Source organism: Vulpes lagopus, chromosome 19, assembly GCF_018345385.1.
Source record: "Vulpes lagopus strain Blue_001 chromosome 19, ASM1834538v1, whole genome shotgun sequence".
In the NCBI taxonomy this organism is placed as follows: domain Eukaryota; kingdom Metazoa; phylum Chordata; class Mammalia; order Carnivora; family Canidae; genus Vulpes; species Vulpes lagopus.
The window spans coordinates 42,355,963-42,428,051 of NC_054842.1; the positions used below are offsets into that span (position 1 = coordinate 42,355,963).

General features: G+C 36.7%; 1 protein-coding gene and 1 non-coding gene across 5 annotated transcripts; both read right to left on the reverse strand.

Annotated features, from left to right (window-relative positions):
* Positions 1-23,035: 23,035 nt before the first annotated feature.
* On the reverse strand, positions 23,036-52,511 carry LOC121479120 (phospholipid scramblase 1-like). 4 transcript variants are annotated; one of them, XM_041734638.1, is made up of 9 exons: positions 52,263-52,511; positions 47,628-47,653; positions 44,477-44,557; positions 39,806-40,134; positions 37,902-37,944; positions 34,845-35,065; positions 33,225-33,386; positions 27,166-27,327; positions 23,036-23,466 (listed from the first exon to the last, which is right to left on the reverse strand). In XM_041734638.1, the coding sequence occupies exons 2-9, from the start codon at positions 47,638-47,640 to the stop codon at positions 23,428-23,430; spliced, it is 1,050 nt and encodes a 349-aa protein (XP_041590572.1). In that variant the 5' UTR covers positions 47,641-47,653; positions 52,263-52,511; the 3' UTR covers positions 23,036-23,427. The 4 variants fall into 4 exon arrangements, with proteins under 4 accessions (XP_041590572.1, XP_041590573.1, XP_041590574.1 ...); XM_041734639.1 differs by lacking the exon at positions 39,806-40,134; XM_041734640.1 differs by lacking the exons at positions 39,806-40,134; positions 52,263-52,511 and adding an exon at positions 51,227-51,557.
* A 1,839-nt stretch (positions 52,512-54,350) lies between these two features.
* Positions 54,351-54,454, reverse strand: LOC121479187. The gene has a single exon (XR_005984689.1). It is a non-coding gene; the product is annotated as a U6 spliceosomal RNA (small nuclear RNA).
* Between the last annotated feature and the right edge of the window lie 17,635 nt (positions 54,455-72,089).

Here is a 72,089-nt window from a genome sequence, read left to right on the forward strand (position 1 = left end):
AAAGGATGGTAGCAGAAGAGAGAAAAACGCAAACTGAAGAGATTTTTTTCTTTTTAGTTTAGCTGTTTATTTGAATTTTTATGATTAAATTTTAAAGGAATTGAAAAATATTTTCCAAACTGGCTAATGCATTTTACATTACCTCTGGCAATGTATGAGAGTTCTAATTTCTCAACATTCTTGTCAACACTTTTTATTGTCAGTCTTTTTAATTATGGATACCCTAATGGGTGTGAAGACATATCTTATAGTAGTTTTGATTTACATTTCCCTAATGGCTAGTTTTAATGAATAGCTTTTTTATGTGTTATTGACCATATATATATATATATATATATATATATAGATATTTTGGAGAACACTGTCTTTAAATCCTTTGCCCATTTTGATCTATTATTCGTCTTTTTTTACTGATGAATTATGAGAGATTTTATACGTTTTGGATTAAGCCCCATTATAAGATGTGTAAATATTTTTCTTCCATTATGGGGATTGTCTTTCTACTTTCTTGATGATGGCCATGGAAACACAAAAGTTTAAATTTTTGATGTAGTCCAATTTATCTATTTTTGTTACCTTTGTGCTGTGTTACATCTAAGAAACCATTCCTTCATCCAAGGTCACAATGACTTATTCTTCTGATTTCCCTAATAGTGTTAATGTCCTGGTATTATATTCAGGCCTTTGATCCCTTTTAATTTTTGTATATACTGTGAGGTAGGGCCCAACTTTACTCTTTGGCATGTGGATATACAGTGGATATTCCAGTACCATTTGTTGAAGAGATTGTGTGTTCTTTTTTTTTTTTTCATTGAGTTATTTTGGCACCCTTGTTGAAAATCAATTGGCTTTAAATATAAAGGTGTATTTCTGGACTCATTCTATTTCATCGTTGTATAGGTCTATCTTTCCTAAGCCCACAGCATCTTTAGTTTGTAGAAGTTTAGAAATGAGGGGATCCCTGGTGGCTCAGTGGTTTGGCGCCTGCCTTTGGCCCAGAGCGCGATCCTGGAGTCTGGGGATCGAGTACCACGTCGGGGTCCCGGCATGGGGCCTGCTTCTCCCTCTGTCTGTGTCTCTGCCTCTCTCTCTCTCTCTCTTTCTCTATGTCTATCATAAATAAATAAATAAATCTTTAAAAAAAAAAGTTTAGAAAGAGAGAAGAGTGAGTCCTCCAACGTTATTTTTTTTCGAGATTGTTTTGAATATTTTGGTTTTCACGTTATGTTTCCAAATAAATTTTAGGGTCACTTAAGTTTCTACAAAAATACTACCTGTAATTCTGATAGATATTAATTGAATCTGTAGATCACATTAGGTAGTATTGCCATCTTAACAAATATCAAGACTTCAAATTCACAAGGATCTACAAAATTTATTTAGATTTTCTTTAATGTCTTTCAACAATATTTTCTGATTTTCAGAATTTCGTGCATCTTGTAAAATTATTATATTTTATTCTTTTTGATGGTATCATAATTATTTTCTTATTCTGCCTTCATGAATGGAAGAGTTGGTTGTTACAGCAACCTAATGTCTCATTTTAAGAAATTGCCACATCCAGCCATCCCAAACTTCAGCAAGTACCACCCTGATTAGTTAGCACTTGTCAGCATTGAGGCAAGACCATACATGAGCAAAAAGATCATGATTCACTAGAAAGGTCAGAAAATTGGCATTTTTTAGCAATAAAGTATTTTTTTTTAATTTTTATTTATTTATGATAGTCACAGAGAGAGAGAGAGAGAGAGAGAGAGGCAGAGACATTGGCAGAGGGAGAAGCAGGCTCCATGCACCGGGAGCCCGACGTGGGATTCGATCCAGGGTCTCCAGGATCGCGCCCTGGGCCAAAGGCAGGTGCTAAACCGCTGCGCCACCCAGGGATCCCCAATAAAGTATTTTTAAATTAATATAGGTACATTGTTTTTTAGACATAATGCTATTACACACCTAACAGAGTATAGTGTAAAGAAAGCTTTTATATGCACTGGGAAATCAAAACCTTATTTGCCTTACTTTATTGTGATATTAGTTTTATTGTAGTGTTCTAGAGTGGAACCTGTAATATCTCCAAGATATGCCTATACAGATTATCCTTTCACCACTGAGTATTAATGGCTCCCTTATCAAAAATTAGTTCATCTTATCTGGATTTACTTCTGGGCTCTCAATTATGTTCCATTTGCCTATGTGTCTGTTTTTATGCCATCACCATACTGTTTTTTTGAGGTACAGTTGACAAAAATGTAAGATATTTAAGGTATACAATGTGAGGATTTGATATATGTATACATTGTGAAAAGATTCCTTCCTTTCAATTAGTTAATACACTTGTCACCTGTATATTTACTTGCTTTTTCAATGAGAACATTTAAGTTCTATTCTCTAATCAAATTTAAATTATACAATACAATGTTATCAACTATAGTTACACATTATACATTAGAGTCTCAGAAATTGTTAGTCTTATAACAGGAAGTTGATACCCTTTTACCAAACTATCTTTATTTTCCCTACTCTCCAGGCCCTGGCAACCACTATTTTGTTACCCTATGTCTTATGAATGTAACTTTTTTTTTTAAGATCCTGCACACAGGTATACCATGCAATATTTGCCTGTCTATGTTTGGCTTATTTCACTTAGTATAACTACCCTCTAGGTTTATGCATGTTGTTAAAAATGGCAGGATTTTCTTCATTTTTAAGACTGAATAGAATTCTTTTGTGTATACCATATTTTCTTGACCCAATCATTCATTGACAGAGAGGTTGCTTCTATACCTTGGCTGCTGTGAATAATGCTGGAATTAATGTGGGAGTCTTCAACGTCATGGTTTCATTTCCTTTGGATACATACCGAAACGGAAGATTGCTGGACCATATGGTAGTCCTATTTTTAATTTCTTGAGAAACTACTATCCTGTTTTTCATACTATTTGCATACATTTACCTTCCCACAAAGAGTACATAAATGTTCTCTCCTCCACATCCTCTCCAGCACTTGTTATCTTTTATTTCAGAATAGCTGTTCTAACAGATGTGAGATGGTATCTCATTTTGGTTTTGATTTGCATTTCCCTGATGATTAGTCATGTTGAGCACCTTTTCATGTACTTGTTGGCCATTTGTATTTCTTCTTTGGAAAAAAAATATCTATTCAATTCCTCTGTTCTTTTTTAAAATGGGATTTTCTTTCCTGTTATAGAGTTGTATGAGTTTGTTATATATTTTGGTTGTTAACTTTTATCAGATGTGTGGTTTCCAAATATTTTCTATTTTCTACCATTCAGTAGGTTGCCTTTTCATTTTACTGATGGTTTCCTATGCCGGGCAGAAGCTTTTTAGTTCCATGTAATCCCACTTGTTGATTATTCCTTTGATTGCCTTTGCTTTTGGTGTCAAATCAAAAAAATCATTTCCAAGACCAATGCTAAGAAGCTTAACCCTTTGTTTTCTTTTAGGATTTTTAAGGTTTTACATTCAAGTCTTTCATTGATTTTGAGTTGATTTTATGTATGACGTTAGATAATGGTCCAGTTTCATTCCTTTGCATGTGACCACCAGTTTTTCCTGGCACCATTTATTGAAAAGACTATCATGTACCATTATACATTCTTCTTTCTTGAAAATTAATTGACCAAATATGCATATATGGGTTTATTTCTGGGCTCTTTATACTTTTCCATCTATGTGTCTGCCTTTATTCCAATATCATATTGTTTTGATTAGTGTGGTTTTGTGTATAGTTTAAAACCAGTATGCCTCTCTTTTTTGTTTTTCTCTCTTAGGATTGCTTTGGCTATCAGGGGTCTTTTTGTGGTTCAGTTTGAATTTTAGGATTTTGAAAACTTTGTGGAAAGTTGTTTTTGATGTTTTATAGGCGTTGCATTGCATCTATAGATGGCCTTTGGTATTCTGGACATTTAACAGTATTAATTCATCTGACCCAAGAATATGGGATATATTTCCATTTATTTTGTCTTCAATCTCTTTCATCAGTCTCTTATAGTGTTCAGTGTAAAGGTTTTTCACCTCCTCAGTTAAATTTATTCTTGAGTATTTTATTTTTCTTGATGCCATTGTAAATGAAATTGCACTCTTAATTTCTCTTTCAGATAGTTCCTTGTTAGTGTATAGAAACAGAACTAATTTTATTTATTTATGTATAAAGATTTTATTTATTTATTCATGAGAGACATAGAGAGAGGGAGACATAGGTAGAGGGAGAAGCAGGCTCCCATGGGAAGCCTGATGCGGAACTTGATCCCAGGACCCTGGGATCGTGATCTGAGTGAAAGCCAGAGCTCAACCGCTGAGCCACCCAGGTGCCCCCAGAACTAGTTTTTATATGTTGATTTTATATTCTGCAGCTTTACTGAATTTGTTGACTAGTTCTAACAGTTTTTTATAGGAGTCTTTAAAATCTTTTATATATAAGATTATGTCATTTACAGAGACAATTTTACTTGTTGTTGCTGTTTCCAGTATGAATGCCTTTTACCTATTTTTCCTGCCTAACTACTATAGTTACTAGTTCAAATACTATGTTGAATAGGACTGGTGAAACTGGGCTCTCTTGTCTTATTCCTGATGTTAGAGGAAAAGCTTTCAACTGTTCATTGTTGAGTATGATGTCTTAGCTGTGGTCTCGTCATAAATGGCTTTTAAAACATCCAGATACATTCCTTCTATACCCAATTACTTGAGAGTTTTTATCATGAAAGTATATCAGATTTTGTCAAATACTTTTTCTACATCTATTGACATGATCATATGATTTTTCATTTTTATTTTACTAAAGGGTCATATCACATTTATTGATTTGCTCATGTTGAAACACCCTTGCATCTCTGGGATGAATTTCATTTGATCGTGGTGTATGATTATTTCAATATGTTGTTTAATTTGGTTTGCTAATATCTTGTTAAGGATTTTTGCATCTGTATTCATCTCGGATATTGACCTATAATTTTCTTTGTAGTGTCCTTGGCCTGGTTTTGGTATCAAGATAATGCTTATCTTACAAAATGAGTTTGGGAGTGTTCCCTGCTCTTCAAATTTTTGGAAGTTTGAGAAGGATTTTCATTAAGTTTTTAAACGTTTGGCAGAATTTACCAGTGAAACCATCTGATTCTGAGCTTTTCTTTTTTGAAATTTGTTTGATTACTGACTCAATCTCCTTACAAGGAATTGGCTAATTCAAATTTTCTATTTCATCATGATTCAGTCTTGGTAGGTTGCATGTTTCTAGGAATTTATCCATTTTAGGTTATCTAACTGATGGCATATCATCATTCATGGTAGTCTCATAATTCTCTGGTGTCAATTATAATGTCTCCTTCATTTCTAATTTGATGTATTTATCTTCACTTTTTTTCTTAGTTTAGCTAAAAGTTTGTTGATTTTGTTTATCCTTTCAAAATATCAGCCCAGTTTTGTTGATATTTCTTTTTTCTGCTCTCTATTTTACTTATTTCTTATTGATCTTTTTTTTTCTCATTGATCTTTGTTATTTATTTCCTTCTTCTAACTTTGGGCTTAGTTTCTTTTTTATTAATTTATGTGTATGGTGAGGATGTTTGAGATTTTCCTTCTTTTTAATGTAGCTACTTATTGCTATAACCTCCCTCTTAGAACTGCTTTGCTGCATCTCATAAATTTTAGTATTGTTGTATTTACAATTTCACTTCATTTATTTTTTATCTTTAAAAAAAGATTTTATTTATTTATTCATGAGAGACACAGAGAGGCAGAGACACAGGCAGGGCGGGGGGGGGCAGCCTCCATGCAGGGAGCCCGATGTGGGACTAGATCTGGGACTCCAGGATCACGCCCTGGGCTGAAGGCAGGTGTTAAACGGCTGAGCCACCCAGGCATCCCCAATTTCATTTATTTTAAAATATTATTGAACTCTCTTAGTTTTTTGACCCTTTGATTATAATGGAATGTTTTGCTTAATTTTGATATATTTGTAAAATTTCTAGTTTTCCTCCTGTTATTGATTTCTATTTTCATACTATTGTCATCAGAAGAGATATTTGGTATAGGTTCAGTCTTCCTAAATTTGCTAAGAATTTGATCCATCTTGGAGAATGTTCCATATGTACTTGCAAAGAATGTGTATTCTGCTGCTGTTAGATAGAATGTTTTCTATATGTTCGTTAGAGTCGTTTGATTATAGTTCAAGTTCAGTGTTTCCTTTTTGATTTTATATCTGGATGACCTATTCAATGGTAAAAATGGAGTATTGATGTCTCCTGTTAGTATTGTATTTCTCCCCTCAGAGTTGTTTGTACTTGTTTGATGTATATATAGCTGCTCTGATGTTGGGTTCATATATATATATGATTGTTTTTACCTTCTTCATTAATAGAACCTTTTGTCATATAATTACTGTCTCTTGTTTATCATTTTTGACTTAAAATCTATTTTGTTAATATGAGTAATTGCTATCTCTGCTTTCCATTTTCATGGAATATCTTTTTCTAGTCCTTCACTGAGTCCTGGCTTGTCCTTAAAGTTGAAGTGAATTATTTTTAGGCAGCATATAGTTGAGTTTTATTTTTGTCCATTTAGCCACTGGATGCTTTTTGATTGGACACCTTAATCATTTACATTTATACTGATTATTGACGGGCAAGGAATTTCTAATGCCATCTTATTGTTTTCTGGCTATTTTAGATTTCTCTTGCTATCTTCCTTTGTAATTGATGATTTTCCATAGTGCTATGCTTTTATTCCCTTTTCTTTATCTTTTCTCTATCTACTATAGGTTTTTGCTTTGTTGTTACCAGGAGGCTTACATAAAACATCTTATAGCTACACCAGTCCATTTAGAACTGATAACCACTTAAATTGCATACAAAAACTCCAAACTTTTCTCTCCCTCACATTTTATGTTTTTGAAATCACAATTTACCTCTGTTTATATTGTGTATTCATTAGCAAATTATAGTAATTTTTAATCTTTTTGTCTTTATTTTTATACTAAAGTGATTAGCATACTATCATATTACAGTATGAGAATATTGTGAATTTTATTATATACTTACTTTTACCAATGTGTTTTATATTTTCATAAGTTTTCATGTTACTAATTAGTGTTCTTTCATTTCAGTTTGAAGAACTCCTTTCAGCATTTCTTGAAAGACAGGCCTACTGGTGATGAACTCCCTTAGCTTTTATTTATTTGAGAAGGTCTTTATTTCTCCTTCATTTTTGAAGGACAACTTTTCCAGGTAAAGTATTTTAGGTTAGCAGTTTTTTCTTTCTGCATTTTGAATATATCATCCACTCTCTCCTGGCTTGCAAAGTTTCTTCAGAAAAAGCTGCTGATAGCTTTATATGGGGGTTCCCGTGTATATGAAGGATTTTTTTGTGTGTGATTTTTATTATTATCTTAATTTTTTTTGACAGTTTTATTGTAATGTGTCTTGCAGAAAATATTTGGAATTAAAATTTTAGGGAAACCGATGAGCTTTATGAACCTGATGTCCAAATCTATCCTCGGATTTGGGAAGTTCTTGGCCATTATTACTTTAAATAAGTATTATGCCCTCTTCTTCCTTTCTTATACTTCTGTCAGCACTGTTGGAGATTCTGAGGTTTTCTCAGACCTTTTCTATGGTTGTACCCACTCCACATTTCTTTTTCCTTCTTGGTAGTAATCCTTAAGGTTGTATGCCTTCTCTTGGTGCTGCAAAGCTAGGCCACATGCTGATAGTCTCTTGTTTGCTTTCCCTCGGTCAGTGCTGATTGCACAAGTTTGCTTGATTTTTTTCAAGTTCCACATAGTTGGGCCTGCTTTCTTCGTGCTCACTAGCTATCTGAAAAAGCTTTTGCCACTTTGGGGAGTGTGAACAGGGAGATGGTGATGAGGAAGGAATGTGTGTTGTGTGAGGCACACGGAGTGTTGTGGGTGCCTGTGGGCCGGTTGGGAGGATCTGCAGGAGAGATAGGCTGGGCTATAGATGGAGTTTGTGACGGAGCTGGTGGGATCCACGTCCTTTGATGCCCTCCCAGAGCCCTTCATCCATTCTCCAAGCTACTCCTTGTTCTACTCAGTATTCAGGATAGAGTGAGAAAAAAGTGGGTCTCTTTTGCATATCTGGGGAAGCTGGCCTCTCACCTACATGCTCAACATTCTCCTGTGCAGAAATCATGAACCAAAAAAGGTGTCTCTTGGCAATGAGCTCTGCGGCCCTGGGGGAGGGTGATGCGGGTAAAGTGAAGCTGTTTCTCTTACCCTCTTCAATGTGTACACTCTCTGATAATGTTTTGCTCCAGAGGTGTGCTAGACTATCTCTGCTGCACTGCTGAACTTCACAAAGGCACTCTCATGTAGAGATGACTGTCAAAATCAGTCTTCTTTGGGGAAGAATTTAGTAGAATACTCCAGTTTTGTCACTTAACGGTGTTACTCTGCAGTTTTACAGAAAAAAAAAAAAAAGAGCCTCGAAGTGTTTTGTTGTCATTTAGATTTATAAATAGAGGAGCTAGAAAGAGAAACCAGGTTTGCTGAAAAGAGGGATTGGATCAAGGCATGGAATAGGTAGTCTCCAGCTGGAGACAATGACTGCTTCCTCCTTTGGCTACTGAAAGCTCAGTGCGATCCCAGAGATTTGTCCTAAATCCAGGAACCCAGGCATCCTCTCCAAAAAGGCAGCCAGCTTATCACTTATATCAGAATAGAAGTAATAAAGCCTCTGCAAATTTATAGATCTTTTTGCCTAAACACTATAGTTTCCTAATAAAAGTTATAAAATCTCCATCAGAAAGGCCACAAAGAGGACCATAGACATAAAAAAGGGCAGAAGTCATTTATGGTGACTCAGAGTTGGAACACATCAGTCTCTGGAAGCTCCATGTGAAATGGTTACCTGGAAGGTGAATTAGGAGAGGCTTGATCCTCTATCTGGCCCACATCCACAGCCTCTCAAAGTTGTTATGACGAAGAGTTAGGATACCCAAGCAGCCATGACAAAGAAACATTCCATTCAGAACTTTGAAGCTAAATTAGTTCTATGAATACTTCCATGTATACTAGGATATAAAACTATGATTCTCTTGCAATATGGCTCCTACACTCCCAATATTAGTTTACTTTTTTGCACCTTGTGCAAAGGTGTGTTCTTGAGAAGCCCCCCTTCATAAGCCTTCATCCAGATTAGCACATTGAAAACCTCCTCATTTTCTGGATCAGGAAGGTTCAAATGAGTCATCCCAGAACTCTACCCTGTTGGCTCTAGTAACCTTGTGTCATTAGTTGCAAAAAATAGAAATGAATAAACTATTAAAATAAATATAGAGACAGCATGTCTCACTTAAATTCTAGTATTTCCAGAGTTTCGAAAGAGACATGTTAAGCTTTACAAACCTCTTTATCCAAAGTTGCCCTCTTAATTTTTCTTTCAGTCATTGAAAACAAGTTATGTTTCCTACTCATGCAAAATTAAAAGGTATATAGAAACCTCAAAAACCAGAATTGTTAAAGGGTTATATTCATACCATGAGCTGTATCTTAAACATCTTAAAAACAGAGTCTCAATTTCCTTACCTATAAAATATATTTTCAGGTTTCATCTAGTTATACAGTTTTCCAGTTCCTACATATATTCTCAAATACTTCTTTTTTTTTTTTCAAATACTTCTTTTTGAACACTAAAGGAAATTCAAGTATGTTTGATATGTAGAAATCAAGCTGAATTAAAATTGAGTTCACAATTTAAGATAAAACTGTAAGAAAACTAAAATTTGGAAAACAAAAATCGGAAAACAAAACTATGGAGTGTGTAAGCTATTTAGTAAATATACACACACATATAATTATTATTGTTTGAATCATATATCAAAACCTACACTTTGTCACAAATATTCAGTGTAGTTTAGGAGAGCACTTATTTCCTCAGTGTGGAAAACACTAGCTATACCCAATGCTGGGATGAATAACATTACTCTTAAAAAAAAAAGGTCTCTCAGATAATCTTCTGCAATATCTGAAAGTCATAAAAAATGCTTATGGTGTAACATCATCTGAGTTGCAAATCAATGATGCATTAACAATAAACATAATAGCAATGATTGTAAACGATGTTTAATCCTAACAAAAACCTTAAAAAGAAGGAATTTTAACTTAATTATAGAAATAAAGAAGTCAAAGTTTAGAGAAGTCTCATTAAGATTTTTATCCAAAATCACACAGCTAGAAAATTCAGGAGCTGAAATCAAATCCTGATCATATTTTGATTTGATAAGCAAATTGCTATAGTTTTTACCTATTTCTTACCTGCTCATATGATTGAATTTAATTATCTATCAATTACTCTTAATTCCTTAAGGCTACATGAAGTCAATTATTTAAGAAACTTCTACTGATTAAGTAGTTCGACTAATTCTCTAAATATCAACTGTCATAAAACCGAAGAGGCATGGAGGTGAACCTAGCAAATTTCTTCGGTTAAAAATTACATCAGTTCCACGATCACAGATAGAGATTTGTAAACTAGCCAATAAAACAGAAGAATGCCAAAACCAAGCATGAAAAAAAAAAAGAGAGAAATAGACTACTCACTAAATTGGGTTTACAGAGCTTTGTTACTTTAAGACTGAGACTTGAGTCTTGAGTCTGTCACCTGAGCTGGGAGCATTGTCTGATCTTTTGGCAAAATTCCAAAAGGCTATGTTCCATAATTTGACCATGAGAGAAGACCTAAGTCATTTTATGTCTTAGACACTATATACATTAACAAAGAGTGATAAGAATAAAGTCTTTCTCTTAAGGATGTGATAACATATATTAACCTTTCAGCAAGATAAGAAAATGTAATAAAATCAGTTATCAGTTTAAATCTGTTTCTTTTTGCTGGAAACATCCAGTTTTGCTTACTTCAAATCTTATTTCCCTCCTACATTCATAAAAAGCATCATAAACACTGGTTACTAATATGTCAGGTATGGTAAAATTAGAGTCAGTATCCTGCATATGAGTACCTACAGCCACTTTTATAACAGCTGGCTGAGCAATTTTTTTCAGTGTTATCCTGTTAACATAGACACAAATTTAAATAGGCAAAATTCATTTATAAAATACAAGCCCACTATTGTTTCAATTGGCCTTGTTCTTCCTTAAATTATTTATTACTATTATGCAACCAATATTTATTGAGAATTCAACATCACATAGCTTAACACACTTCATAATTACACTTTTTCAAAAGGAATACCACTTTTTGAAGGAAAATCTCGGAGAATCTCATACGTACAAATACAAATCATATTTGGAGGCAAGAAAAAGTATTTTTAATTTTTATTTATTTTAATTGGAGATGTACTGAGAAAAGGGAAAATGGGCAAAAAGGACATTTAGGATACTTTCTTGCCCTGAATGAGCAGTGAAGATTTATCCGATAAGGACAAGTTGATTGGTTAGTCATTTTGAGAAAATAAAAACTCCATGTTTATGAAATAATATATTTAAAACACATTCTAATAATGTCAACTAAACAATGGTAGAAATGTTAAATAAATGTTGAACATCTTATAATCCTATATAAGTCTTATATATCTGTTAATTATATGTGTGTAGTTTTCTATATACACAGAGAGAAGTAAATTTACTATTTACATTTTCAAATTTCTTTCCCCATGAAATATTACATTTCATTTGCTAAGGCTATGGTTCTCAAGTCTGGTTCCCAGATGAAGACCATCAATATCACATTAGAAAGTGTTAGAATGCAAATCTCAGGTAGTGCCTGAGCTCCACCAGTCAGAAATTCTGAGAATGGGCCCAGCAATTTGTATTTCATCAAACTTTCTAGGTAATTTTTATGCATGCTAATGTTTGACAATCACTGTGTTACAAGATCCTTAGCTGATACGTTAGGCAGAATGGGTATGCTTGTTCCAACGTGAACTAGAAATTATATTTTTAAGTATTTTTTTAAAAGCAAAGCAATTGAATCAGAAAAACTGAACTATGTAAGTATGATAAACAGTCTCAGATATCAAACCAAAAATAGTATCTCACTTTAAAAGGTAACATAATAATAGGTAACACCATTGTGATTCTTCTCTCAATGTGCCAGGCATGGTTCTAGGAACTTTCCATATAATAACCTATTGAATCATCATAACAATCCACTGGTGTGTACTGAGAGTATTTTGAGGTGTAGTCACAAGTGAATGAACTGATTCCCCCTATTAATATGCTCACTGGGACATAGGAGACACTGAGACATGGAAAGGTTATATGATTTGTCCAAAATACAGAAGTGATAGAAGAAAACAAGTCACAGAGTAAACAAGCATCAGACATGGGATACTACCTCTAATTGCATATTGCCATATTCTCACTTTTTTTTTTTAAGTAGGCTCCATGCATAGCATGGAGCCCAATGTGGGGCTTGAACTCATGACCCTGAGATCAAGACCTGAGCTGAGATGAAGAGTCAGGTGCTTAGCCAACTGAGCCACTTGGGTGCCCCATTTCTCACCTTTAATCATGAGAAAATGCTGATGTTTGTAATAAGTTGTGTTAGGTACCTAAATTTTATTTATAGACTATTTGCTTCTGAAAAGCAGTGCATAGGTGAGACAACCCTATTTGTAGGTCAGTACAAATGGGGGCATTTGGAACTAATCAGTTCAGCTTGCAGGTGAGGATTTGACCAGAAAGTAGTTTAATTTGAGAAATTTTTGGCTGGACTGTATTGCCAATTCCCCCATTCCCCTGCATTACATTACTCCTTGATGCCTTATATCTGTAGCCCCTTGAATTTATCTTACTTGCTTGGAACTAGCAGGCATTTGAATAATGAGAGGTTCGGTTGATTGATTAGTCAATTGAATCCTAAAACAAAGCTCCTCTCAAAGTCACAAGCTCAAATGATGGAATGTTTGCTCTTTATTCATCATCTGGGATGAAGGCTACTTTGTTTGGGTGTAACTCTGTCCACATGAGGAGTTTCTCTGTGGAAATTTCATTCTCTTCACCCTGGATGCCTAAGTGGGGTCTGGTATGAGTAATAATGAGCAAGAAAACAAATGGGAATCAGCAGAAGCTGCTTGAACATTCAAGTCTCCAGGGTATGTATTTTCTATTTTGAGTCACAGGTTGAAGAATGAGTCAGTGAACATGGCTGATGCAAATCACAAGCATTTTTGTTCGTTTGTTTTTGGTGATGGATAAGTGAGTATTTATTAATTAATATTTGTTTTCTTCTTTAGTTTCTTTATTCTGCAGCTTTATTGAGATACAATTGACAAATAACATTGTGTAAGTTAATGATGTGCAATGTGATCTATATCTATCTAAGTGATTACAATAATATGGCTACTTAAACATCCATCACCTCACAGTTACCATTTAGTGTGTGTGTGTGTGTGTGTGTGTCTGTGTGTGATAACATTTAAGATCTACTCTCAACAATTTTCAAGTATACAGGACAGAATTGTTAACTAGAGTTACCATGATGTCCGTTGGATCTTCCTCCCACCCCCTATTCTTTTTTAAGTATTTACACTGAGACTTCCTCTTCTCCACCCACCAAACCCAGAAGCGGCTGAAACTCCTGGTAATTACAGAAGGACAAGGGCAGCAATTTAATTAAAGCTTGCTGTGACTGCTCTTATCACAGCCATCAGGAAATATACACCCAGGCCTGGGTTTTTCCCTTTGGTAGAACAAACTAGATAACATGTCCCTGTTTATTGGAACAGTCCCAAACAGTCATGTGGTACATGATTTGTTAACTACACTGATTCTGACCTGAGTCAGCAGGGGAAACAAGAGGCTTGAGATGCTTAGAAACTTGTGGGCCTGCAAGTCAAGGCACTTTGCATACTTCAGATACTTTCTTTATTTCTCCTTTAATTTCTGAAACAATTTTCTCCCAAGACTCCTCTAGGAGGATACCAATAAGTCCACAGGTGACTATACCTCTAAATACTCGGGTTTCCTTGACCATAATGCCACTGTTACATAATGTGGTGAGTGCCCCACTGCCAGGGTCGGCGGGGGGGGGGGGGGGGGGGGGGGGCAGGGGGAGTGAAGCTTATATAGATTCAGTGTGAATGAGACCTGACCCCAATATGGCTAGATTCTTACTACATTCTAACACCCCTGCTGCAAACATTCTTGGGCTATGCCTCCTTTCTCTCCTTGTTCTGCTTCACTCTCTGGCTAATGATTATCCATTTTCATGCATAATGAACTTAATATTAACTTAGGTTAATTAGTTTAATAATTTACTGGTAAGTAAAATAGCTATCCCTAGTTCTATACAATGTCATATTTTATAATCCACATAGTACCACTTGCATTAATACTATCTCTAAAACATTACTAATTTAAAAAAGAACAAAACATTACTTAATTAGGTTCCTCTTACATGAGGTGTGAGTATTAAATAAAACTATTCTACAAATCATATAAAGCCATCATTGATCAGGTCCACACAACAAATACTTCAGCCTCAAAACTTCTACTTTCCATCATTTTTTTCTAATAAAAAGATGTAATATTCAATAATTTAAAAATATACATTGTGTATCCTAAAATATTTTATATAAAATAAATAATGTTGAAGCAACCTATTTAAATGACAAAATTTGACGAACTTCTAGAGCTTTATTTTTACTACAATGTATCTTTCTTACTATGATTTAGCTTACTTCCAAAATAAAACCAAGAAAAAAACCTAAGATAAATAATTGATAACTGGTAAACTACTAAAGACTAATTCATTTTAATAAGCCATTAAATGTCCTGCTGTGGCATGCCCTTCTCCATTGCCTGCTCTATGGTCCATGGTTCAAAGGCAGATATTTAAAGGGACCAAAACAAAATAACATTTAAGAGAAAATACACTGTCAAGGAAATTTGAAGGGAATTACTAATATAAAAATATTGAGCATTTGTTTTTTCACATATATATGGATCAGGAGAGAAGGCCAAGAAACAGATAAAAAAAATCTGTGAAAGTTGATTCTGGTATAGGTAAGTATTGCACACCTAGGAAAAGATAAGAATTTATTGATATTGGAGTGCTTATTTATGTAAAATAAAATTAGGTGTCTCTCACACTATACCAAAAAAAAAAAAAAATCAATTCCAAGTGGATTAATGACCTATGAAACACAAACCTGCAAAACAAAAACAAACACCTCAAAAATTCAGATCCTGAAAAAGAATAGATAAATATGGGTATTTAAGTTTCTGCACATGGGCACCTGGGTGCTCAGTCTGTTAAGCCTCTGCCTTCAGCTCAGGTCATGATCTCAGGGTCCTGGGGTCCAGCCCTGCTGGCTCCCTGCTCAACAGGGAGTCTGCTTCTCCCTCTCCGACTGCCCCTCCCCCTTGCTCTTTCTCTCTCTCTTTCTCTCTTTCTCTCTTTCTCTCTCTCAAATAAATAAATAAATAAATAAAATTTTTAACAAAAAAATAAATACTGCACAAAAAAAGACATCACAAACAATATGAAAGAAAAGCCACAATCTGGGAGAAAATATTTGCAATGCATATAATTTATAAAAGATTGGTATCCTGAAAAAGAACTGCAAATGAATGGGTAAAGAGATAAGCAAACCAAAAGAAAAAGAAAGATTCAAGTTTGTAAAAAGGTAATTCGTATTAGAGGAAATAGGAACAACCAACAAAGAAATCAAAATATGTTCAACCTCACTAGAAATTTCAGAAATGCAAATTAGAACAATGAGATTCCTTTAAAAATATCAGTTGACCAAAACTGACCATATCAAGATGTGGTGCAATAGCAATGCTCATATGCTACTGTTGAAACTATAAATTAGTATAACTGATTTGGAAAGCAATGTTACAATATCTCATGATATTGAAAATGCTCATACTTTTAGAACTACCAATTCCAATTATAGAAATAGCTTCAGAGAACCTCTTCTATATGCATACAAGGTATCATGCACAGAAGTATCTAGAATATTCTATAGAGAAAGATTAGTGTATTAGGATTATCCAGACAAATAGAATGAGGGAGGGGAAGGCAAAAGGGAGGGTCAGAGTGGAGAAAAAGGAGAGATTTTAAGGGTATTGGCTCACATGATTGTAGAGGCTGGCAAGTCCAAAATCTGTAGGGTAGGCCAACAGATTGGAGACGAGGGAAGAGAGGATGCTGCAGTCTGAGTGTAAAAGCACTATTTAGCAGGCTTCTCTTTTCTTTGAGGGAGGTCAATCATTTTTAATTAAGGTTTTCAACTGGTTGGATGTGGCCCACCAATATTATGGAGGGTCACTGGCTTTAGTAAGTCTACTTTAAATGTTAATCTTGTCTATTTTTTAGACAAGAATCATGTAGGATGATATGTGACCAAATATCTGGGCACCTAGGCCTACCCACATTAACATATTAACTAGCATAGTTAGCAACAACGAAAATGTCCATCCAGAACAGAATAGGCAAATACATGGTACTATGGTCATAAAGAAAGGGTACTATATATAACCATAAAAATGTGCAAACTAGAGATACAAATATCAACATAGACAGGTACAAAATAATAAATAGTAAATGAAACATTTACAGAAGCTATATATAGTATGATGCTATTGATATCCTATTAAAGCAAATGAAACGTAATACTATATATTATTTATGGATATTCATATGGAAAAATATATATGTATGTACTATACACACACACACACGTATATATAGATAGCCACACATACAATGGGAAGAATAATGGCCTCACAAAAATATCCATATTCTTTTTTTTATAATAAATTTATTTTTTTATTGGTGTTCAATTTGCCACATACAGAACAACACCCAGTGCTCATCCCGTCAAGTGCCCCCCTCAGTGCCTGTCACCCATTCACCCCCACCCTGCCCTCCTCCCCTTCCACCACCCCTAGTTCGTTTCCCACAGTTAGGAGTCTTCATGTTCTGTCTCCCTTTCTGATCTTTCCCACACATTTCTTCTCCCTTCCCTTATACTCCCTTTCACTATTATTTATATTCCCCAAATGAATGAGAACATATAATGTTTGTCCTTCTCTGATTGACTTATTTCACTCAGCATAATACCCTCCAGTTCCATCCACATCGAAGCAAATGGTGGGTATTTGTCATTTCTAATGGCTGAATAATATTCCATTGTATACATAAACCACATCTTCTTTATCCATTCATCTTTCGATGGACACCGAGGCTCCTTCCACAGTTTGGCTGTTGTGGACATTGCTGCTAGAAACATCGGGGTGCAGGTGTCCCGGTGTTTCACTGCATCTGTATCTTTGGGGTAAATCCCCAATAGTGCAATTGCTGGGTCGTAGGGCAGGTCTATTTTTAACTCTTTGAGGAACCTCCACCCAGTTTTCCAGAGTGGCTGCAAAATATCCATATTCTAAACCCTGTGTTATGTTACATAGCAAAGGTGAATTAAGTGGCAGATAGAATTAAAGTTGCTAATCAGGTAAACTTAAAATAGAGACATTATCCCTGATTATCCAGGATGGCTCAATATAAATCCCCAGGGTCCTCTGAATGTGGGAGAGAAAGCAGAATTGGAGTCAGAGATAGAAATGTTACAGTGGAAGCATTTGCTGGCTTTAGCGATGAAAAGAAGCTGTAAGTCAAGGAACATAGGTGGCCTGTGAAGATGGAAAAGTCAGGGGAAAGGATTGTACTCTAGTGCCTCCAAGGAAGAATGAGACTCTTTCAATATTTTTATTTTAATCTGGTATATTAGTCTGCTTAGAGTACCATAACAAAATATCACAGACTAGAAGGCTTAAACACAGAAATTTATTCTCACAGTCAGATGAGAGCTCCTTTTCTGACTTGTAGATGCCCCCTTTTGTACGTCCTCATAGGCCTTTCCTTGGTTTGTGTGCATGAAGAGAGGACTCTAACCCTATTGGAAGGGCTACACCCTTTATATTCATTTAAGCTTATTTGCTTCCTTAGAGTAATTAAATTACTTTGGTGTTAGGGGTTCATCATATGGATTCTGTGGAAACACAAATATTCAATTAATGATGCCTAGTAGGAGTCATTTAGGACATTTGACCTCCAGAACTATGGAATAGTAAATTTGTATTGTTTAAAGCCACTAAGTTTGTAGTTGTTTGTTATAGCAGCATTAGTAAACTGGTAGAGATTTTGGGATCTGGGAGTCGGGTGCTACCAATACCTAAAAATGTAGAAGTAGGGATGCCTGGGTGGCTCAGCGGTTAAGCATCTGCCTTCAGCCCAGGGTGTGATCCTGGAGTCCCAGGATCGAGTTCCGGGATCGAGTCCCACATTGGGCTCCCTGCATGGAGCCTGCTTCTCTCTCTGCCTATGTCTCTGCTTCTCTCTCTTTCTCTGTGTCTCTCATGAATAAATAAATAAAATCTTTTTTAAAAAATGTAGAAGTAGTTTTGGGATTTGGGAATAGGTAGAAACTGGAAGAAATTTAAGGAGCATGATAGAAAAAGCTATGATTGCCTTAAGTAAACTGTTCACAGAAATATGGATATAAGTGACTCTGCTGTCAGTACCCAGAAGGAAGTGAGGAACGTGGTAGGGAAAATATGTGCTGTTTTAGAGAACATCTACGTCATCATGAATAGACTGATGGTAGAAATATGGATTTAAGGTGAGGGCCAGATGAAAATGAAGAACATTGGAAACTAGAGGAAAAAGGTATTTGTTAGATAATATCAGAAGCTTAGCTGAACTGTATCCTCTAGTAATTTTATAGTCACTACCTTATTCTTTTTAAATTAATAGGTATCTTATAGGCAGCTGCTTTGGGACAGCGTAATACAGTGTTACTGATATAGTAATATAGGGGTACCTCAAACTTTTACCACCAATTTTAGCAGCCATTAATGTTTTCTTGCTGTAATCAAATTATGATGATAATTGGCAAATAGTGATTTTTCTAATTCCATCATTTCTTGTACATTTTTTTTTTAGTTGGCTTCTACTGCAAACAGTAACCTTCCTTCCTTCTTTGTCTCTTCCCTTCTTTTTTTTTTCTTGGAGCATAATAGTTCTTGGGGAGCATTGAATCATATTTAAAAAGTGCCTTATTATTCTAGCTACTGGGGTCATAGTGATTATTGTTTTCATTGTCAGATTAATTAATTATCAAAGGGAATCAAGATAGACATGCTAACTGAGCTTGACTTACTAGGATGACATTCCTTATTCTGTTTCTAACTAGAATCATTAGGTTTGTCTACTTGAGTACTTTTGACTGAAAGATGTTATCAACTCAGGGCACCTGGGTGACTCAGTTGGTTGAGCATCTGCCTTCAGCTCAGGTCATGGTCCCAGGGTCCTGGGATGGAGCCCTACGTTGGGCTCCCTACTGTGGGCCTGCTTCTCCTTCTCCTCCCTGCCTGTGCTCTCTCTCAAATAAATAAAATCTTTAAAAAAGTTATCAATACTCCTCCCTGACACCCCATCACGCAATAACTCCCCTCCCATAAATACACCCAGACACAGCTCTGAGATTTCTAGCCAGTCCTGGGTTCTCTGTGAGTGCCTGCTGCATGATGACATGATTAAAGAGATAAATTGGCCAAGTCCCCACAGTTTATGAATTCAGACTACATGGAATTGGGGTATGGGGTATGGCCTCAGGAGACTTACAGTAATGGCTGAAAATTGACAATAAAACTGAACATCAGAGAACATTCTGTCCCCCATTCCCCACTCCCAGGCTAACAAGCACCGAGTGAAAAGAACAGTGAATTACAGCTGGTAATGCTGCAAGTGACAGATTCTGAGGAGCAGACATTTAGTAAAACCCTCTAGCAAACTAACTCACATCTTGAATACCGGAAGACTTTGAAGCTGGAGGTGTCCTGAGAGTAAGCATAACAACAAACTGCAAACTTAGCCCAGTTTGTGACCAGATAAACACAAGTACTGGATAACTGGCATACCACAACCCAATGTGAGCTCACTGAGCATTACAAAATTTCCATCACTGTGAGCTCTCCCATACAACATAGATCCTGTGATGCTGCATCTTACTGCATCTGGCCAGGTGGTACTCAGTTGCATTTGGTCCCCCCATCTCTGATGATGATCGTGTCAATCACTTGATTTTGGTAGGGGCTGCTAGGCTTTGCTGTAAAATTACTCTTCCCCTGTTAAAATTAAAAATATTTTGTGGGCTAGTGACTTGAAACTATAGGTCTTTTAGTTCTCATCAAACTTTTAATTTACACACGTATGTCTAAGTAGATCTGCAGGAATGTGTGGTATCCTATTTTACTAAGTAATAATGCCTTGCTATTAATATTTTGATGCTCAAATTGTCTTTAATTTTGCTGGTAGGAGTCCTTTCAAGGTGGTTCTTTCATCTTTTAGACATGCCCCATCAAGCACCTCCTTGCTTTTTCTAGAAGTTGTTTGAGGTTTGTCTTGTTCTTTTCCCTGACACAACTCTAGGATCAACCATTTCTTAAAGAGCCCAGTTCAAGTGGAGAGTGTATTTAGAAGCCAAATTTAGAACTTGGCCAACAGAATGAAAACCTGAGATGTGACACTTTTCCTTTGTTCTCTTCTGGGTAAGACAGGCAATGAGAACCCCTGTTCTGAATGAGTGCATGACACTGTATCTCCATAGGTCACAGTATTCTGAGGGAAAGAGTTGCTGAAGTGGTATAGTCTCCACTCTAAGGCAGGCATAGGGAAACAGGACAAGGCCACAAATACCCTTAGAAGATTTACCTTTTTTGTCCCATATCCTTTGTTCCTTTAAAAATGCTTGTGTTTGGGATACCTGGGTGGCTCAGCTGGTTGAGTGTTTGCCTTCCGCTCAGGTCATGATCTCAAGCTCCTAGGATCAAGCCCCACACTGGGCTCCCTGCTTAGTGGGAAGCCTGCTTCTCCTTCTCCCTCTGCCTGCTGATCCCTCTGCTTATGCTCTGTGTCAAATAAATGAGTGAAATATTTTTTAAAAATGCTGTAATTAAAGAATACTGGGAATATAGAAGACTGGGAATATCATAGAAGTTAGGCCACAGAATTCATTCTACTACAGTCTAACAATGCTTGCCATAGTGCAGGCATTACAATAATTGTTTTATGAATAATCATGTTATTTCCATAAATTTTGTCTGCTGTGTGGTAAATCCAAACACCTAGAGACTACAGTCCATTTTGATTGCAAATATATTTTCTTATACTTTTATAGTATTCTCTTGACCTCATCTGATTTCTGCTTCTGAAATTCCTGTTGTGTATCAATTAAAATCGGTATATTTGTTACTAGGAATCACCTTTTCTGTCCTTTCAGTTTATCTGACTTCCTGGACTTTCTAAAAATCTCTTTTACTTTATCACGTTATCCTTCTACTTTATGCAACCTAGTGTCTCCGTCATACTTTAAAATGTGGTCGTCAAATTTTTCAACATTAAAATTTTGTCTCACAAGAATGTTCCTTTTTCTCTCCTGCCTTTTCCAGAAATAAACCTGCAGCATTCCCTCAAATCTCCTTGAAGTTATAAATTTGTGTACAAATGTCAGGACATTTGTTGTAATAACTAGCAATTTTCTCATTTAAATTTCTAACTTTTCACATGTGATGATTTTTCTATTAATATTTCATGGTAACATATTTTTCTAGTATTTGCACTTAAATGGGTTCTACAGATAGCGTGTGAGTTTCTGCTCAACTCTTCCTTGCACTTTCTTGGAGAAAGGAAGGACTGTTTAGATCATGTGTAGTTTTACTTTGCTTGACCAGAGATCCCTCATTCTATGCAGAGAACTGGGAGGAGTGGGAGAGAAGAGGGAAAATGAAAGTAAGATGTAGCTGTCCCAGGAATAATGCCAGTACCTCTAGCGTCATTTGGGGTTGGTTGTGTTATCTGATAGCTAGTAGGGAAGCCCTCCCTTTCTTGACCTGGCATAAGTAAAGCCACTAGGAAACAGCCATGCAAGTACCTTCGCTTGACCTGGCATGCTGTCTGTGCCAACCGTAAACTGCACATGAGTGTTTTGGTTACCTTGAATTATTAGAAGAGTTGTTTAGGCTAATGAGTTAAACTGTGGGTTAGATGTCTCTTGCTCGATCCAGTCTTTTCTATAAAACAGAGTATGAAAATGCCTTTAAGTTTCTGACAGGTAGAAATCTTATTTTACAGCACTGGTATGGATTTAATAAAGATCATTATATGCTTTTGCTCCTTTGAAAGGTGATCCAAAAGGGAAAAGATGGTGAATGCGTAAGGTTCAGGATACCATCTAAATGGATTATGCACAGCTTGTTTAAAAATAAAAATAAAATATGCAACGAAATATATCAATATTTAAATCAGTTATTTGATTGTTGGTATAAATAATCTAACAGACCATTACTGAAGTTTCTACTCAGGTGAACATATATTCTATTTAATACCTGAATGATCTCATAACTATTATGCTCTGTGAATGAAAATGAATACAGGATATATAATGTGTTAATAATTACTTCAAAAATTATAAAAATGTTCTAGTTTTTTTAAAAAGATTTTATTTATTTATTCATGACACACACACACAGAGAGAGAGAGAGAGAGAGAGAGAGAGAGAGAGATTGAGAGGCACAGACACAGGCAGAGGGAGAAGCAGGCTCCATGCAGGGAGCCTGACATGGGACTCGATCCCGGTCTCCAGGATCACACCCCGGGCTGAAGGTGGTGCTAAACCGCTGAGCCACCTGGGCTGCCCAATGTTCCAGTTTTATAGTGAGTCTTTAAATATGTTCTTCTCAAGGATATATCTTTTTCCTTGGAAATCACTGAAATGTCAGTAATTTATTGTCTTGTTAATATGAAAATCTTTTTATAGTAGAAGATTAACTTAGAAATTAAATATACTGTAATTTGTTGAAAACACAAATATACATTTTATGTTCCTTGATAATATGAATATTATTATTTTAACATAATTTTAAAGGAAACTGAAATTATATTGATTTATAACTTATGTGAATATACAGTATTTGCAAAATAACATTAGTTGTTATACCCGTGAAGTAAATTGGAACTATATTTAATAAAATGTAACCTTTTATATTAAAATTACTTTAATAAGGCTTTAATTTTCCACAAAAATTGAAAATAAGAGATCATAATTCAAAACAATTTACCATGAGCGGTTTCATGATTAAATGTAAAAATTCCCATGTCCTTTCTCCAAAATGCACAAAGAGAAAGAACATGTATGAAATAAAAGAAAATGCATAAAAACATTTATCAGTAAGTGATACAGAAAATCAATTCATAATTTGAAAAGTCATGTCATATAACAAGAGCTTCAGGCATCACAGTATAATTCACATGTGCTATAACTCATTTCAATAAAGGAAAAAAGTGAGCTTTTCTTTTACATAGTCCCAATCAATATACAGACTTCATGCATTCTGAGGAGACTTTCATTAATCCACTGCCACATTCCTTTTTATTCGTTATTTCCACTCTTTTCAAAAAACATGAAGTCCTAGATAAAAACAGAAGTACAGAAATGTGTTTTCAGCAACAGGTATCATAAGTGTTAAGGGGTCTGATGAAACAATAATATAACTGCTAAGGAAAAAAAAGACAAAATAAGTAGATCTGGGAAAAGTTGGCAGCTTTCCAATTTAATAGCAAGTAAATCCTGTAATTTTATTCACTTACTGATTACCTTCATGAATTTAATTATCTGGTAATTTCTCTAAATATCACTTTTTGTAATTTTTCCACTCAAAATGTTTCTCTTTTTGTTCTTCCTTAACTTTTTGTACTCTTTCTCTAGTAATACAACTTCTTTGAGACTGGAATTCAAAGTACAACTTTCAGATTTTTTTTTCAGGAGAATGACAGCGTCTTACAGGTAGCATCCATCTTAGATTATTTTTGGCCAGTTTTTTTATTATTTAAATTCAATTAGCCAACATAAAGTACATACTTAGTTTAAGATGTAATGTTCAATGATTTACCAATTGCATACAACACCCAGTGCTCATTACATCACGTGCCCTCCTTAAGGCCCATCACCCAGTTACTCCATCTCCCCCACCCACCTCCCCTCCTTGAATCCTCAGTTTGTTTCCTATAGTTAAGAGTCTCTTATGGTCTTTCTCCCTCTCTAATGACTTCCCATTCAGTTTTCCCTCCCTTACCTATCATACTCTGTACTATTTCTTATATTCCACAAATGAGTGAAACCATATCATAATTGTCTTTCTCTGACTTATTTCACTCAGCATAATACCCTCCAGTTCTATTCACATCAATGTAAAGGGTAAGTATTTGTATTTTCTGATGGCTGAGTAATATTCCATTGTATACATACACCACATCTTCTTTATCCATTCAACTGTTGATGGATATCTGGGCTCTTCCCACAGTTTGGCTATTCTGGACATTGCTGCTATAAACACTGGGGTGCGGGGTGCCTCTTCGGTTCACTACATTTGTATCTTTGGGGTAAATACCTAGTAGTACAATTGCTGGATCATAGGGTAGTACCATTTCTACCTTCTTGAGGAACCTCCAGACTATTTTCCAGAGTGGCTACGCTAGCTTGCGTTCCCATCAACAGTGTAAGAGGGTTCCCCTTTCCCCACATCCTTGACAACATTTTTTATTTTCTGTTTTGTTATTTTTATCCATTCACACTGGTGTAAAGTGGTATCTCATTATGGTTTTGGTTTGTATTTCCCGGATAGCAAGCAATGTGGAGCACTTTTCCATGTGTCTGTTGGCCACTTGGATGTCTTCTTTGGAGAAAAGTCTGTTAATGTCTTCTGCCCATTTCTTTTTTTTTTTTTTCTTCTGCCCATTTCTTGATTGGATTATTTATTTTTTGGGTGTTCAGTTTATTAAGTTCTTTATAGATCCTGGATTCTAGCCATTTTTCTGATATGTCATTTGCAAATATCTTCTCCTATTCTGTAGGTTGCCTTTTAGTTTTATTGATTGATTGTTTTACTGTGCAGAAGCCTTTTATCTTGATGAAGTTCCAATAGTTCATTTTTGCTTTTGTTTCTCTTGCCTTTGGAGATATGTCCAGCAAGAAGTTGTTGCACCTAGGGTGGAAGAGGTTGCTATCTGTGTTCTCTTCTAGGGTTTTGATGGATTTCTGTCTCACATTTAGGTCTTTCATGTATTTTATCTTTGTATATCATGCAAGAAGATGGTCCAGTTTCATTCTACATGTGGCTAGTTTTTCCAGCACCATTTATTGAAGAGACTGTCTTTTTTTCATTGGATAGTCTTTCCTGTTTTTTGGCTCAGTTTTATGATTTCTGTCTCAAACTTGTCCACTGTGTTCCCAACTTGCTTCACTATATCAGTGCCTAACCAGACCCTCTTCCCTATGACTTTCATCAAATCTTATGGATTTTCTCTCACTTCTATCATTTTCCTTTATTTGTTCACAAAGAAATAATTTAATTCTTATCATCATTCCCTTGCAGTTGCATTAGTGTAATTTTACCTCTCACAAATCCATTTCTCATATAGTCACCAGGATTTATCTTTCTGAGATTTGGATTTATTACTATTTTATTTATACCTAGTTTAAAGCCAACCAATTAAATAATTTTCAGTATCTTCCCAACATCTACAAGAAGTTGTCCAATCTTTAAAAGTCCTTTAGAAGAGGCCCAATCTACCCCAAGTAATTTCCTAATAACCCTACCACAACTCTCAATCCCATTTCTCATATATCCAACCATCCCAGACTATCTTCTCTTCCATTTATATGTCTTTGCTTATAGTGTGTGTACCTCTGGTCAAACAGTCTCCTAAGGTTAAGTTTAATTTTAGTTTTCACGTGAAATAAACAGTGAAAACACAGTTTTTAAACAGAACTGTGGTTATATTAAAAACTTTATATAGAAAATATTGAGGCTAAACCAAATTAGACAGAATAGCAAAATAAAATCCCAATGACCACTCATTGAGCTTTAATGATTATTAACATGGCTAATCTTGGTTCATTAACTACTTAACCCCCTCGATTCCCCTGCCCTCACCCTCATTATTGAAAAGTAAATCCATGATATTATACCATTTTATTCTGAAACACTTCAGTGTGTGCCCCTAAAAATTTGGACTCTTTTGCTTTTATATAAGCCCAGTATTACTAACATTTTTAAAAAGTAATAATTATTAATATCATCAATAGCCAATGTTCAATTTTTTTTGAATTCCTTCTAAATGTCTTTTTATATTTCTGCAATTAGTATCTAAATATGGTCTACAAACTGCAATAAGTTGATGTATCTCTTTTTTTTCCATTATTTTTATCTTAAAAAGATTTCCTGACATTTATTTGTTGAAGTAACTGGATCTTTTTTCTGTGTATTCTCTCATTTTGGAACTGCATCACCATGTCAGTGTTTAAGATTTTCATCCAGTGGTTCCAAACCTTGCTTGCACATTGTAATCACCTGACAGCTTGCAGGCTTGGTCCCAACTGCAGAGATTTTGATTTATTTTCTGGATGTAGTCTTGACATAAGGAGTTTGAAAGGTATCCAGGTATTTCTATTGCAGCTAGGGTTGAAAACTATTACTCTGTCCCATGAGTCATTGGCTTTGGCTGCATATGGAGTTATCTGGGGAGCTATCCAAACTTCTAATTCTGACCTTCTAATTTAGTTAAATTGGGGTACAGCCTGATACTTGGGTTTTTTTAAAGTTTCCTAGCTGATTTAATGTGAAGATAAGTTCAGAACCACTGTTCTATTACATGTAATTCCTCTCAAATGGCAATTCTACCTAATGGCTTAATTGGTTGTTTATTTACTCTTATTGGAATTTACACTCCTGTGTTAGATGATTTAATACTGAATCAGGATGAAAATCTAGTTTTACTGAGTCTAATCCATGTAAGCCCAAATTCAAACTCTTTTCCAAAGCACTGATTTCAACTTTTAAATAAAAACCCCAAAGACCAGGACTCCTCCGTAACATATGAGGTCCTTTTGTTACCATAAGAAACTGCATAGACTTCCCAGAGAAATTAGTCACATGTGAACCCAGAATACCAGGAGAAAATGAAATTTCGGAGCTAGAATTAAATGCAGCCCCTTGGAATAAAACCTATAAATTTAACAAGGTCATTTAAAAATGTACAATTTACTAAATCATTTCAGAATGACACTACATAAAGCCTCTAAACCCAAGATTAGCAAGAATAGACTCACGATGAGGAAACATGCACCGAGCATCACAGCTTTCATTTTCACATCAAGATCTAAAGGGAACTGGATGCCAAAGTTATCAGTATCTGTAAATGCCTCTCTCACCAAACCAGTCCACTGCTTGGAAATCTTGCCAACCACATTTTCTTCATCAAGAGATTTAATCTAAAATGAAAAAAAAAAATACGTTTTTAAAGAATTCTAGAAAACTAGTAACACACTAAAAGTTGAAATAAAATGAAATACCCTATCAAAATTACATGGAATACTTAACTATAAACACATAATATCACTCATTAAATGTATATAGATTCCTGTATCTACTTTTAGATGCATGAAAAAATATATCTGTTTCTTTGTTACAGTGAACTTACATGAAAGTAGTTTTGCCTAAAAATTTAACATTTTCTAGTCTACATTAAGATAGTAACAAATGACCTAAAATAAAATTTAAGTAGGAAAAGATACAAATCTGTTTCTTTGGTGAAATCTCTAGATGCCATGAGGAAGATACTAAACTAACATCCCATTCTATAAGAGATGCACAGAGGGTTTATATAAGCTAAATGTTTAAATATGATGGGAGGGTTTATTACTACCATCAGTAGGAAAATATGAAATGTGAAGAGCCTGGAAAAGAAGACTGGCAGTTTTGAGTACAAGAAAATAGCTAATAAGCAACTTGATGGGGTGCCCCAGGTCAAGGGTTGGGGTAACACTAGACAGTAGGGTGGATGGACAGTCAACAACAAAAAGAAGCATGTATGATAAAAAGAGCTCCAAAGTAAAATTTTTTCTGATTTTACAATTCTGCTTGAGGAAAGCCCAGAGCCATCTTAAAATATTGAACAGATGGTGACTGGACAAATGCACCTCACCAAGTAGGCATGTGTGGGGATGAATGCAGCCCACACTTACCCTGGTACATGCATGTAGAGTTATGTATGTCAAACCAGGAAGAGATGAATCCTTTTCAAGTGTGCACAAGGTACCACAAGTCCTAGCAACAACTACTTAAGCCCTAGCTCAGGTTGAGAAGAGCAAAATAAATGTGAATTAACTGGGGGCATCTGGGTGGCTCAGTCAGTTAAGCATCTGCTTTTGGCCCAGGTCATGATCCCCGCGTCCTAGAAACGAGCCCCATGTCAGGCTCCCTGCTCAGCAGGGGGTCTGCTTTTCTCTCTCCCTCTGCTGCCCCCCACCCCGCTTGTGCGCTCTCACGCTCTCCCTCTGTCAAATAAATAAATAAAATATATTTTTTAAAAATGTGGGGAAACGGAAAACAGTTGACTCATTTTCTTTTGGTGTGGGTGGATGGGTTCTTTAAAAATCTGAAATTAACTTCTAATATAACTATGATAGCAAAGATTACGGTTCAGCAAATATTCATGCACTACCCTCCCCAACCAATTGTAGGTCTTGTATATGCCCCTGTTCATTGATAGGTAGGGTTGGCCATGTGACTTGATTGACCAATGGAATGTTAAGAGATGTGACATGAGTAGAGGCCTAAAACATGGCTAAGTGCTTTGGTCTGGTTGTTGCTCTCCAGTGATCAGACTAGAAATGCATGATCCAGATAGCTGTATTTGCTACTGTTCCAGAATGAACATACCTGGAGTAGATCTGAGACCAACTTACAGCTCAAATCAGAGCCATCTAGTGAAGCTTGGATATATTCCCTGAGACACAACTGACTTGCATATCTATTCACATGAGAATAAATCCCTGTAGTTTTCATCCACTGAGCTTTAGGGGTTGTTATGCAATACTATTGTGGCTAAATAGACTACTACAAATCCCTCTTGCATACCTGTATTTTTTGTTTGTTTTTAAAGATTTATTTATTTGAGAGAGAGAGCATGAGCAGGAGGGGCAGAAGGAGAAGGAGAGAAAATCTCAAGAAGATTCTATGCTGAGCATGGACACAAGGCTGGAACCCAGGACCTTGAGATCATGGCCTGAGCTGAAACAAGAGTTGGAAGCTTAACTGACTGCACCACCTAGGTGCTCTGCATACCTGTGTTTTATATATTAATAGCTGTCATCAGCATTTGAAGCTAGTAATAAAAACCTTATATTTAAAAATTTAGTCATTTTTAATTTCTACAGTGTTTTTTAAATGAAATATACAACAGATAATTTAGCCACCATACTGCTACCACTAGATTTAACAAATACTGGTATTTCTCCTTTTTATTCCTATATAAGAAATAAAAAATTTACCAAAATTTATGGGAGAAGTAGAACATATAGTTTGTTTTAAAAAGGCTCAAAAATGTGAATAATGATTTACAACTGAAAAGCAAATAGGATTAAATCATTTTTAGCCTTAATATTCACAGGGAAGGAAAATCTGATAACAGCAAAAAATGATAAAGAAGATTACTAAGTGGCTGTTTGGCTCTGACTAGCTATAGAATACATCATTAAGTTGCCATAATTGAATCATAAGGCACTGTCGTAAAACAGATTATTCTATCAATGGAATAAGAGAATCTAGAAATATATCCCATTATTTGTGGGAATTTAATGAATGGTATTTCAATTCAGCAAGGAATGACTAATTTATCCAATAAATTGTGATGTTATAGCCATCTAGTCATCTGAAAGAAAAAAATGTTTGATCCTATCTTGTACAAATAAAATTCCTGGTAAGTTAAAGATTGAAGTATAAAAGGATTGAAAAAGGAGTAAATACAATATAACGTTGGGGTAACTTCATCTTAATCAGGACAGGTGAACCAGAAGATATTAAAATAGATATATGTGACTATATGTAACAAATAAAAATGTATACATATGCATACATATATTTATACACACACACACACACACACACACACACACATAAATATATAAGGTCCGCAAAGAAAGAGCAGATTTGTGGAAACTATTTGCAGATCAGAGGACGCATGCAGGGTCCATATCTCCAACATACAAATTACATTTATAAATTGACAAGAAAAAAATAACCCAATAAAAATACAGGCAATGAATAGACAATTCAAAGAGAGCAAACACAGGTAGCTAGTAAACTCAGAGTAAAATGTTCATAATTCCTAATGGTTAGGGAATTACATAGTAGACAGAACCTTCCCCTCCACCACCCACTTGCTGATTTTAGATTTCCTTTTCAGTTTGAAGTTTGCAGTTTAAGTTGTATCTGGGAGTCATTTCTTCTTACTCAGGACTCCTTGTCCTTTTTTAATCTGAGAATCCATGGCATCAAGTCTGCATGATTCTTATCCATTTATCTCTTTGAATATTATCTCAGCACATTCTCTGCATTCGTTTCCCCCCCCCCACCCCTGTAACTGCTCTTTGGCATATGCAAGAGTATTTTATTCTAGCTTTCACATCCCTTTACACTTTTTTGGTCCCCTCAAATTTATCTTTTCCCCTTTCACATTTATTTTTCTCAAATAGATCATCCAATTCATCAATTGCCTCCTCACCTACATCTAATTTTCAGCTCAACCTTCCAATGAGGTTTCATCAATGAGCGTTCCTTATTTCTGGAATTTCTATTTGGTTTGTTTTCAGATTCTCCTGTCCTTTCTTTAATAGTCTTATTCTTCTCTTATGCCCTTCTTTGTTTCTTCTTTAGCCTCTTTAATGTTTATTTAAATATTTCTTATATGACTGATTGCAGACTGTTCTGTTTTATGCAGTTTGTTGGTGGTGGATTAATTCCTAGAACATTTTGTCATTTTTGATCGGTTCATGTGAAGATCAGCTTATTCTATAGGAACAGAAAAAGTTTGGTGATCAATTTTTGGTGATATTCTAACGTGCTTTTGCATTTGATTCTGTCATCTGTATCACCACTCAGAACCAATTTTTATGTTATGAGGTTTTGATCCATAACAGTGGTATGAATTTAGACTTTGGACTCATAAAGGGGACTATAATGTGTTAAGACCTTCATGTTTTTTCCTCCCACCAAAAATTCTGGAAGGAGACAGATTTCCTTATCATCTCCACACTTGTCTTTCTTCTACTACCCTTGGGATAATCTAACGACTTCAACTACGATCTTTATGCTGAAAACATCCCAAACTTTTTCTCTACATACTAAAAATCCAACATAACTCAAATATAAATTAAGAGGTTCTCACAAATCAATTGTTTCTTCTCCAAGATTGTTAACTTGGCTAACTGGCTAATGACATCATTATTCATTCAGTTTTTTTTTTTTTCTTTTCTCTTTTTTTTTTGAGAGAGAGAGGGATTGAAAGAGTAGGGACAGAGAGGGCAGAGAGAAAGGGAGAGAATCTTAAGTGGGCTCCATCTGAAGTGTGGAACCCCCATTATGGGGCTTGATCTCACAACCCTGATATCAGGATCTGATCTGAAATCAAGAGTTAGACACTTTAACTGAGTTACTCAGGTGCCCCTCACTGAGTTTCTTAAACATCAGTTATTAGAACAGTATGACATCAGAATCATCTCCAAATTTTCTTTCATGCTCAACTGACATCAAAGCCATGAATAAATTCCACTTGGCATGCTTATTAAATGTCTCTTATTTATTCCTTTAGAATGGCTCCTGCTGTTTTAGGCCATTATCTCTTTTCTACTAAGTTTCCATACCATTAACACTATGATGGAGTCCATGTCCATAGTGGTTCCTTGTACTGATAATTCCTGCTTTCAAACTTTCCATTATAGCCTACAGAAAATGATTCAAGGGACTACTTTCTTAGTTCCCTCAAAGAGTTTGTTACCTAGTTAGACCATTCTAGATGCGCAGGAGAAGAGTTAACTCATTAACATATAACAGATGCTTTAAGGTATTCACTGAGAAAGGTTGCTGGGAGATTTCTAAATTCCTTAGCATTAAATATAAAAGTTTTGCAATCCAGCTTGACTTGTTACACCAGTACTTAATTTCTGCAAATAAAGTATATGTCAGCAAAAGTTCTATTAATATTCCCTGAGAGAACAATTACCCCTCAGTCCTTTGGGTCTTTCCTGGAATGATGACCTCTCTATAGAGAACTTATTATTATACAAAAACCTATAAAGTCTTTACACATGCAGAGTATACATCACCTCAATTCCCCCTTACGCTATGTATATGCCTTTGTAAGAGTCTTTATAAGTTTCTATTTTATCTATCTTCGTAGAATTGCCTATCTTTCTCCTTCGACTCTGAAGTCACTGAGGGGAGGAAGGATTCATTTTTATATAACCAGGTCTAACAAAGGAATTGAAAATCATATGATTAGAGAAGTCAGGCAGATAGTATAAAATAATGGAGCTGGACAATGGAAACTGTAGGAAGTAAGGGACAGCGGCAGACTTCAAACATCTTATCATAAGGGGGCAGCCCTGCTTAGTTTTAGATTTTTGCCCCTGTTGTGGAAATGTTGGTCCATCTTAACAAATTTTATGATTTTCCATGAGATTAAGTTATAAAATCTCCCTATTTTTACACATTTACAACTCAATAATTTGGGCTACAAGGCTAGGCCATCTATGGGAAAACTGCTATAATGAAATTCCTTCATGTAGTAAATACACAGATATAGTATGGTTTCCAGTCAATAAATTTAACACAAGGATAAAGAGAAGCATAGTTGGGAAGTACATCTTACAGTATGTTTCTTAAAACTCCCTTTGCATAAGTGAGCTTTTTGCAGGAATTCAAAAATGTCATAACTTCTGAAGAGGATCTAGAGCACTGGCAACCTGTACTTCAGACTAAGGAAGAATTCATATGCTTTAGCAATCAGACTTAGATGATGAGGTTCACATTTTATTTTAAATGGATAATATATGGAGTGTCCACACAGAAACCACCATGTTCAAATGTTGGATGTTTTGCTTATTATTCGACTACAAGGCTCTGCTTTTCCTTTTTTAAAAAGTATAATCAACCCTGATGCTTAATCAGAGCATTAACCACCTCCCTGACCAAAGTTAAATATATAAGCACACTGTCTTCCTCTTGAAATATCAGGACACACAAATGTATTCTATTTGTAACATCCTACCAAATTATATTATTCTTGTATGAGGAAAGCAAGACCTGTAAACATTATCACATCTCTTACCTCAAAATCAACATCTGCACAACAGCTGCATACAAGACACGGACCAGTAATTTTTAGCACATCCTCTCTCCTCTCATTTTGAATTGTAAACTTTGGCAGGCATGGATGCCAGGTCTGATTAACATAACCTACAGGTACACCAGGAGGAGCATGGATTTCTATCTACAAAGACAAAAGAATATATATAAATCATAATAATTATAATGTCTAGTAATAACTCATTTATTGAATACTTTCTAAGTGTCAGACACTATTTTAAGCACCACTTAATTCATAACATATCCCTACAAGTTTGGTACAATTATGCCTACTTATAGAGAAAGTAACTGAGGAGCAGAGATGTTAATTAACTTACAGCAGATTCCTAACTACAAAGTAGAAAAGATGAGGTATAAACTTGGGCAGGCTGCATGCATAGTCTTCACTATTAAGATTTGCTCTACTGGCCTTTGTACATTTTTTAATCTCCATATTTATGAAAAATGTCTAAATTGTTAAGGAACTCTTTTCTTAAACCTTTTTAAAAATAGTGGGTTGGATGAAGGAACACAGCTCTGATCAGTGGTGCAATTTCCAAATATGAGTAGCACTGCTGCCAAAATGGAAAAAAAAAATGAAGTGTGGAATCTTGGCTCTGCTACTTAGCTAGGTGACCTTTAAAGAGCCTCAGTGTGCTCATCAGTAAATGACTTCCTAGGTCCATTTTTTACCATCTACTAGCATAATATATAGTTGTAGTATCATCATTATATTGTAGAGCATATTCCATCAAACTCTCAGTTTTCCCTTAGATATTCCTGGATAAATATTACTATATCTAACTTAAATGATATGAAAATAAAATAGTTCACTATGAACGATTTCAGTTATCTTTTAAAAAATACATACAGTATTAGATTTCAAATATTCATGTGCTTGTAACTGCGTCTGTCATGCTAGAACAGCCACCTCTATGGAGTAACTGAGTGACCCTGGCAGGGCTGGTCTCAGGCCAATGAAGATACAGGCAAACATCAACTTCCCTATAAACTCTCTGTGCCCCAGCATTTCCCCTGAAATATATATTCTCTCTTAGTGGGCTGCCAAGTAATATGAAACAGTCTGGTCTTTATGGAGCTAATGGTATACACACAGCTGGTATATACCTCTTACAGGGGGCCCAAATACATTAATAATTTTTAAGAAATATATAAAAACACAGGCATTGAAGTTTTTTTCAGATGTGGGGCCTCTCCTAGGTTCATTCTATAATAGGTTGGCCCAAATTGTAAGATGAACACATGTAGGATATTCTAGCATATTCTCTAGGTTGTCACTGCTCTGGCTTTGGCTAGGCTTTTCGCATTTATTTTAGGTAAGGGATTTGACCAACGTGCCCTACCTTCTCAGATCTCCATGAAGATCAAGAAGCCTGGTCTCAGATCTCTGATCTCAACCCCATGAGACACACTACTCATGGCCATGAGGCTAACTGCTCATTGTTTTTCACCTGCCTTTCTTCTTGGACAATTTATTCTCAAGTATAAACCAATAAGCTTATGGATCAATTTTCCTTTAAATCTCATTTGATTATATAAATTCAATAAAAGGGTAACAATTCTTGCTGAACTACTCACTGACCTCCTGAAGGCAGCAAGGGCAACAACAGCTGCCACACCTTAGTGGTCTCTCCAGAGTTATAACTTCTTGGCCCATATTGTCAAGAATCCTTATGGTAAAAGGCCTAGAAGCCCCACAGCAATTTCGGGTACAGAAATCCGTATCCTCTGCTGCAAAGTAAATCCTCTGTCCAAAGCTGTTCTTAATTTCGTATTTGTTATTAGTTTCAAAACCTGTTATGACTAAAAACATAAGAGAGGGAATCATTATGACCATTATACTAAAAGAATATCGAATCTATCCTAAGATACTATATCCTACCATTTGTAGATCATACTTTAACAAAAAGGAAAGGTGTTTAGAGATGATCTAGATAGAGGATAAAAGATAAAGGGAAAAAAGAAGGAGAAGGTATTAAGGAACAGAGAAATTAAAGTCTCTGTATAAGACAGGGAAAAGAAAACTCCTATCTTCTTAATTCCATAGTCTCATGTCAGAAAGACAGACTGCTTCTGAGGGATGGTACAGTGCTGTAGATGGTCATAGCTTGCTTTGTGCATGCAGAAAATATCCACTTGCTTGGTATAGTTTTCTAATATTCAATTATATAAGGGAATATAGGATGGTTGCTATGTTTATACTCTATGAAATATTCTGTTGAATAAATTGGCTTGAGTTTTTTTATATATAATATTCATGGCTTATGTTTTTGCACTGTGTGATGGTAAGTAATGACAGGGCTTACTCTTAAAGCACACTTGTGCATTAAGAAAGGGAGGGGGTTAAAATGGAGGGAGAATTAGAACATCACATTGGGCCCAGAGCACCCTGGTTTAAGATTTGCTCTACTGGCCTTTGCACATTTTTAAATCTCCATATTTATGAACACTGTCTAAATTGTTAAGGAACTCTTTTCTTAAACCTTTTTAAAAATAGTGGGTTGGATGAAGGAACACAGCTCTGATCAGTGGTGCAATTTCCAAATATGAGTAGCAATGCTGCCAAAATGGAAAAAAAAAAATGGTTTAGCTTAGCGGTAGTTGTTCAGAAGTGGGTGATGGGTATTAGACAATGGGAAGAGGTGCTTGGCAACCAAGGCTGCAACTCAATAGGATATCTAGACCACTGGCATCCTACGTAAATTCTGTACTCTGGAGGAGGCTAATCTTTTCACAAGGGGACAGAGGTATGCTAAATGCTGATGTCCATGTGATATCTTACCAATGGGCTCCTATACTGAATCACACATTGCAAACCTCTCCTTGCTTAGAGCCAGGGGAACATTAACAGTCCTACTAGTCTACATTCCTCATTAATGTGGGTCATGAGATGCCAGAAAGCCACGAATATATAATGAATGATAGAGAGATATGTATGGAGACAAAAAATACTCTCTAATATCTGTGTGGATAGACTTAGTCAGATATAGATGTCCTTCATAAATTCTATGATCATGGCCTCTCTTAAGTATATTAGCTCTGGCTGGCTTCAGCCAGCCTTTGGATTTTTAAAAGAACCACCCTTGACCTCAACATCTGCCAGTCAAGTGTTGTGTAAGAAAAAAATTAAACTGATTCGTAACATGGAATCTGTTATCTAAATGTTTCATTAACTAGCTTAATCTCAAATTCTTCAGCTAGTTTATCTGTAAAATGAGATGAATGGGTTTACACAATCTCTAAGTTACCTTCTAGTTACAAAATGAGAATGAAATAAGACTTCTATGGTCATCATTACTGTCTATAAAGTTTTGAATTGGGAAGTGTGTAAGTGCTTGTCATACACTCAGATGGTAAAAATAAATGGAATAATCTCCATCTCTTTATACTATCATGTTTACAATATATACTTTCATTGAGATGAAGAGAAAAGAAGAAAATTGAAGACATCACTATTAGAAAACTGAAGAATAACTATAAATTTTGAACTTACTTTACCTTTCATGATATGTATAAAACTTACACATTTAAAAACTATAAATGGAGTGCTGTATGATGTACAGTGTCTGGTTTGGTTTGATTTTATGACATCAAAAATAAATTTCTTAAAACATTAAAAAATTCAAAGTACTAATTATCAGCAACAAAGAATGCCTTTCCAGGGAAAACTTAGTATTAACAAACTAAAAACACGCACATTATAAATATCTAACAATGTACATTATAAGCAATTTATTACTTTTTCCTTTTTTTTCATTATAAGCAATTTAAATAAAACAGGCAAAACTAAATCTATTATTCTGCTCTTACTATTCATAGTTATAATTTCTACCATAGGAAACGAACTTGGCAGAGAGATGAAGGACTTAACAGATATATTATAAACTCTAGCTGAGCGTTCATTAGTCTTTATATCTAGAAGAAAGACACCATGGTTCATGAATCCATCTAGGTTCTCTTTCCCTTGGTAAGAGTCTTGAAGCATCTGGTGGCTTCTTAAGTTTACCTTGCACCTCAGGAGTGCTGTACCCAAGGAAATATTTATTTGCCAGTCACATGAGCAGGAGTGCTCTTTTAAGAAGCCAGGCCTCCAAGGCTACTGATCAGCATCCTCCAACAATGCATTAGCCCTGCACCCAAGGTGATAATCCACAGCCCACAGAACAAAGGTCTTACAAGGTTCATATGAACTCCTGATAAAAATTATTGGCAAGAATACATTTTCCAAAACATACCCATCAAAACTGAAGGACTTTCCTGGCTTTAGAAATGTACCAAGGTAACTGAACTAGTGCATATGGTTCTGTGTCAGCATCAAGATCATGTCAGGCTGGAGAAAACAGCTGAAATGATTTCTAGAGAGAAGTGGGAGCAAAAGTAACTTTTGATGGGCTTCCTTCTAAGTTGGCATGAGGATGGATGCTCAGAATAATGGTGTTTTACAAGTTGACTTCTAATTTCCAGAAATGTGCCACTGATAATTGCCATCATTTCATTATCATGAAGAAAGACATTTGTAAATAATCAGATTTAACTGTTCCACATCAGTGAAAGTGTTATATTTGTGGTTGCTGATATGCTTTTATCTGTAAAAACATCTTCTCTTTCTAGAAATATGGTCAATAAAATGAATACATACCTTCCAGAAGCTCAATTTGCTGATGAATCAGTATCTGATCTATCTATTATAGTAAAAAAAAGACAATATTTTCATTCTTTTTACACCAACAAAATTAATATTTGTGTTTTCTATTTTAAGGAACATATATAATAGTCAATATTTATCAATATTTAATATCATGTCTTACTTCTAAACTTTTATACCTAAAGGTATAAAATTAAAGTTAATAGATCTTTAATTAAAAACAATCTACTGGGGTACCTGGGTGGCTCAATTGGTTAAGTGGCTGGTTTTGGCTCAGGTCATGATCTCAGGGTCCTGGGATCAGCCGGGAGTTGGGCTCCCGACTCAGTGGGGAGTCTGCTTCTCCCTTTCCCTCCACCCCTCCCTGCCGTTTTTGCGTGCATGCACATGCATGCATGCTCTCTGTTTCTCAAATAAAATCTTTAAAAAAGAAAAAGAAAAACAACCTATTGAATGTGTTCACTATTAATGTGGGCAAATTCAAGTCAAATAAAATTGACTTACACTGGAATCCCTCTAAAAATTAAAAAAAAAAAAAGTTCCTTCTTGAAAAGACTTAAGAAATATTAAGACTCCTTATCCATTTAAAGAGCTTCTTTCCAAATTTAAAAAACAAATTTGAAGTGTGCTTGATATCATCTTTTGGAGCAGGTAATAACTTCCCCTATATATTTTGTAAGGCCTTGATTTTTAAAAAGAATCTGTTTAAGGTATTTCTTGGATTGTATGAACTACTAATAGCTCTTACAACACCCAAGTGCATTGGGGGAAATTAAATTAGTACAGAGAGTAAAAGAGAGCCAATTAATTTACTTAAAACTGGTTAGTTATTGCAGGAATAGTTGTTTATAGATTAGACACAAATAATTTCGTATTCCCAGTTTTCTTTTTTGTTTTATTATTTTTTTATTTTTTTTATTTTTATTTTTATTTTTTTAATTTTTAATTTTTTTTTTTATATTCCCAGTTTTCATACCAGATTTCCAACACTAAGCAAATACTAACCTTCACATTGCTAGGATATGGACAAGGATAAAAAAAGGATTTTTTTCCCTCACTGGTGGTGTTAATAAAATTGGTTCTTCCAAAGGACAAAGCATCATAAAATATAGTTTTATTAATTATAACAAAAAGTGAATCATGTTATACAGAAAATATTAACTCTCAGTTTTTGGTACCACTTATTGATATCAACACTAAATTTTTTAAAAAGATTTTTTTTGTTTATTTATGAGAGAGAGAGTGCACAAGCTGCAGGGAGGGGCAGAGAAAGGAGAAGCAGACTCTGCTGAGCAGGGAGTTTGACTCTGGGTTCAATCCCAGGAACCTGGGATAATGACCTGAGCAGAAGGCAGACACTTAACCAACTGAGCCACCCAGACACCTTGACACTCAGCACTAAATTTAGTTTAATGTTTCTATTTACCTCTCAGGAAGTTATTCGGTGTTGAGATTAAAGAACGAGATCTAGAACCAAGTTTCCAGAATTAAGAAGCCATTCCTTAGTGTTCTGACCCTGAGTCAATTATATAATCTCTCTGGACCTCAGTTTCCTCTTCTGTAAAATGATGATAATTATAGCACTTATGTATCATAGAGCTTCTAAAGGATTAGATAAGTTAATGCGTGTGTTATACTTAGGAACAAACTGGAAAATAGTGCTTAAAGTTTGCTATTGACCATTGCCACAGAGTATATCCAAAATCATAGAAAACACAATTTCATGAGACATTTATATTTTGCTTTGAAAGTAAACTTGACCTAGAAGATGTAGTAATTTGTTAGTGTAAAATGTTTTACCATTTCAGACTATTCTGAATTAGTCATTTGTTAATTTCATTAAGCAAACGATATGCACAATTTTATTTTTTATGAGTGTTTCACTTATTTAGAATTACCTGACTTAAATATTCCAATCCAGGTGGACAGTCTAATGGAGGTGGTGGTGCTGGCATCCATGGTACCCCTGCAGGTCCACCTGGCTGATTATACACTGGCTGGTGTTGGACAGGAAAGCCTACTGGGCCAGCACCTAAATAATCAGCTGGTGGAATTGAGTAGCCAGCCTGAGGGCCAGGATAGCCAGGCTGGGGGCCGGGATAGCCAGCCTGAGGGCCAGGATAGCCAGGCTGGGGGCCGGGATAGCCAACCTGAGGGCCAGGATAGCCAACCTGAGGGCCAGGATAGCCAACCTGAGGGCCAGGGTAGCCCATATGTCCTGGAGGCCCTGAAATATAAACAAGTAAAATAATTTGTAACTGCACAGAAAATTTGAAACATGAATTCTTTTGGGATTACTCCTAAAACTCTACAAACTAAAATTTCAACTCAGAAATCCTGTTTTTATGAAGCTTAAAGGTTGTGTTTTTATCTTTCAGCGATTTTTCAATGAAATATTTGTGGTTTCATATCCACTCCTATACGGCTCGGGGCTGGGAGTAGGATTGGCCCAAGCCTTATCCACCACTCAAAACTCAGTTGAAAATAGTCTTGAAAACTAGGAAAGTGACAGGAAATCAACAATGATCGAGAGTCACCTACATAAAGATTCTGGAATGCCCTAATAGAAAAGAGAGATGGCACAGAGTAAAAGGCCCAAAAAGGCTTGGAATCAGCATTTCTGAAACCAAAGTATTGTATAAAAATATGATAATTCTGGAACTGTAGGAAACAGTATCTCCTTTATGTATAGAACTAGGGGTGGTTTTGCCCCCTCAAAGAATATGTGGCAAAGTTTGGGTATATTTTTGGTTGTTTCAGCTGGAATGGAGGGTGATACTGGCATCTGGTAAACAGAGGCCAGTGATGCTGCTAAATACTTCCTGAAATGCTAGAATAGTACCCTGAAAAATAGAAAGAGTTATTCATCCCCAAATATTATAGTGCTGCCGTTGAGAAACCTTGGCATAAAGGTAAAAGCATGTCGTTACTTCCAATATTGTCCAGATGCTTATCTGGGTGAACAATCAGCCTGAAATTTTCAGGCATGGTACATTCCTATCCTAAAACCTCCTACATGAAAAAATCATCCAGTATGATGATTACAAATTTAAATTTTATAATTTACAGCACTCTGAAAAATATAATTTGAGAACTAAGGAAGATAAAAAGTTACAATAGGCAATCTTCTCTTAAGTATTTAAGAAGCACAGGAGAGGAAGAAATTTAATAAGCGTATATTCTGTATTCCATGTGAATTTGTGATTGCAAAGAAACTTCATAAGCTTCCATGAGTAGTCCACAGAGTAGCAATCCCACAGGAACGGAATATAATTTCAAAGGAATGTGTTCCATAATATTTTAACAGGAAAGGCTATATAAAATTTAATACTTAGATTATGTAATTTATAAGTACTTAAAAAATCACTGAGGCAAAATACTTTTTTTATAAAAACTATATTTAAAATATGTTAGTATGAGATTTAGTCTCTTCTAAATCTTTTTAATGGTCTCTTCTAAATCTTTTTAATCTCTTTAAGATTTAAAAATCTTTTTTAATCTTTTAGCCATTAAAATATTTGGAAGAGACTAAATCTCATACTAACATCGTTTAAATATAGTTTTTATAATTCATTCCTTCTTACAATAAATATTTACCAACATTCTACAATGTGACTGGCTCTGTTCTAGAATCAGAGGACACAGCTATCAATAAGGCAACCTGCCCTCAGGAAGCTTACAGGCAACTTTTGGGAAAGGGAAAATAAATTCTTTGATTTAAAAGATTTCAGATTGAACTCACAGAGAAAATGCATGGTGGAGAGGGAAAGGTATCAATTCGTTACATTAGATAGAAAAAAAATTTCTGTTGAGATCTAAAATATGAGAACAGAAAAGCTCTGTGTAAAGATCTGGCAAGAAATGTTCAGGAGGAAGGAAAACCAAATGCAAAATTCTTCTACTTAGGAATGAATTTGGCATGTTTGAGAAAAAGAAAAACCTCATAAGGGAGAGAGGAAGAGTAGAAACTGTGGTCAGTGAAGAAACAGCAGCTCATCGAGGAACTTCATAAGGAGTTTAGATTTTATTCCAAGTGTGCTGGACAGGCCTTTGAGGATTTTAAGCAGACAAGTGAGCTCCATAATCTGATTTATATCTTACAAAGTTTATAGGAGTGCTGAGCACTGGGATTTAAAATGAGAAATGCAGATGGAATCCCTGCCCTCATTGCCTTGTGGGGAAGATAACTTTATACTTTATCCTTTTACTCCAGGGAGCCACAACACCAGTATGACCAATTTATTAACTATGGTTGAAGACAAGCTCTTTGAAAGAAGGGCCCAGATTTTTATGACTATAAATGCCAAAGGAACGTGTTGGGATGGGGAGAGAGAAAAGGAAGAGTTAGGACAGCTTCCCTGAGGACCTCCTTTCAGCTGAGATGTAAAGGATGCGGAGGAGTTGAGTAGACCAGGGGGCACAAGGAAAATGTTTCAGAGAGAAGCCCTGGGTTAGTAACAGGGTGTCTACTAATCTTTAGAAAGGCACATGGACTTGAATAGCAGAGACTCAGGCTTAAGAGACAGTTAAAGAGAATGCACGGGAGCCTTCAGGTCTAGTGAACCAAAATAAGCATTTTGGTCTTTATCCTAAAAGCAAGGAAAAGCCAATGATGTACACATTGAATGCTATCTGTAATATGAACAGGTAAGCGTTTTTAAAGATCACTGGGTACAATGCAAAGATCAGACCACAAGCAAATCAATGGGGATATATGAGTTAATAGGTTACGTTATTAGCATTATTTCAATCTTCTCAAGACTCCTAGAGAGTGGATAGTTGATTATTTCCCAAGTTAATGGATTAAGCATACAGAACTACCTGAAATTTGTAAAAATACAAATATTTTTATTTGTATAAAGTCCAATTGATTTAATGTATTATTAGTAGAATAGTCAACAAATATTTGTCACTTATTATTTGTAAATCATTGTACTAGGCATTTTACATATGTTTTCATTTAATCTCCAAACAAAACTGAATTGGAAAATATTATCCCCATTTTATAGATAAGAACAGAGGCTTGGAGGTACAGCAACTTATTTGAACCATCGGACAACTATCAAGTACAGAAGCCATAACCCAAAGCCTGATACAGCCTCTCTATGCTTTTTCCCACCTGAATAATGGGGATAATTGATAGTATTTGCCTCATAAGCTTGAGAATTAAATGAGTTATCACACATGATGCACAGTAAAGTCTCATTTTTAAACTATCACTACATCATTATCATATTAAGACCTGTACTATATATGTGGCCTTGGACTTGAGAAATAAAATTAAGCTATTTTTCTCATAAGCTTCCAAGTCTGATTATAACTGAATTTAATTATGTATCACCTACTTTTAATTAGCTGTGAGGTGGATTAAATCATTCTCCAAGTGCCTTGGATGAATATTGCAGCTTGCTAATGATTTTTCAAACAATCATCATATAAGAATTCAGAGCAGTAGTTCTTAGCTCTGGTGGTTGCACATTAGAATTACCTGGGGAATTAAAAATATTACTAATCCCTGGGTCCTACTACCTGAGCTTTTTAAATTTTTCTGGGATGATGCCCTGGTACAGTGTTTTTAAGAACATCCACATAATATTTCAGTGCAGGCCCCCTTGAGAACTATAACCTTAGAGATTTTCTAGTTCACATCCTTATAACTAACTGCAAACATCTGAATGAGATCCAGGCCCTACTGGGAAATTTCTGTCTAGACAATTCAATTCTCAAGCAGATTTATTTGCTCAGAGCAGAAAACAAAATGGATATGCCCTGCTGCCCAAACCGGATTCCTTTTGGTCCTAACTAAATCTTCAGAATGGTCTCTCAAGGTGGGAGTAGTCGGACTACCTGCAAATCTGGGTGCACCATGAACTGCCATTTAGAAAAGTTCCAGTTATTTTGATAACTGCATTTGACTAAATAAAAATCTCTGAAGTCTCCTATTCATTGGTTCAAAGGGAAAAAAGGTACTGCCTTGTATGGAGTGATATGACTCAACTGCTTTTCTTAGATGAAGGCATGAGTTAGGATGTATATAAATGCAAAGCTCTCATATATGTTATGGAATGAAAATGAAAATGATACCCAGGAAGCTACATTTTTATTACTTAGGGTTTCCAGTTTTAAGTAGTCATCTCTTTTCTGTGACTCTCACTATACACAATTACCCTTGGCTAATATCTGACTCAAAAATACTGGGGATAAATGTCCTAAATGTGTTTCAGAACAGGTGGAGAATCAATTAAATCTTTTATTTAAAATGTCTATTTTGGGGTTTATGTGCAAACTTTATTTATTTTTTTTTATGTGCAAACTTTATTTGCTAAATTTTTATTGACTCTACATCTTTACTATCCTGTATAAGTAAAAATTACTTTTATGATATTTATGGTAATACATAGTCAAGCCAAAAAAATCAACAATAGGCTTCCAATTTCATTATTGCACTTTTAGTAAGAGACACTACCAAAACACACACAGAGACAGGCAGACACACACATACGTACACTTTAGGGGAATAACAATAATTTAAAATTTGGGGGATTTTATTCTTTAAATAAATATTTTACCTTGGAATGCTGCTGAAGGATATTCAGGGGGATGTCCAGATGGTAGATTTGTTCCTGGATGAGGAGCATCCATTTGCCCATCTGCAATACAGGGGCGGGTAAACATCTATCTACTTTAATAAAATATATATCAGAAAGAAAATTACATTATCCTTAGAAAGAAAAATACATTGTCTTTAGATAATTTTCATTTACACGATCTTGTGCTGACTAAAATTGATAAAGTGAATTCTTCACTCAACACAAGCTATGCTTGCTTTCAGACTTAATTTTTAGTAGAATCCTGTTTCAAAGAAATTCTTTTTCAGATAAAATGAGCTGAGTTACTGGGACTGAATTTCTAGTTTTCTAATATGCCTGATTAATGTTTACTTCTATATTTTGATTCTGTTGGTATTAGGAAAACAGTGTTTTATTTATTTATTTAAAAGATATATTTATTTATTTATATTTATGATAGACACAGAGAGAGAGAGAGAGAGAGAGAGAAAGAGGCAGAGACACAGGAGGAGGAGAAGCAGGCTCCATGCCGGGACTCCAGGATCGTGCCCTGGGCCAAAGGCAGGCGCCAAACCACTGAGCCACCCAGGGATCCCCCGGAAAACAGTGTTTTAAAACCACATACAGACTGTGAAGAAAGATGTAGAGATCATAATGGAAAGGTTACGGATAATTTCAAAGATATCTATAATTATTGCTAGAAGAATTATTTTTAAAATATGTAATATAGTTAAAAAATATGTAATATAATGCACACATTTCAGTATTTAAATGTCCTTTTTATGCTTACTCTGCAACTACCCCAATAAGGTTGAACCATAGGAAATTCCTAATATTCGACTAATTTTGACCTACAAAAATCATAACTGACTGAATTACAATAAACTAGCATATTAAACTTTGTTGAATATTTTTAATATTCAATGACCTTCTAGTTCTTCATATTTGTGCTTTCTAGTCACTCATATAGTAGCTACCCTAGTCAGACAATAAATATTTGTTGAGCACCTCCTATATTGCCTCTGAGTTGAGCTCTGAGGCTATACTGGCTCTGTCTTCATGCAATTTATGGTCTAGTGGACACTACACTTATACCACCTTCTCTTCTGTTCCACTATGGCTTGCTAACTATAAATTCAAAATAGTTTCCTATTGAATGATGAGGGCATGACATTAATACAGAAGAAAAAGTCAAAATCTGATATATTTTCTATATACTTTTTTTTTTTTTTTAACCATAGGCCTTCAAAGACCACTCAACTCATGTGGTTTCAGTAGGAAAGCTGGATTGTGAGCCACCCTCCTCCTCCATTCAATTGGCTTCCTAATAACTTCAACAGAATGGAGTCTATGGAGACTGCAAATTCAGGTAATTAACAAAGAATCCTCTACTTCCTCCAGGGCTTTTCCCTGAACAGATAGTGTAACATACCCTGATTTATTACAGATCTCTGAAATACAAGTCACTCCATTCCAACCATTCCTTTGTTTGTTGGCTTTGAGTAGGGGGGCCTATCTCCTAGTTCTCTAGCTCTCGAGGCCCTGCCCACAGCCCCACTCCCAACCTGAGTTGAATCACACTGACCAGATCTCAAGAAAACACACTGCAAGTCTGACTAACAGACCTGCTCTTGAATGAAATGTCACATTTTGGCACCTCTTGCTGGGTACTATTGTTTGAGCAATAGTCACTGCATATACCTATCTAGGAGCTGATAGATTCAAGAAATTAGAAGCTCCTAATCTCTGGGGTTTGGGTTCCAGAGTATGATCCTAGTTTTAGGAATTTCAGCAGGAATTCATATAAAAGGAAAACAAGCAAACGGGGGAGTGGTCAAATAGACCAAAGAGCATATGAATGATGAATGGATTTCTGCATTTATGAAGTAGAACTTAAAATAATTCATAGATATCATAGGACTGTCATATTATCATAAACAAACTTTATTTTTACTTCTCTATATATTTATTCCTATTTACATACATTTACACACACAATTATATATATGAAGATGAAGTGTTAAAAGGTGACTGTGACCTTGGCCAAAAGAACCTTTCTAAAGTGATCTGAAGCATCCTAATGCTTGCGGCAAATATAACAGTGCAATATTGTATCAATTTGCATTTAAAAAGCCTGAGTTTTGTAAGTAAATTAATATAGCAAACATTAAGAGAAGATCATGAAACTTCATGAAGGAAAGCTGAGGTTTCTAGTTGTACAGAGTATCTAATATATGTAGCAAGGCTGACACTGTGGTGAAAGACAAATGTCTCTTTTGTATCTAAACAAAAATAAAAAGAATATAAATCTTCTCACAAAACAGCATTTTTTTCTTCATATCATTCCCTATATGTATTGTTTTACTCTTCAGAACTTTATATTTTAAAAAAAGACAAAGTCTTTTATTATATGCTTGGTCAATGCCCATCTGCTTTAGAATTTTTTTAAATATTTTATTTATTTATTTATTTATTTATTTATTTATTTATTTATTTATTTATTTTAGAGATAGAGTGAAAGAGGGGGGGTGGGGACAGCAGAGGGAGGAGGACAAGCAGACTCCATGCTGAGCACAGAGCCCACTTATCCGATGACTCTGAGATCATGACCTGAGCCAAAATCCAGAGTTTGCTGCTTAACTAACTGTGCCACCAAGGAGCCCTTAGTATTCTCTTGGCAGAAAAAAGCCAGAGTATAATGATTAGTATTTATTTAAACCTGTTCACATGTGTATGTTATCAAATATATAGCAGGCTATATCTGAAGATTTTATTACAATGGACTGACATATTAAATTTATTATCTGTTAATTTAATGAGTTGAATAATGTTTATGTGTAGAAAATGCACATAAAGAGGGAAAACCTGATATAGGTAGAATATAATACGAATTATATAACATATTTCCCAGCAAGACTAAAATTCCTTAGGCTTACCTAAGACTTTTTATTTTTACAGAAAAAAATTAGTAGTAGTGGATATATGTGTACTTTGTCTCTACAGTCAAAGCAATGAACTAGAATTTGGGTTCTGGAGCATAAACAAAACAAAGCAAATTATATCCTTTGAAACTGAATAAAACATTATGACAAAGAACATATTAACAACAATTTAACATTATAAAATGAAAGTAAACACTTAAATCACTTACTTTGTTTTTCCATGGTTTAAAGAGTTCTGAAAAAGAAGACCTGATATTACTACATTGTCTAAAACTTATAGGTTAAATATGACTGTTGAAACAAGATATTCTGAAACTATACACACACATAGGATATTCTTCTATTCATCTAATCTACCAGAAACAGTCATTTAAACCCTTTGACCTTGATCCCATTCCCCGCTGATGTGGTTTTGACTACAACTTACAAAGTTGTGGGTTCCCCCCAGGATCATGGACATTTCCTACAAACCTTTGGGAGGAGAGGGTCCTATGAGGCAGAAAGCCAAAAGGAAAACACTGTGATCTTAAGACGACACATTGCAACTCAGTTAAGAACTGGAGCCTTCCAATCTCCACAAAAGAAGTGTGTGATCCAGCACCCAGCCTTAGGGCTGGACTCTAGACGTGAAGTTAGCTATCAGATCACACTACTGCAAATGGCTCTGGATTCCAGGTTCTGTGGGTATATCCTTCCCAATTTGAGCAGTAAATCTTAAAAGGCCTGACCCTTTGTTCTATGTTTCAAGATATACTTTTAGCCAGAGAACCCACTCTCAGGTGTTGCATAGTTGTAGCGCCATGACAATCCAACCAAAACTTTGTGTTTGGTTATTTCTACAGAAAATAACAATTAAAAAAAAAATGCTCTCAGCATTTCTACCTTCCAGTTCCTTGATCCCTTTTTCCCTGATTTCTCCACTTTAAATCCCAACCCCTGGGCAGCCCCGGTGGCCCAGCGGTTTGGCGCTGCCTTCAGCCCAGGAAGACTGAGATGGAAGATCTGATCCTGGAGACCCGGGATCGAGTCCCACGTCGGGCTCCCTGCATGCAGCCTGCTTCTCCCTCTGCCTGTGTCTCTGCCTCTCTCTCTCTCTCTCTCTGTCTGTCATGAATAAATAAATAAAATCTTAAAAAAAAATCCCAACCCCCTTTATGCCTACTAATTACATTTAACCCGGGCAAAACTTCTTGTCTAGAGATCCAAGGAAAGGAAACTCAACAGACTCTAACACAGAGCTTGTTTGTCCTGCTGTGCTCTTTTCTTTCCTATGTGGTTATATTATTTTGAATCTTAAAGTATAGATTTGTGAGAATGATTCCCAGCAAAACTGCTGCTGAACAAAATCTGGGTCCTCACTGTGCTGTAGGTTTTAGAATTTTTGCAATTAAGCAAAAAATTAAGCCTAAATTCTGGTACAAAATGTTAAGGGACAGTCGTGCCTGTATTTGTGCCTGTAGAATAAAGATGATACTCACCATGTCACCCTGTCTAGTCTTGTTTGCTGTTTCAGAGATCTTTTGATTTTGTCAAACTTAAGGGTCTATTAACAAGAGGTAATGTCACTCAGTTTTGGGAATGAGTAAGGCAGAGTCCTGGGTGAATTAATTAATTAGCATGATAAATTTTTAATAATGCCCCCACGACTTTTAATAAGAAACAAGTCCTAGAAAAACTTCCAAGGAAAAGAACATCATATTTATACTATACTAAAAGAAAAAAAAAATCTAAGGAAGTCATATATATTGTACCACTGGAATCTTAATTACTTCAGGACAAATATATAAATTCAAACTATAATCTGAATACTATACCCTTCTTCCTTTATTTAAAAAAGATTTTATTTATTTATTCACGAGAGAGAGAGAGAGAGAGAGAGAGAGAGAGGCAGAGACACAGGCAGAGGGAGAAGCAGGCTCCATGCAGGGAGCCCGACATGGGACTCAATCCTGAGTGTCCAGGATCACACCCTGGGCTGAAGGCACTAAACTGCTGAGCCACCTGGGCTGCCCTATACCCTTCTTCCTAATTCAGTTAAATGAGAGATTAGTGCATCATATACTATATTCATGTAAGTATATTTCTGGTAAAATTATTCCATCAGATACCATAAGACCCATTGCTGCTCTGGGCTCTTTGAAAATTATAAACCTCTTCCATCAGGGAAGAGAAATAATGCAGGTGACATCAATCATGGCTCCAGAACTCATATTACAGTGAAATCCTTGACCCATCTCTTGGGGGTCCTGAAGTTTCTCTTATTGCTTTCAAAAAAATATTAATGTACAATCTGGAACCCAAAGGAAGCATCCCTAGTTTTGATAGCTCCTAAGACTAGTATGCCTATAAACCAGGCATAACCTATATTTGAATCATCGATCCATGTTTACTTCTTAATTGTTTAACAACAAATCAGTTAACATTTTTCTGAGGCCCACGATGTGGATATACGTTCTGAATTATTTTAGCAAATAAAGACAATGACAGAACTCTTTGTCCCTAACCTGCTTTGAATCTGAGAGCCAAAGGCTGTCTAAAATCAACTAGGCCATGGATGGGGGTTGGGGAAGTGAAGCATTGCGGAGGCAACTGGCACAAGTCCTGTGGCTAGAGGGAGATTGACTAATTCAAGGAAATGAAAGGTTTGTGGATTACAGGAAAAAAAAAAAAAAAAAGAGGGCGAGAGATCAGAAAAAAGAATAGAGAAGTGTAGGACAGTTCTAACGTAGTTTCTCTCTACCTGCGTTCTATGCTCTCAAAGGCCAGAGTATGGACTGTCTTGTGCAGGACAAGGCACTTAACTGGTGCTTGCTGACTGAACAAGATGTGTAGGGTTTTATTTCCCTCCTTTCCCATAAAGAACAGCTCCCGTACAAATGTGAAGGCTGCTTTGTCTCAGATTCAGCCACTTATTTATTTTACATGCACCTTTTCTATCCAACTGCAGAAATCCACTCATTTCCCTTTTCCTTAATTTTCATTCCTTGCGTTTATTCAGTGTTCAAAGCCCTGCAGTTGTCCGGCTGGCGAGCATGGTATTAAGAGAAAGTTCTGCTATTAAGAAAGTTCAAGGATGGTAAAGGGAATCATAAATCGTTTGACAATTTCCTCTACGGAAGTGAAACTTGTACTAATCCTGTTTCTCAAATTGCTAAACCAGGAGAAACAATACCTGCCTGTTCCTGGAGCTGCCTAGTAGCTATTTTACCACTTCCAGGAATCGCTGTCTAAATAAAACCACCCGGGAGCCAGATAATAATCTCGGAGAAGCAGGGACTTGACTATTAAAAATACTAAAAGCGGGACACCTGAGTGGCTCAGCAGTGGAGCGTCTGCCTTCGGCTCAGGGCGTGACCCCAGGATCCGGGATCGAGACCCGCATGGGGCTTCTTGCAGGGCGCCTGCTTCTGTCTCTCTCTCTCTCATGAATAAATAAATAAAATCTTAAAAAAAAAATACCAAAAGCTAACCCTAGTGAGAACTCTCTGCAGCGCGGGACACAGCTCCGACAACAGCTTTTACACTAGTTAAGTATCCAACTCTTCACTCTCGGAACTCATTTTTGACCTTGACGCAATTTCAGAGATGGAGCCAGCAAGGCCCAGAGATGAAGAAACGGGTTCGGAGTCCGCAGGAATTAAGTAGCGAGGCGGGGGTGCACCCCGGCAGGTGGACGGACTCGGGAGCCTCGGGTCTAGGGTCCGCCTGTGGGCGGCAAAGCACCTCCCTCCCTCCCTCCCGCCCACGCGCGCGGAGCTCCAGGTGGCTCGCACAGTTTGGGGCCAGCCCCCCCCGGGTGAATACTCACGTTAAACGGCACCTCCGAGGGGCCTGCGAATCGCCCTTCTAACCCCCCAACCCCCCCCGCTGCCGGCAGCCGCAGCTCAGACTCTCAGCGCCGCGGACAGGTGTTCAGCACCCACGGGGGGCGGGCACACCTGAGCCCTGGGGCGGGCCAGGGTGGGGGGGTGGGCGCCGCAGGCGGGTCGCTGCTCGGGGGTCGCTCCCCGGGCCGCCAGGACCCCGGCCCCCAGCCTGTGCCCGCGCGCCCCGCACAGGTACAGCCCCCGCGCACCTGGCGGGGAGCCCGCCGCCCGCCCACCTGTGGCCGCCGCGTGCGGATGCTCCAGGACCCCGGCCCCCAGCCCCCAGCCTGTGCCCGCGCGCCCCGCACAGGTACAGCCCCCCCGCCCCCCCCCCCCGCGCGCACCTGGCGTGGAGCCCGCCGCCCGCCCACCTGTGGCCGCCGCGTGCGGATGCTCCAAGACCCCGGCCCCCAGCCTGTGCCCGCGCGCCCCGCACAGGTACAGCCCCCCCCGCCGCGCGCACCTGGCGGGGAGCCCGCCGCCCGCCCACCTGTGGCCGCCGCGTGCGGATGCTCCAAGACCCCGGCCCCCAGCCCCCAGCCTGTGCCCGCGCGCCCCGCACAGGTACAGCCCCCCCCGCCCCCTCCCCGCGCGCACCTGGCGGGGAGCCCGCCGCCCGCCCACTTGTGGCCGCCGCCTGCGGATGCTCCAGGACCCCGGCCCCCAGCCTGTGCCCGCGCGCCCCGCACAGGTACAGCCCCCCCCGCGCGCACCTGGCGGGGAGCCCGCCGCCCGCCCACCTGTGGCCGCCGCCTGCGGATGCTCCAGGACCCCGGCCCCCAGCCTGTGCCCGCGCGCCCCGCACAGGTACAGCCCCCCCCGCGCGCACCTGGCGGGGAGCCCGCCGCCCGCCCACCTGCGGCCGCCGCCTGCGGATGCTCCAAGACCCCGGCCCCCAGCCTGTGCCCGCGCGCCCCGCACAGGTACAGCCCCCCGCCCCCCTCCGTGCACCTGGCGGGGAGCCCGCCGCCCGCCCACCTGCGGCCGCCGCCTGCGGATGCTGCCCGGATGCTGCCAAGGGCGAGGCCCCGGAACCTCGGAGCGACCTCTGCGCCGCCGAGGTCTGACGGTTTTGTTTCCCGGTGGCGGCGTCCCCGCCCCTGCCGGTGCCCCGAGCGCGCGCTCGCCGCGGGCCCCCCGCGCCCCCCGCGCCCTGCGGGCCCTGACGTCTGTTCCGGGGCCCGGGGCAGCGAGGCGCTGGGAGGCGGGGGCAGCCGGGCCCCGGGAGTCACGGAGGGGGCGGGGCCGCCGGGGGGGCGGGGCGGGCGCTTCGGTGCAGACGGCCCGGGTCGAGCTCGCTCTTCTTCATGGGGCCTCTGCTCTTTAGCTCTCTCCGTCTTGGCTCGCGGTCTGTCTGGCTCTCTCAGGGTCTGTCTTTCCCTCTGTCCGCCCATCCCTCATTCTCCACCAAAGGCCGCTAACTTTTATTTATTTATTTATCTATCTATCTATCTATTATTTATTTATTATAGACTACACATTGACTTTTTTTAAAACAAAGATTTTATTTATTTATTCGAGAGAGAGAGAGAGAGAGAGAGAGAGAGAGAGAGGCAGAGACACAGGCAGAGGGGGAAGCAGGCTCCCTGCAGGGACCCCAACGTGGGACTCTATCCCGGGACCCCAGGATCAGGCCCTGGGCTGCAGGCAGATGCTAAACCGCTGAGCCCCCCAGGGGTCCCCAAGGCTGCTAACTTTTAAGTGTCAAACTGACTAGATGTGTTTAGAGTGTTTAATTTTTCTGCCATCTACCCCCACCCCCGCCACTGGCAAACAGGCTCAATAAACTCATATTGGAAAAAAAAAAAAAAAAACCAAACGAACTCATATTGCTTAAACTGAAGGATTCATTGATTCTTTTTTTCCTTAAAGTGTTTTATTTACAAAAGTAATACAGGATCTTCCAAACAATAAAGCTGAATATGGATAAATAAAGCGAAAGGCGTCTGGGGCAGCTCCCCTCTCCTTTTCTTCCCACGACCCTGGCAACAGATACTTGAAGAGTAAGGGAGGAAGTAGGCGGGGGGAAGGAAGAGGGGGTGGGAAGGGAGAGCAATAGAAAATGAAATTGAGAAAAGAAGTAAAAAGGAGGGGGGAAACCTGCCACTTAGATCTGAATCCCTTCTCATTCTCCGTGACTTTGTGCAAATTACAATCTCTGTGCCTCTTCTTTGATCTGTAAAGTGAGGGTAGTAGTAGTATCCGTCTCATAATATTTTTATGAGGATTGAAGAAGTTAATATATGCAAGAAGTTTAGAGTGATGCCTGCTAAGGAGTAAGCGCTGAATAAATATCATTATATATACAAACATATACACACACATGTACGTAGTGTTTCTTTACATAAAGAAGATTGTTTCATGCAGACTGTTATCTGGGGCACGTTTTTTTCTCCTTTAGGACGCATCTTAGAAATCCCCTTGCCTCTGATACAGAATGGTCTCGATCTAATCATCTGGGTGCAGTTTATTTCCTGTTCTATAATTACAAATTATGCTACAGTCATCAACCTTGCACATATCCTTATGTGTGTATACACTATAGAAACCCCGTCATTCTGTTCTTCTGTCAATAAAGTATGGAAATGCTTGTTTTATCACATGTCTTCACTTCTTTTTTTTTTTAAATAAATTAATTTTTATTGGTGTTCAATTTACCAACATACAGAAAAACACCCAGTGCTCATCCCGTCAAGTGTCCCCCTCAGTGCCTGTCACCCATTACATGTCTTCACTTCTTGAGGATCAATTCTAAATGTTTGCTATTCTGATTGGTACATATGACCTTATTATTGTTTATGTTAATTCAGATTGTAAGTAATATAGAATAATCTTTCATAGAATTACTGAATATTTTACCATGCTCTATGATATGTCTAATATTTCGTACAGAGTTTTCTGTTGCTGATTTGTTGTGCTCTTTAATTTCGTGGATTGAATCCCTCATTTTTTAAATGAGGGAGTTTTTTTTTAGTTTAGTGGGTCTCTGGATTTTATCCTATTTAAAGTTGCTTTCACAACTCTTTCATTTTTAATCATCTTCTACTGTGTTTTTATCTTGTTAAAAAAAATGTGGGACACTTCACTAATTTGTGTGCCATCCTTGCGCAGTGGCCATGCTAATATTCTCAGTATCATTCCTATTTATTTATTTATTTATTTATTTATATTTTTTATCATTCCAATTTAATTTATGTGCCACCAAAGTGAGCACCTGTGTTTTCACCTCTGATCTCTGGCCTTCACATTTTATTTTAAAAAGCTTACTGTACACCAGGACATCCATTATGATTCCTTCTTGATGTCTTATGAAGAAGCTAGAATTCTCTAGTTATTATTTATAATGGTATTGTGGTCCAAGAACATGCTATAAATGGTTTCATCCATTTGAGATTTTTTTTACATATTTTAAATACACTTGAAAAATAGGTGTACTCTTCAATTGTTGAATATGGTATTATATTTTTTTGTATTAGATCAATTTCTTAATTATGCTGTTACTTTAGCTGGTACTTTGCTTATTCTACTAATTATTCAGAGGAATATTAAAATCTCTCACCATATTGATAGATTTGTCTATTTCTTCTTGTCTGACTTTTTTCCTAATATTTTATGCTTATATGATCAGCAAAAACTAAAAGTAGTTATATTATCCTGGTGAATTGAACCTTTATCAATAATGAAGTGTTTCTCTTTATTTCTAGTAACAGTTTTCCTTCAAAGTCTATTTTGTCTGAAATCAATGATGTTATTATAACTTGAGAACTTTATGATGACAGATAGATACATCTTTCTCATATCTAGCACCAAGGTCAAGAGGGTAAGTTTTCTCTGTGCCCTTCCCTCCTACATGGTGGGGTTTACATCTCTGTCATGTTTTAAGGTGCTAATTCTACGAACCCAGGTTTTAGTGGGGCTCTTAGTTTTTTCCGCCTTCTTGGTGTAGGGAATTCACCTGAATTGGCCTTAAATATGTCTTTGGTTTTAACACTTTTATGGTAGCCAGAGTAGATGCCCAGAGTCCAGGGCTTGTAGAAGCATCTGTTTACAGTTTAGTTTCCTGACTGTTGAGCTTCTCCTATAGATGGGGCAGGAAAACTGTAGAAATCTACTAGATTACATTTTCAATGTTATTTTTCAAACTTTCTTCCTATATGATTATTTTTCTTGAATCCCTAGATATTCCCATTCTGTTTTTTTTTTTAAAGATTTTATTTATTTATTCATGAGGGACACACAGAGAGAGAGAGAGAGAGAGAGAGAGAGAGAGGCAGAGACACAGGCAGAGGGAGAAGCAGGCTCCATGCAGGGAGCCCGACATGAGACTCGATCCCAGGTCTCCAGGATCACACCCTGGGCTGAAGGTGGCACTAAAACTGCTGGGCCAACCAGGCTGCTGCCCCCCATTCTGTTTTAAGCAGAAGTCTCCTACACCTTGCTTAGGTTGGTACATATCATTTCCACATTCTCTCAATGGGGAGAAGGATGGATGAATGGCTTCTGAATATAGGCTTTCAAGCATTCCTCACTTTAATTTCTAATTTTCAACTTTATCCTCCCCTTTATTTGGCTTCACTAAGTGCTCAGGCTCTCTGGGATTCTATGGAGGTAAGTTGAGTCTCCTTATTCTTACATCCTTCTTTACACATTTTATAACTTCCTGTATCTTATAAAAGAGTTACCACATGTGACTCTTATTTCCATTTTCTTAAATTTATTGTAATCTTATTCCCCCTGTACATTATCATCTTTTTGTAATCCTTGCGGTTTTTGCAGCTTTTGTGCTTTTTGTTTTAACTGTTTTCAATTTAATTTTATTATGGTCTTTGAAGAAGAGTACCATCTTTAACTAGAAAATATTTAGCTAGGGTATCAACTATTAGTTGGCTATCCAAAACTTACTATTTGCTTTTACATGGTCAAGTAGTAGTTCTCAGATTTTAGCATGCAATAGAACTACCTGAAATTCTCCTAAAATTCAATTTGTGAGTGTCTGCCTTCAGTTTTTCTTTTCTTTTCTTTTTTTAAAGATTTATTTATTTATTTATGATAAACATAGAGAGAAAGAGAGGCAGAGACACAGGAGGAGGGAGAAGCAGGCCCCATGCCGGGAGCCGGACGCGGGACGCGGGACGCGGGACCCGATCCCGGGACTCCAGGATCACGCCCTGGGCCAAAGGCAGGCGCCAAACCACTGAGCCACCCAGGGATCCCCTCTGCCTTCAGTTTTTCTGAATCAGTGGGTTAATAATGGACCTGAAAGTAATCCTATTTTTATAAGGTATTGGAGAACAGTATGTTTATGGAAAGAGGGTCCTAAAGCAAAGGATGATTTTTCATTACTAGAAAATCAGTTCCTTTCCTTGTGATTGGTTTACATGTGGGCATATTACACAGATTTGGCCAAGGGAAAATCTTCTAGAAGACTTCTAAAAATGTGCTTTCTGCTTAACTTTATGTATGTTTGCATGTGTACATATGTATGTAAACACACGTACACATACATATATGTGCACATATACGCATACTCTATACACATAAATATGTGTATGTGTACACACACATATGTACATATAGGTATGCGTATGCCTCCTTCTCCTCTATATATGACAATGATTATGTGGAATTGTGACAGCCGTCTTGAGACTATGTGAGGACAAGTCTTGAGGATGATAGAAACATGGAAAGAGTTCAAGGACTTGATGGCACTGATGACCTATAACACTGATCCTGGACTTATTATAGCTCCAGATGACTTGTTCTCTGAAGGCTGGCTTGTCGTTATGGACTCTCCAAGGATACTTATTTTTGCTTTGTGTCCAATTTTATACTCAAAATAAGCAAGCCTCTTCACTGCTGTCCTCTTCTGCATGGTGGTGTGTAGGATTTTAAAATATTACACCTTGGTTGTAGCTCTTTGTGATTCAGTCTTTTTATTTAAGCTATTTAAGGTTATTTTTAGTCAGAAGCATTATACTACTACGGATCTTAAATGTATTCTTTCTAAAATTCTCCTTGTTGCTCTTATCTCTCTTTTCTTGCCTAAATGCTATAGACATTAGCTCCCGCAGCTCCCAGGTGGAACTGATACAGTGGAAGCAGCAAAAGAAGGTCTTGACATCTGGGTGCTTCAAGTTATTTGTATTAGGATAAAACTTTTTGTATTGAAATATTAACCTTAGCAAAGGTTTTTAATTTTCCAATTAGATTCCCAAACACAAATACTTTAGTTGTCAACATTGGGTCATATTATTTGGGATAATGCTGGTGGCATTTTCAACCTCTCCCTCCAAACTTTACTGACACAACAGAAAGTTTTTTTCTTTTTATACGATGGAACAACCAAATAGAAGTGTTCCCCTTTGGTAGGGTGGGAGCTCTGTTTTACAGCATGACTACAGGGCCCAGGCTAATGGAAGCACTGACATCTTTAGTATATGGCTTCCAAGATTTTTCTGGACTCTGACACTGAGTCTGCAGAGAAAAGAAAGAAGTTGGTTGTAGATGGGAGGTTTTTATGGGCCACTCCTGGAATTGACACACCTCATTTCTTGTAACATTTCCTTGGTTTGAACTTAGTTAAATGACCACACTGAAATGTGAAGCAAGCTGGGAGATGCTGTCTGGTGTCTTCTTATAAAAATAAGGAAATGAATTTGTTATTAAGCAAAAGAGTTTTGTATCATTTTCTACAAGTTTTTCCTAAAGATAAAAACAAACCAAAAGTTCCTCTTTAACAAACTATTTGTTGTCAGACGTATGGTCACAACTGTTTATAAAATCTTAAATTGTGTTACCTTACCAAAAATATTTTCAGGAATTGGTACTAAGATTCACTCCAAATGAGTCAGGTTTCATTTTCCATACTGCTATTTTTCAGTCCCCCTGAGAAGAAAAATGGGTATTTTTAAAGTAAAAATGTATGTAACTGAGCCTATCAAGATTTTTCCAAGCACCTCTTATAACAGGAATATATAGAACATATAGAGAGAATACTTATCCAGAAATAAGAGTTCTGTAATGGTTTTCTATCCAAAAAGATTTTTCAGCTAAATTTTGAAAGAAGAGTAGAGGATATCCATGAGCACAAGGCCGGGACATAGGCAAAGTGAGGCCTATGAGTGAGTGTCTTTCAGGAATATAAGTGGTTAAGTATGCTACGGTGTAAGAAGGGGTGGGGTAGGAAGTTGAACTCTTGATGTTGATTCAAAGACAATGATCTGTTCAACAAAATTTGTGTTTTCTTTTTCTTAGTATAGAATTGTTGCTGGTAATTACTCAGCTAACATGCGGCCATGTGGTGGATTGCAACCAATAGATGTGAAAGGGAACAAATGTATTATTTCCAAGCCAAGGTCCTTTTTTTTTTTTTTTTGAAAGGTTTTGATTGGAACTTTATCACGAAAATGGAACCACAGAATATGAAAGTAATTTAATCTTATCCTAGATTTAATATTATTTATTTATTTATTATTAATTTATTTTTTATTGGTGAAAGTATGAAAGTAATTTAATCTTATCCTAGATTTAATACTATTTATTTATTTATTATAAATTTATTTTTTATTGGTGTTCAATTTGCCAACATTTAGAATAACACCCAGTGCTCATCCCATCAAGTGCCCCGCTCAGTGCCTGTCACCTAGTCACCCCCACCCCCCGGCACCTCCCCTTCCCCCACCCCTAGTTCATTTCCCAGAGTTAGGAGTCTCTCATGTTCTGCAAGCCAAGGTTCTTAAGAAGTAGGTGAGCCTTCACTATGCTCTTTCCCTCCCTCCCTCCCTCTTGATGTAGAAGTTGATGAGACCTTGTGAAATGGTGGAGCTACAAAACAGAAAGATCTTGTGGCCCTGAAACACCATGTGAATAAAAGCTACCCACAGACTAGAAACTCCCACCTTGATAAGTAAGCCAGAAATTGCCTTGTATTAAGAAAAGCCATTGAAATGTGTTATAGCAGTTATAATTATCTAAACTAATCAATCCTGGAGAGGGTAGGAAGAGACCACAGGTAAAAGCTCATATGCTATGCTAGAGATTGGATGTGATATTGGGGGGTGGGTTGATGACATAATTTTAAGTATGAAAAGGGCGATATTAGGTTCCTGCTTTAGAAAAACTAAATTAGTGTGGATTTGTAGGATAAGAGAAATAAGGATAGCACGTTAGCAACAATTCTAGAAACAAAATATCACAATACTGAAAATATAGTGAAATTAGAAAGGAGGGAATGTATTCCAGGGATAGAAAGAAGTGAAAAAAGAAAGAATACATTCTACATGGTAAGATTTTGGGTAGGGAAAGGGAAGAGATTTACTTTAAGAAGGTTTTCGTGCTGCCTGGGTGGTACAGTTGGTTAAGCATCTGACTCATGGTTTCAGCTTAGTTTGTGATCTCAGGGTTGTGAAATCCAGCCTCAAGTGTCATGTCCAGCTCTGTGCTCAGCAAGGAGTCTGCTAAAGACTCTCCCACCCTCTCCCTCTGCACCTCTCCCCAGCATTCTCTCTCTCTCTCTCCCTCTTTCTCAAATAACTAAATAAATCTTAAAAAAAAAAAAAAACCCACCAAGACTGTTTTCATCTTGAATGACTGGATAGATGGTAGTGCACACATATAGATAGGGATCACAGAATGAGATTAGGATAGAGACCACTTAAATATCCCTAGTTACCTGTTGAGAAAAACCAAAATATGCACAGTAATCAAATTATCAAAACAGGTAGACTCACACCATTGAAATTGCAGCATGAGGAATGGGTCAGGAATGGAGATAAGTGACACAATATTTAAAGAACATTTTTTTTAATCCTTTGCCTGGCAAAAGAAAAAAAGGGTAGATAAAGAGGGATGTATAAAACAGAATATTTCTGGACAGCCCGGGTGGCTCAGCAGTTTAGTGCCACCTTCAGCCCAGGGCGTGATCCTAAAGACTGCGGATCGAGTCCCATGTCAGGCTCCCTGCATGGAGCCTACTTCTCCCTCTGCCTGTGTCTCTGCCTCTCTCTCTGTATCTGTCTCTTATGAATAAATAAATAAAATCTTTAAAAAAAACCCAGAATATTTCTAAACATTTCTAAAACTGAAGTGGAAGATACTTTTAATAAGGAAGTAGTCAATGGTGTCAAAAGCTACAGGAAGGAAAAGACGTTGCAACTATTGTGGCCAAGTGCTCTATGTAGGTCATAAGATAATGACCTTTGGTTTATAACCAATGATGACAAGGAGTGCACAAACATACCTTCTGGTTAAACACAATGTATAATTGTGCCTTCCACCTCTCGAGTTCTAAATGGAAAGTAAGATCACTAAACAGAAAGCATCCCATAATCTTATGCCATAATCTGAAGCCTCATGGGTGGATATAATCAGAGTGGAAAGAAAGTAGGATCTCACCCTGTGGTTCCAGGTCCTTCTATTGTAGTAGTTCTCATCCTTTTTCAGGCAAAAACGAGACAGAGACAGAGAGTGGGGATGGGGGTTGGGATCCCGTGTTGCAATCCGCAGAATCAGAGTGACCATGTTCACAGTATCAGGTTGCCCTGGGAGGTTCACAGAGCTGAATCTTTTCACAGGGTTTACCAGTTGTAGCTATGGTTTATCAGTCACTACCTGATAAGCGTATCCATTTTAGTTCTTACTTTGCACACATCAAACAATTTTTACTTAAATTCCAAAACAACAAAACAAATTGGTTGCATTTAGGGCCTAAAAGTTTCTACTTACTTAGCCAATATCAAATGGCTGTCTAAAGTAAGAATTATTATTACGTTTAGGAGGAAAAGCCAGAAAATCTAACCACAAAAGAGGTTTTTAAAATATACGTTTGTTTTGGCTTTCAGTTAAAAATTTAATAGTTTTCATAGAGTCTAAAAATTAAAAGGCCATTTCCATTCTTAGCAAGGGCAGCTTCATTGGAACTGTAAGGGTAGAAACCATATTTCAGTGGTTTGCAGAATAAAAAGGAAGGCAATAAAATATAAACAGTAAGTTTAGGATTTAAATAACAAAAACTACAATTACTGCTAACCATGTTTAAAAGTAATTATGAGCAAATATCAAGATTATTTACAACAAGGATATGATGAGACCCGAAGGAGAATCAAGTTCATTGGACTAAACCTTTGTTAGTTGAAAGCATCAACTTTTTTGGATGTATCACGAGCAAAAGCAAGAGAAGAGACACTTCTACAAAACTCTAGGAACAATTTGAAACCCTGTTAATGGAACAATTTAATATTCAGATTATAAGGGTTCATGCTTATGAAGTACAAGTATTTGGTTACTGAGTCAGAGGTAGAGCTTGCATGTCATACTTTTTTATGAGTGTCAAATGTAAATAAAACAAAGTAAAACATTACAAACAGAAACCCCATAGAAGGTCAACAATGGCTTCAGTTCCTCAGTAAGTCATTATGGTATGTTCTTTGTCAGCCTGAATTCAGCATATAGGTTATATATTTAAAAAGGTCAACGGATAAAACCTCAATTGCTTAACTACACTGTATCATGTTTGCCTTCTGCTTACTTTCTCTTCAGTCACTTTACTACTTAAATGTACCACCTACGATCAAGTTGCCAGTGGAATGAGCATTAAGAGCAAGTAGCAGCATGGCAACCAAGATGTATCATGGTTTTGTTAGAGATTAGTTCTGCTTTCACTAGCTCAGTACTGATGGTAATTCAACATTTTAACTACCTTTTAAACAGAAGAACACTTTAAACTTGATCTTTCCAGTAATAATACGATGTTATATCTTTTGTGGAAAAAAGAAATTGCTTGTTATTTGACGCTCAGTTTAGGTTTGTAAATTCGGATGGTGAACTAAATTCATTTGCAATGTGATCTTTTAAATTCATGCCAGAGCAGGAATTGTATTTATTTATTTAGTCATATATTCCTCTGTAAGGAGATAATAGTGAAGAAAAAATCTCCATAACCATATGCGATAACTTAACTATAGGGATATTTTAAGGGATGTAATTTGTACTTACTAAGCTGGTAATGAGATGCCAAGCCATTCCTTCACTGAGCACTGAATTTCTAATTCATTTTATAGACTTGCAGGGTTAATGTACATTAGAGCATTAGCAGTTAGTTTTGATCTGGGTTGTGTAGGTGACCAATTCAAACAATCTAGGATAGATGCTAGATTTTTTAAAACTAATATTCAAAGACAATTTTTAAAATGGAGTTACATACTCATTTATCCCTTTTTCTTTTAAATCATTTTACGAGGTTAAATTACTAGGTAAATTTCAGGGTCGACAGGCTTGATCATTTTAATTCTTTTTATATCTTGCTAAAAAGCTTCCCAAAAGAGTTGTACCAAATTTGGTTTTGTTTAAACGTTTATTTATATTTTTATTACAGAATGAAATTTTAAAAAAAAAATAGATTTTCTAAGTTAAAACTGATATGCATAGTGTTTATTAAGCTTTAAGTTAGAGGCTAAAATATAATTTTAATCATATAGAATAATTTTGATAAGGGCACCTGAGTAGCTCAATTGGTTAAGCATACAACCCTTGATTTCAGCTCAAGTCATGATCTCAGGGCCTTGGGACCAAGCCCCATTTTGGGCTTTGTGCTCAGCAGAGAGTCTGTTGTCCCTTTACCCCTGCCCCACCTGCTGACATCCAGCATCCTCCCATTTGCTCTCTCTCTCTCTCTCTCAAATAAATAAATAGGATCTTTAAAAAAATAAAAATAGTTTTGATAAATGTAGCCCCTCTCTATAATCATTAAAATAATGAATACAATTAAAAATTCTTTCTTACAAACCTTATTTTGTTATGTTAAATGTTACTATAAGGCAATGATAAAAGCATAAATGTTTTGAAAAGAAAAGCCAGAAAGCATTCTATATGGTTGTCATTTACATAAGAATATTACTTAAAATAATCTAAAGAGAAATTAAGATAGCAATTTCCCAATGATTCGTGTTCTTGTTTTTCCCACCTCAACTGTCTTTAAAACTTATATAGTGGTAAGATGAAAAACAGAAACATTATCTGTTGTGATTTAAGAGATGACATGCTCAGAGACATCGGGGGTGGGGGGTGGGGTGGCGCTCAGCGGTTGAGTGTCTGCTTTTGGCTCAGGGCCTGATCTGGATTCCCAGGATCAAGTCCTGCATCAGGCTCCTTGCATGGAGCCTGCTTCTCCCTCTGCCTGTGTCACTGCCTCTCTCTGTGTGTCTCTTATGAATAAATAAATAAAATCTTTAAAAAAAAAAGAGAGATGACATGCTCAGTGTTCAGAAAATGCTCATGAGGAATGTATGCAACAGTGACATGAAGGAGAAAAACAGCAAAGTACCAAATCCAAGTGATGGCTCTAGGGAGGTATTTTATAAACCTAGAGTCTTCCTAACACCCCTATATTTAGATATTCTTAGAAGTTTTGTATTCAAAGAGATGTTAGGTCCTTTGGGTCCATTTATTTTGGAAAACGAGGAAACCAAAATGCTAAAAGGTTAATTTGGCAAAGCAATATATAGAATTAGTGGAATATGTGTATACATAGCAAACCGATTCTACAGATTAATGTTTGCTTTTAAAAAGTCAAATTATAAACAATATGTAGACATTTTATAAAAATATAAAAACGTGTAAAAATTACTAATAGCTACCACACACTAATGAGCACTATAACTTTACATATTTGTTTCTAGCCTTTTTGTAGTGGAGGTATTTTGTGTTTATAATAAAATTAGACTCAGTTGATAAAATTTAGTATCTTTTCATTTACTATATAGTAATGCTTTCCTTCAAAAATCTATGGAAGGGTTGCATAATATTTCGTGTAATAATTGTGCCATAATTTATCATTAACATATGTAATGCTGTGAGCAATCTCCTAAATCAAACATGTGAACCTCCAGAATGCTTACAATCCTAGATCTAAAATTATTAGGTAGCAATGCTAGTTGTCCTTGGTAATAAGTATGTGCATGAAATGGGACTAGTCTGCCTGGAGAAAAAAAAATATTTGGGCATTTAGGTTTGCATTGTCTAATTGTAGATACAGTGTAGGAGAAAATATGCACCACACAACTTTCTGTATTTCAGCAATTAGTTCAACTAATAACACTAGTTTCAGGTAAAACATCATATGGCATAGCCAGTGCTGACAGTGGTTGCTTGACTGCATGCAAGTTGTACTAAGAGGTTGGGGATTCATATTAGATTTTTATTGCTGCTGTAACAAATTGCCACAAATTTATCAGTTTAAAATAACAAAGCTTTGTGATCTCAGAGTTCTGCAGGGCAGCAGTCTGGGTTGGCTTGTCTGGGTTCTCTGATCTGGGTCTTACAAGGTTGAATCAAGGTCTTTGCCAACTGGGCTCTTAACTGGAAGTTCTGGAAATAATCTGCTTTCAAATTCATTCAAATTTTTGGCAGAATCCATTGTGGCCATAGACAGATTTCAGCTTCCTGTTGGCTATCAGCTCCGGGCCTGCCCTCACCTCCCCTGGGGTCCCTATACCTCAGAGCTAGCCACTGTTCCTTGAGCTCCCCTCATGCTTGGAATCTGTTTGACCTCCATCTCGGCTGCACCTTTCTTACCGCCTCTTCTGTCTCCCTCTTCTACTTTTTAGGCTTTGTGTGATTACATTGGACCCACCCAGATAATCCCGGAGACTATCTCCATGTTAAGGTCAGCTGGTCAGTAACCTTAATAACCTGCACAGCAGTACCTTGACTAGTGTTTGATCACGTAACCAGAAGATGGAAAACTGGGGGAAAGATCTTTAGAATTCCATCGGCCCCAGCAGCTATTCGGATTACTTAGACCCCATGCCATGCCATGCCAATTATACTTTTGGTTTTAATTCCCGAATACGATCTAACGCTAATAACAGTGAACTATGTCAGAACCTTGGCTGTCAGCCCTCTTCCTCCACTATTACCGGTTGAGGGAGCACCAGTTATTCCCCTGCATGACTGGATATTGGGGTCCGAACCCTGCAGTTACAGCTGTTTTATCATGTGGACCAGTCCTGATTTCCCATCGGACCTCTACCGGGGGTTCCGCAAGGCTGAATCCCTCTCCGAGGGGACAGCCTCTCAGGGATAAGTCAAACTAAACATTACCATCTGTCATGCCTATGAAAATAATTTGGGGAAAACCTGCTTGTTTATTTGGTACTTATCCTTGGGCTCACAGACAATAAAAAGTACAGGTTTGCTTTAGCTCCAAATGAGACAGCAGTAGGCCTCAGTATGATGTGCTGTGGAAAGACCTACTTTTGATTAGAGTGAAAATTCAGAATCCAGTCTTCAGAGAAGTCTGAGGCTTCAATAACCATAAAATCAATTCAGTGGGCTTGGGATACAGAGAGATCTCTGAAAATAAGAGCATTATCTTCTTCTCCTTCGCCTGAGAGAGAGAGAGAGAGAGAGAGAGAGAGAGAATCTCAAGCAAGCAGACTTCCCACTTAGTGCAGAGCCCAACTCCAGCTGGGCCAGACCCTGAGCTCATAACCTGAGCTGAAATAAGAGTGTCGGACGCTTACCTGATTGAGCCACCCAGGTGCTCCTCTCCGTTTGTAATTAAAGCTGAGCCATTCTTTGCAAGTAACACTTCAAGGACTCTCACAAATTGAAATTATCCTTTGCAGAAGGGATGAATCATTTTATGTAAAAAAGAGGACTCGTGAAATTGTGAAACGGAACACATAGATTCAGGAAACAGGCTTCAGTTACCTCTGCCCTCTACCCTTCCTCCCTTCTTGGAAAATGAAATGAACAACCACTCAGATTAATTTCCTCTGGACAGGAGTAGCCTTTTCCATGAGTCCAATAGCAGTTGCAAATGTTATTCCTCTTTTTAATGGCCAAGGTACACCTGTGTCCCTCTCCTAATAGGGTATTCAGATTCACCTTTCTCTTATTTGGATTCTTTCTTTCTCTCCCTCCATCCTCTCTGCCTATTTCCTTCTCCTTATTTTTTGTTTGTTAAGATTTCTGGGATTTTTCTCAATTGATCTTTTATACCCCAGCCTAATTTACACTTTTGCTATTGTGTTTTCAACTCTTGACATCCTCCTCGCCCCCACAATGTCCTTACTTATAATAGTTTTCTATTTTTGTTTTGTAGATTTTTTTTTTATGTCTAAGAGGATATTAATTCTGGGGTTTGAAGTGGGGGTTTTTTGGCTATTTTTTTCAGCAATGTGTCTGTTTCTTCCAAGTGTTGCTTTTCCTTTTGTTTGTTTTTATCCCTCTTGTCTGAGGCCCTTGCCACATATCTGGTGATATTTAGATAGCCCACTTGTATGCATACCAGAGGGAGTAAAATAACAGATTTCAGCAGCAGGCCTTGCTGATTGCTTTGCTTCACTGCATGGCAAATGAGTAGAAAGCTGCAATTTTTTTTTCTTTCAAGTGCCCTCCAAGTCTGGTTTCTTTCTTTCTTTCTTTTCTTTTTTTTTTTTTTTTGGACCCTTTGACAATTTTGTGACCGTCTGCATATTGTGAAACTATTATAGCTTTCTTGCATCCTGGATGAGAAAAGCTATTTAGAAGGCCCAAATTATGTACCATATAAAGGAGAGAAGAGTCTGAGAGAGGAAGAAAGAAGGGAAAGGAAAGAGAAAAGTGAATTTGGATATCCTGTTAGGAGAGGACCACAGGTTTACCTCATTCATTAGAAGAAGTAACCACTGCAACCAGGTTTGGACTCACTGACAGACTAGGCTACCTAATTCAGAGGGTACTAACCTCTTTCTGCAGGTAACAGTAAAAAGTGGCTAAAAACTAACTTCTCCATAGGTTCTGATCATTGAAATCATAGCCAAACAAAGCCACCAAGGAACACACCCTCAGTCGCAGAGTGCTTCATCCTGAGCAGCCACAAATGAAATTCTCCCATTTTCTAGGACATGTAAGTATCTCCAGTATGAGCCTTTATCAGACATTTAGCAGGTCCAGGGTTATCTAACCATGAAAACAGACTCTCTCCAACATCTCCTGCACAGTAAAATTTTTAGAGAGCTGTCATCCCACAAATGCCTTCCCTCTGTCCTGCATATTCCTAAGAAATCTTCCTCTGAGTATAAGGAAAACACATGCCTCTCCCCACTTTAAAAGAACTGCCTCAGACTCCAGTGCTTTGACACGGCTAACTGGAGAGTGAAAGAGATAATGATTTAAGTCTGTAGATTTGTGAAAGGGCAACAATTAAATTGCTACTTCTATTAAGACTCCTGTTTCTGCTACTACTATTTTTTTTCTGACTACTTCCACTAGTGCTAACTGGTCTTAACAGGCATCCAGACATTCTATCTTAACTACATATAATGAAATTAGAAATGTCATAATTTTATCATATTACTGAAAATAAAAAATTATGGACCAAAGAGTTTCTTATGACAGTCTTGGTCCTTATTCAAGCTAAAATGGTTTATTGCAAAATAGATTATGTTGAGGGTTATCTGCATTTGGCTTTATGGCAATTGTTACTAACAAATGGGAGAAAAGTTACCAAAAGGGATATGACTTACTTTACTGAAGACAGTGAAAATAACAAAGATAAGAAATGTAGGTGGGTTTTCATTCTTTTCTCCATTATTTACCTATTTGTCAGAATAGAGCCCTAGACATATTACCAAATTTTTTCTTGTCGTTTGGAAATGTCACCAAATCAGTGAGTACATACCATTTAGGCCTCCCACATGACGGTGTACTAATAACATATTATCTGCTGGAGTAGAAACAAACCTGAGTAGTTAAAATAGATTTTTTAAAAGAAAACTTTTATATATTGAGGTATAATTGAAATGCAAAAAGCTGTACATATTAAATGTATTTAGCTGGGTGAGTTTGGGCATAAGTGTACATCCATGAAACCATCACCACAATCAATGCCATAAACAAATCTATCACCTCCAAAAGTTTCTTCCTGCCTTCTTTATTTATCATAATTTTTTATAAGAACACTTAAGATCTACTCCCTCAGCAATTTTTAAGTATATAATACAGTATTGTTAACTATAGGCATTATGATGTACTGAACTTTTATCCATCATGTATCACTGAAACTTGTACCCTTTGACTGATAACTTCCCATTTCCCCCTTTTCAGCCTCTGGCAACCATCATTCTATTTTGTGCTTCTATAGGTTTAGATTTCTCATGTAAGTGGTGTCAAATGGTATTTATCCGTCTGTGTCTAGCGTATTTCACTTACTGTAATGTCCTATAGGTTCATCTACATTGTCACTAATAACAGGAATTCCCTCTCTTTAAGGCTGAATATTTTTCCATTGTATGCATAAACCACAGTTTCTTTATCAATCTCATTCATCAGTGGACATTTAGGTTGCTTCTAAGTCTTAGTCATTGTGGTTAATGCTTCATTGAACATGGGAGTGATGATATATTTTTGAGATCCTGATTTCAGCTCCTTTGGTATATTTCAGAAATGAGATTTCTGGGTCACATAATAAATATATATGTATTTTTTCCTGAAGATTTTCCATACTTTTTCCATAGTGGCTGCACCAATTTACATTCCCATCAATAGTGTACAAGAATTCTCTTCTCTCTACATCCTGGCAAACATTTGCTTTCTTTTCTTTTCTTTCTTTCTTTCTTTCTTTCTTTCTTTCTTTCTTTCTTTCTTTCTTTCTTTCTTTTTTTTATAGTAACCATCTTGATTGGCGTGAGATGATATCTCATTGTAGTTTTGGTTTGCATTTCCCTGATGATTAGTGATGTTGAACATCTTTTCATGTGTGGGTTGGCCACTTGTATGTCTTCTTTGGAAAAATATCTATTTAGTTTCTTCACTCATTTTTAAATTGGATTTTTTTCTACTGAGTTGTATGTGTTCTTTATATACCTTGGATATTAACCCCTTACCAGATATATATTTTGCAAGTATTTTCCTATATAGGCTGTCTTTTCGTTTTGTTGATAGTTTCCTTTGCTGTGTAGAAGCGTTGTAGTTTGATGTAGTCCTACTTACGTATTTTTGCTCTTGTTACTTATGATTTTGATGTCACATCTAAGAAATAATTCCTAAGACTAGCCTCAAGAAGATTTTCCCTTATGTTCTACTCTAGGAGGTTTATGGTTTGGAGTCTTACATTTAACTCTTTTTATCAATTTTGACTTGATTTTTGTGTAGTATAATATAAAGGTCCAACTTGATTATTTTCCATAAAGCTGTCCAGTTTTCCCAACATCATTTATAAAGAGACTATCCTATCCCTTGGTGCCAGAATTCATGGTCAGGCCTAAAATATCTTAAGATATTTTTAAGTCACACTTAAAATTCACATTTTAATATTGCCCAGACCCATTTTATGTTTGTCATGTGTTGTGTTTATTTATATGTTCTAAGATTCTAAAATCACAGTTTATTTTATTTTTTTTTTTTTAAAATCACAGTTTAAATATTTTTCTATTGAAGTAAAAATTTCTTTGAAAAAAACAAATCTTTTTCCTAACCCCTGACATTCTTTTTTTTTTTTTTTTTTTTTTTTTTATTTTTTTTTTTTTTTTATTTTTTTATTTATTTTTTTTTTTTTATTTTTTATTTTTTTATTTTTTTGTTTTTTTTAACCCCTGACATTCTTAAAGCCAAGTAAGGAAAATTATTTTTACTGAAAGCCTTTTAAATATTGGAAATTAATGCTACCTTATAAAATCAAAAGTAATCTACCTAACATTCTTCCTTCCTACAGATTTCAAAAGTTTTCAGATAGGTCATCATAAGCCTAACATTTTTAATAGGTATAATATGTGATAACTTCTCATTGATGTTCTTTGGTGAATGCTGAACATTTACTTTATTTGGGGTATTTCTTGGATAGCAAGGGATTTAATAGAGAGGCTTTCTCTCTGGAACACTAAAGAGCTGAGACTTCTCAAGGATATTTGAGTACTGATATTGGTCAACTCCACTACTCCTAATACGGCCTTGCTATTACTGAATTTGGTCCAAAAATTAAGAGAGCTTGATGTAGAGAGTCTCTTTAATATAAATACCCAACGTATTAAAATGAATTCCTTTTCAATGGCATTGTAAGCGCAAGTGTAGAAAAGTAGTGGTAGAGCATGAATTTGGTATCCTTCTTAACTCTGCCACGATCCTATGTGAACGGGGAGCCTTAAATAAGTAAATGCTGGGAACCAGGGCACCAGAAACACGTGTCTGTATTACCTAGAAACATCTTTTTAAATTCTAAACATTTTTCTAACTTTTTTGTTAAGGTATTCCAACACTCATCCCTCATTTATGTCTTATTTTCAGTATGAAATTAATTTTTAAAATATTTGTCCAGATCCTTTTTGTTACAATTTGATGAATATTTCATGTGTGCTTCAAAACAATATTTATTCTTTATTTGTTGCACATAGGCAGCAGTGCTTAAAATGTGGTCAAAACTATTTCCTCTATCACTAAGATTTTTTTTTTTTTTTTTATCACTAAGATGTTATTTTACTTTTTCGCTCTCTCTCATAGGATTATACAGTGGAAATTTCCAGGGGTTGTGATATGTGGTGATAACAGCACCACTCTGACAGCTAATGGAATGTGAACTTGTGCTTTTTTTTTTTTTTTTAACAGTTTCTGTTTTAATTTCTAATTCTGGTAAATGTCACTGGATAAAACCCACGTAATCGAAATCTCTTTGGGATCTTCACTGAATTTGCCTTCTATTGTTAAATTTTCAGAGGCCTTAATAGCTGCTCTGTGTCCAATCCAGGTTTTATAGTGATATTAAGTAGGAAAGACATGATGCATTGTGTTTAATCCACATTACTTAGATTTGGAATCTTTGTAGTTTTAAAAAAATTCTATTCTTTTTTTAAAAATTCTATTCTTTATATATTAGACTGCATATTGTATATGTTCATATATATGAACATTATGAATCATGCATCATGTAATGTATTTAATCAGGATTAATTACAGGTAGAGATATATTAAATATTTGACATTTGTGGGCCATTATACTTTGATAATCTTTCTTATAGTATTTTGCCATATTTACTTCTAATCCTTTAAAAAAACAATTATAAACTATTTCAAACATAGGAAAAGTATAGAGAATAAGTTACCTACATATTGAGGTGGTTAAGAGCCCCCACTCTAGAGCCAGGCTACCTGGCTCTGTAGCATGACATTAAAGAGGTTATTTAACCTCTCTGTTCCTCTGTGACCATTTTCTATATTTTCTGAGATCAGATTAGACAAATTTAGGGAAACAGGAAGACATGACTGATCAGTGTAGTCACATCTGAATAATGATGAGGACATCACCATGCAGGATAGACATACCTAGAGAATTTCCATCTTTTCATGGCTGAATGATATTCCCGTGTGAGTGTTTGTTTGTGTGTGTGTGTGTTTTGCATTTTCTTTATTCATTCATACTTAACAGACACTTTGGTAGTTTCCATGTCTTGGCATTATGAATACTGCTGCAGTGAATATGAGGGTGGAGATATCTCTTTGAAACAGTGATTTCATTTCCTTTGGATATATACTCAGGAGAGGAATTTCTGGATCAGATGGCAGGAATATTTTTAATATTTTGAGGAATGTTTATAATATTTTCATTAGTGGCCATTACTTCCTTTTCTCCACATCCTCACCAGCGCTCGTTTTAATGTTTATTTATAATAGTCATTCTAACAGGTGTGAAATAATATCACTTTGTGGTTTTGATTAGCATTTCCCTGATCACTAGTGATATTGAACACCTTTTTACATACCAGGTGTTAGGTTGTATATCTTCTTTGGAATATGTATGTCCAGGTCCTCAACACTTAAATACATAAAATGCAG

Bases quoted from the DNA above. Each gene is read 5' to 3' on its own strand.
- LOC121479120 (XM_041734638.1), bottom strand. The intron at 37,945-39,805 runs GTAATTCTAAAT...TTACTATAATAG, and splicing joins GATTGGAATATTTAAGTCAG to ATAGATCAGATACTGATTCA. The intron at 35,066-37,901 runs GTATGTATTCAT...TTATGTTTTTAG, and splicing joins GCAAATTGAGCTTCTGGAAG to TCATAACAGGTTTTGAAACT.